Source organism: Rana temporaria, chromosome 7 (assembly GCF_905171775.1).
Source record: "Rana temporaria chromosome 7, aRanTem1.1, whole genome shotgun sequence".
NCBI classification, from domain to species: Eukaryota; Metazoa; Chordata; class Amphibia; order Anura; family Ranidae; genus Rana; species Rana temporaria.
Window position 1 is genome coordinate 99,012,943 of NC_053495.1, and position 72,089 is coordinate 99,085,031.

The 72,089-nt window shown below is 45.6% G+C and overlaps 1 protein-coding gene across 1 annotated transcript; it reads right to left on the reverse strand.

Annotated features, from left to right (window-relative positions):
• Positions 1-10,081: 10,081 nt before the first annotated feature.
• TMCO1 (transmembrane and coiled-coil domains 1) lies at positions 10,082-32,519 on the reverse strand. The gene is made up of 7 exons (XM_040359742.1): positions 32,371-32,519; positions 29,510-29,587; positions 25,790-25,849; positions 17,613-17,659; positions 14,583-14,650; positions 11,400-11,544; positions 10,082-10,410 (listed from the first exon to the last, which is right to left on the reverse strand). Exons 1-7 carry the CDS (start codon positions 32,438-32,440, stop codon positions 10,312-10,314), a joined length of 567 nt encoding a protein of 188 aa, XP_040215676.1. The 5' UTR covers positions 32,441-32,519; the 3' UTR covers positions 10,082-10,311.
• Between the last annotated feature and the right edge of the window lie 39,570 nt (positions 32,520-72,089).

Below are 72,089 nucleotides of genomic sequence, written 5' to 3' on the forward strand. Positions count from 1 at the left end.
TGGCCGCTGATTGGCTAGAGCGGATGGATTGAGAGCAGCCATTGGCTGGCGCTGCTGTCAATCACATCCAGTGACGCGGCGCGCCAAGGCCGAGTGATACAGAGAGCGGCTATGGCTGTAGTATCACGGGAGTGCGCCCGCAATTACTGACCACCATGCTAGCTCTCTCACATGACTATGGTGAGGACCAGAGACAGCCGCCGAGGGACCCAAGAAGACATGGATAAGGGCCACTCTGTGCAAAACGAACTGCACAGTGGAGGCAAGTAGACCATGTTTGTTATTTTAAAGAAAAAAAAAAAAACGAATTCCTTTAGTAACCCTTTAAGCAGGGGTCTCCTTTTGGTCCACAGAATGCTGTGTGTTGTCAGCCAAAGCAGGACATTAGGCGCAGAGTGCATTTCTGGCAGATTAGCAGATATTTGTAGATATGTCTATTCTTTGGAAAACAATAAAGAAAAAATAAGATAAAAAAAAGATTAGCAGATATTCTGTACTTGCAGGGCGTTTAAAAGGGATAAAACATGGGGAAATGTGTACATATTGTAGAGATGAACAGTATACATTCCTATTGGACCAGTGTATATACAGTATACAAATATAAAATGTAACCAGCTATAGAGGATGGTCCTCCTAGTACAAGGTTATATTCCCCGTAGCAATATAGAAATGTAGCTGTCTGCCTAGTGATAGATTGCTATAGTAGGTTATTGAATACAATAAAAGTTTTGGCATTTACAATTGTCTTTGGAAGTCACATCTGCATGGCAAAATAGGAATCCAAGAACACAGGTTAAATCAGGGTGGGGGATAGAACAAATATAGCTTACTGATACAGATGAAAGGATATTACAGATGGTATTGAAAATGTCACTGAATCTTGTCTTTCTACTAAATGCAGTTCACCCATTTTAATATTTTTTCCATTCTTCGACAGCAGGAATATGTAATTAGTGGACCTCCAGCTGTTGCAAAACTACAAGTCCCATCATGCCTCTGCCTCTGGGTGTCAGGCTTGTGGCTGTCAGAGTCTTGCTATGCCTTTTGGAACTTGTAGTTCCGCAACAGCTGGAGGTCCACTAATTGCATATCCCTGTGAATCTACAGGATCAAGATTTTTTCCCCCCAAAATTAAGAAGTTCTTTTCTGTTGAGAAGGGTGGACCGGAAACCAGAAACGGGCATGTCTGAGGACTATGCTACAGGTTTGTGTAACTATATCTTTATTTACTATGTATATTGTACAGGATGAAATGGACCAATCTTAAAGAGGAGGTCCACACAAAAATGGAACCTCCGCTTTTCAGATCCCTCCCCTCCAGTGTCACATTTGGCACCTTTCAGGGGGGTGAAGATACCTGTCTAATACAGGTATTTGCACCCACTTCTGGGCATAGGACCCCCCCCCCCCCCCGCTGTCTTCTGGGAAACACACAGGTCCCAGAAGACAGCAGAGACCAGTGAGGACGCGCATCATGACTCGCACATGCGCAGTAGGGAAGTGAAGTCGCAACACTTGATCGGCTTTGGCTGCCAACATTGCAGGCACCCTCGACAGGTAAGTGTCCATTTATTAAATGTCAGCAGCTGCAGTATTTGTAGCTGCTGGCTTTTAATATTTTTTTTAGGCAGACCTCCACTTTAAGGACTCATTAATAAAAATAAAAAAAAGAAAAAAAAAAAAGAAGAGCAAATATCACTATTTACGCGCTTTTTTTTTTCGTTTTATACTGCACTTCTCACACTGTATCCTGTCTATTAACCACTTACCCCCCGGAACATATTGCTGCCTAAAGACCAGAGTACTTTTTGCGATTCGGGACTGCGTCACTTTAACAGACAATTGCGCGGTCGTGCGACGTGGCTCCCAAACAAAATTGGCGTCCTTTTTTTCCCACAAATAGAGCTTTCTTTTGGTGGTATTTGATCACCTCTGCGTTTTTTATTTTTTGCGCTATAAACAAAAATAGAGTGACAATTTTGAAAAAAATGAATATTTTTTACTTTTTGCTGTAATAAATATCCCCCAAAAATATATAAAAAAAACATTTTTTTTCCTCAGTTTAGGCCGATACGTATTCTTCTACATATTTTTCGTAAAAAAAATCGCAATAAGCGTTTATTGATTGGTTTGCGCAAAAGTTATAGCGTTTACAAAATAGGGGGTATTTTTATGGCATTTTTATTAATATTTTTTTTACTAGTAATGGCGGCGATCAGCGATTTTTTTTTCGGTATTGCGACATTATGGCGGACACTTCGGACATTTTTGACACATTTTTGGGACCATTGGCATTTTTATAGCGATCAGTGCTATAAAAATGCATTAGATTACTATAAAAATGCCACTGGCAGTGAAGGGGTTAACACTAGGGGGCGGGGAAGGGGTTAAGTATGCCTGGGTGTGTTCTTACTGTGGGGGGGGGGGGGTGGCCTCACTAGGGGAAACACTGATTTTCTGTTCATATGAACAGAAAATCAGCATTTCCCCTGCTGACAGGAACGAGAGCTGTGCGTTTACACACACAGCTCCCGTTCCCCGCTCTGTACCGAGCGATCGCGTGTGCCCGGCGGCGATCGCGCCCGCCGGGCACACGCACGGGAGTCGGGGGCGAGCGGGGAGTGCGCGCGCGGGCCTCCGGCGGCGCGCACGCGCCCCCTAGTGGCGGCTATACGATAGGACGTATAGCTACGGGCTCTCGCCCAGGAGAGCCGACCTGCCGCCGTATAATGACGGTGCGCGGTCGGCTACTAGTTAAAAAAATGGTCTGCAGAGTATAGATGGCAAAGACCAGTGGTGTTCTCTCTGCTTAGTGCTTTTCAAAATGAGTCCCTAAAGCCTAGTACACACTAGTACAGTGATCTCCCCTGCTGCTCTATTGTGTTTTTGACAGGGGGATGACCAATCACAGCTGATCATCGCGTGAAACAAAAAGTGGCAGGCAACGGCGCTTTCCTCGGTTTACGATGACAGGGAGAGCTGATCTGTGGCTCTCCCTGTTAGAGGGGGGGGGGGGGAAATAGTCTGTGCTGATAATCAGCATATTGATTATCAGCACAGCCCCCATGAAAAGGTGCCCATCAGCTGGCAATCAGTGCCCATCGCCAGCCTGTCCCCCTCTATAAACGCCTGTCAGTGCCCCTAAAACTGCCAATCAGCAGGAAGGGGGTGAAAGTGCCTGGTATTGAAGGGGTTAAGCTTAGTTGGGAATAGGCTGAACGTCCACTGTCAGTATGACATGTGAACAAGGCCTTAAACGTCTATAGGGATAAAAAGTGGGATTTCACACCTGTACTAGGAGTCATGGGTACAAACATGTGGAAAACCTACGTTAGGCTTACCGGTAACGGTATTTCTATGAACCTTCCAGGACGGCACCCGAGAGATGATGGCTCCTCCCTGCAGGAAACACAATCACATGACAGTTTAAAAAGCCCCACCCTTCCCCTTGCTCCCCAGTATGTAATAGAGTAATCCTGAACTGGTTCACAAGGGACGTAGTCCTTATAGGTACTTACCTTTTTCCCTCCACATAGGGCGGGAAGTAGGCCTGCCGTCCTGGAAGGTTCATAGAAATACCGTTACCGGTAAGCCTAACGTAGGTTTTCTCTTATCACCTTCCAGGACGGCACCCGAGAGGATAATCAAGTATACACAGGCCTACCTTCAGGGTGGGACCACAGCTTGTAGAACCTTTCGACCAAAGGCTAAGTCTTGCTGTGATAACATTTCCACACGATAGTGCTTCAGGAATGTGTGATGGCTGGACCAGGTAGCCGCGCTGCGGATTTGTTCCCAGGAGGCCCCTGCTTTCTCAGCCCAGGAAGTTGCCAAGGATCTAGTAGAGTGAGCCTTGATTTTACTGGGAGCAGTCGCTCCGGTGCATACGTAGGCTATGGATATAGCCTCTCTAATCCATCTTGAGACTGAGACCTTTGATGCCTGCAGTCCCTTCCTGGGCCCAGCATGTAGAACTAATAGGTGATTGGATCTCCTAAAACTCTTAGTTCTTTCTAGGTAAGTGAGAAGACACCTTCTTACGTCTAAAAAAAATGAAATTTATTTTCTTTCTCGTTCTTTGGTTCAGAACAAAAGGACGGCAATATTATGTCTTGCGTCCTATTAAATAAGGATGCCACTTTCGGTAAATACAGGGGGTCTGCTCTAAGAGTGATCCTATCTGCCTGTACTCTCAGGAAGGGCTCTTTCATGGATAGCGCCTGCAAATCCCCTACCCTCCTGGCCGAAGTAATGGCTAACAAAAAAGTCAATTTTAAGGTTAGAAACTTAAGGGAAACCTCTTCCAGAGGTTCGAATGGGTGTATAGATAACGCCTCTAACACCCTAGTTAAGTCCCAAGGCGGACAACTATGTTTCTGGACTGGAGACCCTCTTTCCCTGGCCAACAAGAAACGTCTAATCAGGTCCTCTTTGGCCAATCTTTTGTCAAGATAGACTGAGAGGGCCGCTATCTGGACCCGAAGGGTACTGACTTTTAGTCCCATGTCTACCCCATCCTGGAGGAAGTCCAGGATAACCGGGATAGAAGTTAAGGATACTTGTTTTTTCTTACCCCAGGAACAGAAGGTCTTCCACACCTTAAGGTAAATCTTTTGAGTTACTGATTTCCTGCTCATGAGAAGAGTACTAATGACCCTCTCTGAGCAGCCTTTGCGTTCTAAGATCTGGCGCTCACTAACCAGGCCGCTAGTTGAAAAAATTCCGGCTTGGGGTGAAGTACTGGGCCCTGCCTGAGGAGATCTGCCCTGTACGGGAGTTTTATTGGTTCCCTTATCGCCATGGATCTTAGGTTTGCGAACCAAGTTCTTCTTGGCCACCATGGTGCTATCAGAAGAATCTGGCCCGGGGACCTGCTGAGTTTTTGGAGAACTCGCGGGATAAGTATCACCGGCGGGAAAGCATAGGCCAGCCCGAAGTCCCAGGTCTGGGATAGTGCATCCAGACCCTCCGACTGTGGTTCCCTGGAAATCGAGAAGTACCTTCCCACCTTCCTGTTTTGTCGGTTGGCAAATAGGTCTATCTCTGGATTTCCGAAGAGCTGGACCAAAGTTTGAAAGACCTCTGGGTTCAGTTCCCATTCCTCCTGCCTCAACTGGTAACGGCTGAGGAAGTCCGCTTCTGTATTGTTCGTCCCCTTTATGTGTATGGCTGAGATGGAGACTACTCTTCCTTCTGCCCATTCCAAGATCTCCTTGGGTAATTCTAATAGGGGGCTGGATCTGGTCCCTCCCTGGTGGCCTAGGTACGCTACCACTGTGGAATTGTCGGAGCTTACTAGGACTTCTCTGCCCCTGATGTCTTCCTGGAAGGCTATTAGGGCTTCCCCCACTGCTCTGAGTTCCCTGTAGTTGGATGACCTGCGAGCTAGTGAGCTGTCCCATTGCCCCTGAGCTTTTTTCTTTTCCAGGTGGGCGCCCCACCCCCAGGAACTGGCATCGGTGGTAACCTTCACTGGGTTCCACTGTGCCCATGGTCGCCCTTCCTTCAGGTTTTGGTGAAACGTCCACCACTCCAGGGAGGTCAGGACCTGGGGGGTGAGCAGAATGTCCTGGTCTAGGGACTCCCTCTTTTTGTCCTATGAGGACAGGAAGAAGAAATGCAGTGTCCTGGCATGAAGCTGCGCCCAAACCACTGCTGGAATGCTGGCTGACATAAGGCCTAAGACTCTCAGAACACTTCTTCTGGAGAGTCTGGGGTTCTTTTTTAGGGCCCCTGCCGCTGAGGCTAGCTTTAACACCTTGTCTTCTGGTAAGAAGAGCTTCTGCTGCCGAGTGTCCACTATATATCCCAGGAAGGTCTTGACCTGCTCTGGTTTGAGGGAGGATTTTTCTTTGTTGACTATCCACCCTAGACTCTCCAGGACTGCTATTACCCTGTTGGTGTCCAACGAGACCTGAATGGCAGACTTTCCTGATATCAGTAAGTCGTCCAGATAGGGTATAAGGGATATGCCCTGTAGGTGTAGAAATGCCGTAGCTTCCGCTAGGATTTTTGTGAATATTCTTGGGCTGGAAGTTAGCCCAAAGGGTAGTGCCCTGAACTGCCAGTGGAGGATTTCTCCTTCCACTACAACCGCAAACCTCAGGTATGCCTGGTGATCCACATGAATTGGCACGTGAAGGTAGGCATCTTTGAGGTCTAGGGTCACCATGAAGGCTTCCTTCATGAGGTTCTTTCTTACCGAATAAATACTTTCCATAGTGAATTTTTTGTATTCCAGAAACTTGTTCAGGTTTCTCAGATTCACTATTAAACGGTATTTTCCAGAAGGTTTGCGAACCACGAATACATGGGAATAAAACCCCCGGTATTGCTGATCCTTTGGTACCGGCACTATCACTAGTTGTTCTGCTAACTCCCTTATGCCCTGTAAGAGGGCAGACCTCTTCAGAGCATCCCTGGGAAGATGTGTAAGCGTGACCATAGAGGGGGGTGTCGTCAGAAATTCTAGACGATAGCCCTTTTGAATTATTAGGCGAATGTAGGGACTGTTCGAAATTTTTTCCCATTGGGGAAGGAATTGGGACAGTCGACCCCCCACTTTGATCTCGGCGTCACTTGGATTGCTTGTCGCCGGCTTTTGGAGGAGGGAAAAGCAGGTTGTTCCTCTTATTCCCTTTACCAAAGTTCCAGCGCCTGTAAGGTTCCTTTTTGGATTTTTGTTTACCCTGCCCCTGGGGGCCTCGAAAAGTTTTTTTGAAAACTTCTTTTTTGGGTTTAACTGGAAATTTTTTGCCTTTTTCTGATGACCTGGCCAGGACATCATCTAGGTCTTTGCCAAACAACAGGGAACCCTGAAAGGGGATACCACATAATTTACCCTTGGATGTTACATCTCCTTCCCAGGCTTTAATCCAAACTGCCCTCCTGGCTGAGTTAATGAGGGCTGCTGTTTTAGCTGATGCTCGTGCAGATTCAATTGCTGCATCTGCTAGGTAAGCAATCGCTTTCCTTATCACTGTAAGTGATTCAACTACTTCTTCTGCATCAGTATTCTGAGCCATGTGCTCGGTGAGCGTTTCCACCCATATATCGGTGTTCCTAGCTACGCATGCTGCTGCTAGAGCTGGACTCAGTGCTGCCGAGTTGGCCTCCCAAGCTTTTCTAAGGAGAGATTCTGCTCTACGGTCCATCAGATCCTTGATGTTACCCGCATCCTCAAAGGAGAGATCAGACAATTTAGTGACTTGCGACAAAGCCGCATCAAGTCTAGGGAGTTTAAAAAAGACCTCCTCGTCTTCCTGGGAGAAGGGAAACCTTCTTTTCCAGGTTTTTTGTTTGATAATCCTCCTTTCAGGATCTCTCCACTCCTGTAGGACTAATTCCTTGAGGGACTGGTGTAGGGGAAATACTTTAGATTGGGTGTCGCCCAAACCCCTATAGACCTTATCCTGTGCTGATGCTGCTTTAGGGGTCTCTGGTATCTCCTCTGTGGCGTAAATTGCCTGGAGGAGACCCTCCAGATCTTCCACGGCAAAGAGGTGTCTCCTAAGACGTGCGTCTTCCTGAGACTGACTAATTGGGTCCCCGTCTACCTCTCCTGAGCTGTGCCGGGACCTGGGTAAGCTTGCTACCTCACTTTCTTCACCCTCTATCTCCCCCAGAGGGGGAATTTGTGGTGATGTGAAGAAGGCACTTGGGCCCCTAGAAAAGGGGTTTTCTTGTGAGGAAGTGCCTTCCCTGGGGGTAAGATCCTCTGTCCCAGTCTGAGCTGTCTGACCAGCTGCCTCCCGGAAAGCTTTTACTGTTGCTAACATTTCTGTTTGCATAGATGCAAGAAAATTCTTCATCATTGCAGCAGCCTCCTTCCCTGCTAAAGTATTAATACATTTGTAGCAGAAAGGCTTAGAGTAAGATTTGGGGAGTTTCTCTCTGCAATTCCCACATTTCTTAGAGGAACTATGCCCTGTAGCGGCAGGAGACTGAGCTGAGGCCTCCTGGGCTCCGCTGGGGGATTCTGAAAGACATGAGGTATACACACATTACTCTGTCTTTTTTCCCCAAAGACTGCTGGCTGTACTGGGGAGGAGAGAAAGCAGACTAGAAGAAGGGCCAGATCCTGCACTGGTCGTTCCCTAAAAGTTTGGGAAATCTTCACTGCTTCCCTCCTCCCTTTCCAGGGGGATTCGTACTTACCGACCCCCGACCTGGATCTGCCAGCGGTCGCATCTGTCTTTCCGTCCTCTTCCATGAGGAGGGAGACTTGGTCCTGGCTGTCGGTACTCCTACACGAGTCGTCCCACAAGCCGACCTGCCCACCGCTCAGCGCTGTGTCACGTTGCCGACAGGAACTTCCGGGTTACGCCGCCGGGAACCGCCCACTTCCTGTGATGCGGTTCCTGTTCCCAGAACGAGGCTTGGAACGCAGCATTTGAATTTTGAAGACCCGGGAACAGCCCTTTCGATGGCGGTGGTTTCAACAGCACTCAGTGATGGCTCACCTCCCCGCAGCTCAGAGCACTGGTGTGTATAGGGGGCGACCTGTGAGTTTGGACCGAAGTCTACAGGTTAGTTCAGCCCTCCCCGGCCTCCCTAAAACCTGTCTCACAGGGGTACCTTCGACCCTCCCCGGTCTCTAGGTTTTCTTAAAAAAAATAAACGTGTCGCTGTGTTCGGAGAAACACAATCAATACTGGGGAGCAAGGGGAAGGGTGGGGCTTTTTAAACTGTCATGTGATTGTGTTTCCTGCAGGGAGGAGCCATCATCTCTCGGGTGCCGTCCTGGAAGGTGATAAGAGAAAAGTATATTTATCTCTCTCTATATTTAAAATGCTTCAAAAACACATCCATGTATTCATTTCAACCAGACATAAAAGCCAAGTCAAAAATTTAATTGGATCAAAAGCCATCTTATTACAAATTAATAAAGTAACGTGAATCTTTGAATATAGTATTTGAGGGTTTACACTTCTGCTTGAATACTACTATTGTTTAAAAGCGGAGTTGCACCCAAAAAATGGTGCTTCTGCTTTTCGGAATCCTCCGGTGTCACATTTGGCACCTTTCTGGGGGGAGCAGATACCGGTCTAATACAGGTATTTGCTCCCACTTCTGGGCATAGATATCCAAGCCACGTCCAGCGTCTCCTCAGCCCTCCCCCGCTATCTTCTGGGAGACACACAGGTCTCAGAACACAGTAGGGACCATTCAGATAGCACAGTGCGACAAGCGCATGTGCAGCAGGGAACCAGGATTCCCTTAGGCCGCATTCACACCTGAGCGTTTTGTCGCCTGAAGCATGAAGCTCCAAAACGCTAGAGGGGAAAAAAATACATTATTCTCTATGGAGATGGTTCACATCTCCACTCCAAAACGCCTGAAGCTCAAACAAGTTCCGGACCCTTTTTTGTCGTGCGAATTGGGCGTTTTAGAACGTTTGCATTCCCATAGAAAGTAATGGAAACGCTCGATTCAAGCGTCTAGCGCGACAATAATCTGTTCTGTGAAATAGAACATTTCACCCAGGCAGAAGATAAAAAAAAGAAAAATCTACAAACATAGCAACAAGTGATGAAAGAGATGATCATTTATCCTATTGGCTAAAATAAAAAACGCTGAAGTTCAAAAATGTCGGACAACACTGTATGCGAATACAAAATGTCGGAAAAAAATACCAAAAACCTACAATGGATCATAAATACAATTTAACATCATTCTAAACTAAATAGAAATACAGTACCCTATTACAGAGCAGGTGTACCTTAAACGCATTTAACCCTTTGTAAGCACCAATGCCCTTTCCCAGCAGCCCTTGAAAGCAACTAATGTTCCACCAAGATTCCTGCTCTGCCTCCAACTCAGCACCACACAGTCTATCCCTTAAAAACCTTTACTACTGGGTCTGGCTTCTTCTGCAACAGGTGAGCAAGTAGCTTTCAAGGGCTAGAAATGGGCATTATGGCGTTTAAACATAGTATTGATGAGTTGCAATAGATTTATCATATTCAGCACTGAAAGGGAAAGCATGAGCCCTTCGCCTTAAAATACAATATTATCCCTTAGCTTATAGTCAAGAAGCCTTAATACTTTGAGTTTTGAAATAAATACAGATTAGACCGTACTCGTTTTAGATTTTACCCTACATAATTCGTTTTTATATACAGAGAAGATTTTGTTTTAAATAATTTGTTCTAGACTTTTCAAGTTGCAAGCACTATAAAAAGATTCAGTGTATGAAAGAGTAAATTGTCCGTTCAGTTGTCATAAATCTGTTCAGTCTTCCTAAATCAGTCCCACAGAGTCCATGGCATTCTCTAAAGAAAAATATTTAGAAAAGCTTTTCTGTTCATCTTAAGAGAATTTCCCAGCTTGTGGAGGGGGTCCCAAAAATCCTCCAGCCTGTTTTGTAGCTGCTCGGGATGGTGCAAGGCCCAGCATTTTCTGAATGTTCTGAAAGAAAACAAAAAAAAGTTTATATTCTCTGCCTCAAAATGGCATATCAAAATTCCACATGTCAAGGGTACTGAACCAGCACAATTTCCATTGCTGCATACCTGCCAGCTTCAGCAGCTAGAGAGTGGGACAAAATATTTAAAGTAGTTTTTAGGGTGAACCACCCCTTTAACACTCTGTTAGCCGCTTCATGTTGCTTTGCAAACTCGCATATGAAATACTAAAATTGTCACTCCTCATTTCTTGTGGTCATGCTAACTGGCTATAATCTTACTATGATTTACAGTTCTTTCTACAAAACGTGATTTCGTTCAATTGTAACTCCCCCCGCCAGATCTACAAGCTTATGCTGATAATGTCCTCTCCATATATGCTTCTCTTGTAGATCAAGCCAGAACATTAAAAATAGGTACAAAGTATCTGAATGATAAACAAAACATGTGGCAAGAAATGACATCCCTTCTGAAAAACTTGGCTGACCACCTTGCTGTTATTGGCTTCCAGACTTCCTGGGTCAATGACACCATACAGAAAGTGAACTCCTATTTCTACATACTCCTCTCCGGTCATGGACTATCAAAAGCTGTTGCACAACAATCGCAAATCAACTAATATTTTCAGAAGAAAAGTCAGCAATGGCACCTTGCATATTTGTCCATTGAAAATGGGAAAATTAAACAAAAGGAAGCTGTAAACTTTTTAAAATGGTCAAAGCAAACTTACATACTACACCAATTTGCCTGGTCTCCATTTCTGACTTACTGATAAAATTATCTAACATCTTGGCTCTCTGTGAAACTGCTTGTAGATGTTGAAAATCAATTACTGCCATTAGGGAATATTTGATCAGATATATACCGTTAAATTTGTGCTACAAAAATAGCTCATGATTAAATACCTTAAAATCAGTAATGCATTTAGAATCATTCGTGCAGCATGGGAAGCAGAGTAAATTAGATGGTAATCTAGAACAGTTTTATACTTACTTGACGGATGGACATAGTACAAAGTATGTACAGGAATATAAATGAACAGTCTGTATAATCCTCCCCCAGCAAATTTCTGTGAGACAGTCCTTGAATATAGGAAAGAGGTACAAAGGGCAACTTTGCTACAACCCGTCCATCAAAACTGGAGAGAAAAAACGGAAATAATAAAATGGTCAGCTTTTTATGCATTACCATCTAGAAGGCACACACTTCTTAGATATTTCTTTCCAAATGTTTTTACATAAACATGCATGCTTGAAATGCAGGTTTATGTAAAGGAAGTATGGCCAGACAGTGTATACAAGGCATGTAGACATTCTCCACTGGAGCCTACGGTATACACCTGCAGAAGCAATGCAATGCCTACCAGCACATGCTGGACAGACAAGAAGCTCCTGCTCCAGTTCATCCACTGATCTAAGATAAGGGGGGGGGGGGGGGGGAGGAGGGGTTGGGATAGGGGTATATAGCATAGGAAAGGCAAAGGGGGCTGTTCGCTTTAAACAGCAAGAAGAGTATTGTTATCTTGTAATAAGATTATTATAACTATCAATATAAAAAAAATATTTTTAATATAAAACATGTAATTTCATAATGTAAAAATTAGAAAAATATTACTATATTAAAGCGGAGGTTCACCCATACCTTACACATTTTCCCCTTCGCTTTATGCTCGTTTTGTCTAGGGGAATCGGCTATTTGTTTTAAAATATGATCCGTACTTATCCGTTTACGAGATGCATCTTCTCCGCCACTTCCGGGTATGGGCTGCGGGAATGGGCGTTCCTTCTTGATTGACAGTCTTCCGACGATCACATCCATCGCGTCACGATTTTCCGAAAGAAGCCGGTCGGTGCGCAGGCGCAGTATAGAGCCGCACCGACGTTCGGCTTCTTTCGGCTATGAGTGACGCGATGGATGCGACCGTCGGAAGCCTCTTGGAAGACTGTCAATCAAGAAGGAACGCCCATCCCCGAAAGCGACGGAAGAAGATGCATCTCGAAAACGGGTAAGTACGGATCATATTTTAATACAAATAGCCGATTCCCCTAGACAAAACGAGCAGGAAGCTAAGGGAAAAAAAAAAAAAAAAAAAGAAGGAATTGGTTGAACTCCCGCTTTAATTACTGTTACACAGAATAATAAAAAAAAAAAAAACTGATAATCTTGCCAGGGGCCGGCACACCACTCATCCCCATGCATGGAAAGCACTAGCCAAAAATTACTTAGATCACCGGTCCATGAAAAATGAAAAAAAATGAAAAACGTCAGATTTTAGAAACATCACAACTGTGTGGGGCTCTTCCCACACACTCACGTCATTTGTTTACGGGAATCCGTAAATAAAAAATTTAAAAAAAACACACGCAGCAGACGGACTTGACACTCGAATGAACTGTGGGTGTGCAGAATAGTAAGTTTGTAGTTCATTCACATTGCGTGCAGCTTTAAAAAAGGACAGCCTGTATATGCAACAGAGCTGCAAGCACTGTGTGCAGGAGCTCGACAATGCCCCCATGATCTGCTAATCATGGGTGCCATACATTGCAGGTTCCTGTATTAGAAAATAAAAAATGCACATTTGTTTACTTGCAAAAAGATGTGCATTTATTTATTTTATGAAAAGTGAATTTAGCATCCGGTGACAGCTAGCGGGGGGATCCCCTCTCCCACAGCCGCTGTCACTTATAAAATTGGCACAACTGTGCAGGGCTCTGCCTGCACAGCCGCATCATTCATTCACAGCATTCTGTGAATAAATGAACTACAAAACCCATCTGCTGCCATGACAGGTGGACTTGTAGTTCTGAGCTGCTTATCAAACGCACTTGTGGTCCATTGAGACGTCCTGAAGCCCAGTAACCGACAACCCATACAGAGGTAAGGGAACAGAGCTTTAGGAAGTCAGCCACTGATAATAAGTGCAATGCTCTGCAAGCTCCTGTGTAAAAAAACAAAAAACGTGCAACTGTGCATTTTTTTTTAACAAAGGAGAACTTTGACTTTACGGTGTGGCCCAGTCTCTGAAGGGAGGGGATCATGCTCTGCTTCAGTATGTCACAGTACATGTTTCCATTCATGGTTCCCTCAATGACTGTAGCTCTCCAGTGCTGGCAGCACTCATGCAGCCCCAGACCATGACACTCCCACCACCATGCTTGACTATAGGCAAGACACGCTTGTCTTTGTACTCCTCGCCTGGTTGCCACCAAACACGCTTGTCACCATCTGAACCAAATACGTTTATCTTGGTCTCATCCGACCACAGGACATGGTTCCAGTAACCCATGTCCCTAGTCTGCTTGTCTTCAGCAAACTGTTTTCAGGCCTTCTTGTGCATCATCTTTAGAAGAGGCTTCCTTCTGGGACGACAGCCACGCAGACCAATTTGATGCAGTGTGCGGTGTATGGTCTGAGCACCGACGGGCTGACCCCCCACCCCTTCAACCTCTGCAGCAATGCAGGCAGGACTCATATGTCCATTTCCCAAAGTGAACCTCTGTATATGAAGCTGAGCACGTGACCTCAACTTCTTTTCTCGACCATGGCGAGGCCTGTTCTGAGTGGACCCTGTCCTGCTAAACTGCTGTATGTTCTTGGCCACGGCGCTGCAGCTCAGTTTCAGGGTCCTGACAATCTTCTTCTAGTCTAAGCCATCTTTATGTAGAGCAACAATTATTTTTTTCAGATCCTCAGAGTTCTTTGCCATTAACTTCCAGTGACAACCAAATTTAACACACCTGAGACCTTGTAACACTAATGAGTCACATGACACCGGGTAGGGAAAATGGCTAATAGGGCCCAATGTGGACATTTTCACTTAGGGGTGTGTGTGTACTTTTGTTGCCAGTGATTTAGACATTAATGGCTGTGTGTTGAGTCATTTTGAGGGGAATGCAAATGTACACCGTTATACAAGCTGTACACTCACTACTTTACATTGTAGCAAAGTGTAATTTCTTCAGTGTTGTCACATGAAAAGATATAATAAAATATTTACAACAATGTGAGGGGTGAAAAATTTATATATTACACATATACACACACACACACACACACACACACACACACATATATATATATATCCCCCCATCTGTCTCTCACAATCTAGGAGTTTAGATATGCATTTTTCTCAGAACAACCTCTGCTTATTCATGTATGAAAGACGAGATAACTTACATTGAGTTGAACATTCCCATCAAAGCTGTGAAACAAAATCCGATGGCAAACATGGACTTCATGCGCACCTATTAAAAAGGCATAAATATTAGAAACCCTTTGCAACTCATCTGCGATATGGTAAAATGTCATGTTACACACACACGTAAAGTGAAGAACATTGATTTTGTTACAATGGCATCTGGAAGTGGGAGGGGGCTGATGCTCTGCTTCAGTATATAGGACTGGGCGGTGCAACCAGCCATACTAATGTTTAGGGCAGTAAATGCATAGAGATTTAACCCCAGAATGCAAGCAGTCCGCATTTCAAACAATCATTCCGAGCTGATAATGCATTAAATGTTGGTACCACTTGGTGCATCATCCAGCTGTTGCAGTTCTCAGCTTATCAGAGATTTACAGGCCGTCAGCAGCAGGGCTGGATGGTGCACCTATATGCCTTCTGCCCACAATAAAAATTTGAGATCTCATGCACCGGGGCTAAAAGTCCAGTGTGCATGAGGCCAAAAGCATGGAAGGATATGTCCACCATTTTCAGATCTGAAAACCATCTCGTGCTTGAAACTTCCGTCTTTTTCTTTACATGTCTATTCTGGCTATTGTATTACAATTATGCAGCTATGAAAAAAAAGCATAATTTTGTATTTGGTCTTTATCCTTGCAGGCAAGTAAAGATTATGTAAAAATATCATATAACAGTAGGCAGTGCCTTCAGTCAAGGACAGCTAAACCACTAAAAGTTACAGTAGATCGCGATAAAAAAAAATAAAAAAAACACCTGTAAAAGGAACATGTATGAGAAAAAAGGCCCATTATTAAAGCTTACAAAGTAAGGATTTCGATTACTTACAGTGTCTGATGCTTGGCACAGAGGCAAAGTTTTTTGTGATAAGTTTATAGGCCTTGGAGAAAACTCCAGCCAAAACAATTTTTTTTCGGTTCTGGATAAAGCAGAAAAGGATTAAGACCCCTGACAATTTTTACTGCTCTGTTTGCCCCCCCCCCCCCCCCCCGTGTCCCAAAAAAGAGCACAGACGACATTAACCACTTAAGGACCGCCTCCTGCACATTTACGTCGGCAGAATGGCACAGCTGGGCACAGGCACGTACCTGAACGTCCCTTTAAGTGACCAGCCGTGGGTCACGCCAGCGACCGGGTGCGAAGAACCGTGACAACGGCCGCGGGACCCGCTCGCCGCCGGTGTCCCGCGATCGGTCACAGGAGCTGAAGAACGGGGAGAGGCGTGTGTAAACACACCATCCCAGTTCTTCAGTGGCAATGTCACTGATCCTCTGTTCCCTGATATAGGGAAAGGCGATCAGTGACGTCACACGTCCCGCCCCCTTACAGTTAGAAACACATAAGGACACACAACCCCTACAGCGCCCCCTAGTGGTTAACTCAAACTGCAATTGTCATTTTCACAGTAAACAATGCATTTTTATAGCACTTTTTGCTGTGAAAATGACAATGGTCCCAAAAATGTGTCAAAATTGTCCGATGTGTCCGCCATAATTCCGCAGTCACGAGAAAAAGCTCTGATCGCCACCATTAGTAGTAAAAAAAAAAAAAAAAATATTAATAAAAATGCCATAAAACTATCCTCTATTTTGCGCAAACCAATCAATAAACGCTTATTGCGATTTTTTTTACCAAAAATATGTAGAAGAATATGTTTCGGCCTAAACTGAGAAAAAAATATATATATCTTTTTTGGGGGGGGGGGGGTATCTATTATAGCAAAAAATCTTTTTTTTCTTTTCAAAATGGTCGATCTATTTTTGTTTATAGCGCAAAAAAAAAAAAAAAAAACGCAGAGGTGATCAAATACCACCAAAAGAAAGCTCTATTTAAAATAATTATTTGGTTACAGCATTGCAAGAACATGCAATTACCAGTTAAAGTGGAGTTCCACCCATAAATATAACATTACATCAGTAGATTTAAAAAAATGTCATTAGTCCTTTAAGAAATGTTTTTTTTTTTTTTAGATGCCTTCAAAGTGTTGTTGCTAGGCAGAATAGTTAATCTTCCCTCTTCCTGCACCTAGGTGCTTAAAGCGGTGGTTCACCCTCCTTAACATCAGTCTAGCATTACATTCGGCATAGTAGCGCGAGCTACAGTATGCCTATCTGTATTTTTTTATACCCGTACTCAATGTGCTATTGCACATTGAAGATTCCGACTCCCGCGGGGAATGGGCGTGCCTATGGAGAGGGAAGGTGATTGACGGCCGGCTCTGGCACGTCACGCTCCCCGAAGACAGCCGGAGTAGGTCTCGGCTCTTCACGGCGCCTGCGCACAGGCTATGCGCAGGCGCCGTGAAGAGCCAAGCCTATTTCGGCTATTTCCGGAGAAGCGTGACGTGCCAGGGCCGGCCGTCAATCACCTTCTCTCTCCATAGGAACGCCCATTCCCCGGAATCTTCAATGTACATTAGCACAGTGAGTACGGGGATAAAAAATGTAAGACCGGCATACTGTAGCTCGTGCTACGATGCCGAATTTTATGCTAGAATAAAAATTTTTTTTTTTTTTTTTTTTAATAGGGTGAACCCCCGCTTTAAGCTTCCTAACATACACCGCACAGACTCCTGGGAATGTAGTGGGTGTAACTTTCTAGGAGTCTGTGCACTCCCCAGTCTCAAAGAATCATGTGACTTAGACAGTACAGGTGCTGAAACCTGATCCGACACTGCTTGTGCAGCACTGAGCATGTGCGAGATCTGCAAGGCTGAAATCCAGGAAGTTATACAGTCTGGCTTCATGATGCCCACACTTAAGATGGCCCCAGTCAATTTCTATTTTATAAAAAGTGTCTAAATGCTGTAACAACCTAACAAAACGGACCTTAGTTTACAGACTAACTTTACTAGAATACATTAAGCTTGTGTATTACAGGGATATTTATATCTAAAAAGTGAAATTGTGGCCGGAACTCCGCTTTAAAGTAGCGAAATGCTGAATAGCAAAAAATGGCCTGGTCATAAAGTAAACTGCTATACTTCATTGGGTTACAATACTACTTACCATAGATAGATCACGGTTATTATTTTTTAGCTTCTCTTCCTGGCGTTCTGTAAAAATGACAAACACACTTCTGTCACGAAGATTTATATGAACATTTTCGGGTTAATTGATGCTTTAAAAAGCAGGAAAAAACAGACAGGGTGAAGCTTCGACACCAATTCACACAGGCAACAGTACAGAAACTATTACATGATCATAATTATCTGTTTTCTTAAAGAGGAAGTAAACCCTCTTAAAATAATCTGAAAAAAAAAGAGATTTTTAATACAGCTTACCTGTAAAATCTTTTTCTTGGAGTACATCACGGGACACAGAGCAGCATATTCATTACTATATGGTTATATGGAGTACCTTCAGGTGTAGACACTGGCAATCTCAAACAGGAAATGCCCCTCCCTATATAACCCCCTCCCATAGGAGGAGTACCTCAGTTTTGTAGCAAGCAGTATGCCTCCCAAAATGGTCCCCAAAAGAGGGGTGGGAGCTCTGTGTCCCGTGATGTACTCCAAGAAAAAGATTTTACAGGTAAGCTGTATTAAAAATCTCTTTTTCTTTATCGTACATCACGGGACACAGAGCAGCATATTCATTACTATATGGGATGTCCCAAAGCAATGCTTACAATGAGGGGAGGGAGAACATCTCCAAGACAAAAGGATTTAATTTAGAGATATACTCAAATCATAATAAATCCAACTTAGTTGAGAAAAATAATCTTAAATTTTTAAATTTAACTCAAACAAGAGGAGCCCCCGGAATCCGAGGGTCTCAAACTGCAGCCTGCAGCACTGCCTGCCCGAAGGCTGTATCAGTATTCCTTCTTACGTCCAACTTGTAGAATTTTGTAAACGTGTGGACAGAAGACCAGGTTGCCGCCTTGCAAACTTGAGCCATAGAGATCTGGTGGTGTGCTGCCCAGGAGGCGCCCATGGCCCTAGTAGAATGAGCCTTTAATGATACTGGAGGAGGCAACCCTTTCAAGCCGTAGGCCTGAGTGATTAATTGCTTAATCCACCTAGAAATGGTGGACTTTGCAGCTGCCTGCCCCTTCTTGGGCCCATCCGGTAAAATGAACAGCACATCTGTTTTCCGGATCTTCTTTGTAGCTTTAAGATAGGCCTTCATGGCCCTGACAATATCCAAGGTATGCAGCAACCCTTCCTTTCTGGAAGTAGGTTTAGGGAAGAAGGATGGTAATACCAAATCCTGGTTCAAATGAAAACTGGATATGACCTTCGGTAGGAAGGAAGGATGAGGGCGGAGAACGACCCTGTCCTTATGAAAAATAAGATATGGTTCCTTACAGGATAAGGCCGCCAGTTCCGATACTCTTCTTGCGGAAACTATGGCGACCAAAAATACTAACTTCCTTGTCAGTAAAACCAAAGGAATTTCAGCCAACGGCTCAAACGGTTGTTTCTGTAAACTTGACAGAACAAGATTTAAATCCCACGGACAAAGCGGGGATTTAACTGGAGGTCTAATACGCAAGACCCCTTGAAGGAAGGTCTTAACCAGCGAGTGGGTGGCCAGCGGCCGCTGAAACCACACTGACAGAGCAGAAATCTGTCCTTTGATTGTGCTTAATGCCAATCCTTTATCCACTCCTAGCTGGAGAAAACTTAATACTCTATCGATGGTAAATTTGCGAGAAAGCCATCGCTTGGACTCACACCAGCCTACATAGGCCTTCCAGACCCTGTAATAAATCACCCTAGAGACCGGTTTCCTGGCTCTGATTAGGGTAGAGATTACTTTCTGAGACAGACCTCTACCCCTGAGAATCAGGGATTCAGCTTCCGGCCGTCAAATTTAGATGCCGTAAGGCAGGGTGGAGGATCGGACCTTGCGATAGCAGGTCTGGCCGTAGAGGAAGAGTCCACGGGTCTCCCACTACCATCCTTAAGATTAGTGAGTACCATGCCCTTCTGGGCCATGCTGGAGCTACCAGGATGACTGGTATGTGCTCCACCCGGATCCTGCGCAGCAGGCGGGGGAGTAACTGGAGCGGGGAAAACGCATAAAGAAGTTTGAACTGATGCCAAGGGCAAACCAACGCATCGGTTCCGCAGGCCATCGGATCCCTTGAGCGGGATATGAACCTGTCTAGTTTCTTGTTGAGTCTCGATGCCATGATATCCACGTCCGGCACTCCCCATCTTTGGCAGAGTGCTTGAAAGACTTGTGGATGCAGAGACCATTCCCCCGGCCATAGAGTCTGGCGGCTTAAGAAGTCCGCCTGAAAGTTGTCCACTCCTGGAATGAATATTGCCGATATGCAGGGCACATGAGCCTCTGCCCATAGGAGAATCAAGCTCACCACTCTCTGAGCGGCTTGACTGCTGGTTCCCCCTTGGTGATTTATGTATGCCACGGCCGTGGCATTGTCTGATTGAATTCTCACCGGGAACCCCTGCAATTTTGACGTCCAAGCCCTGAGGGCTAGTCGAGCAGCTCTGAGCTCCAAGATGTTGATGGGCAACTGCTTCTCTGGCTTTGCCCAAGTACCTTGGCGAGTGCAACCATCCAAAATTGCTCCCCAGCCCGTCAGGCTGGCGTCTGTGGTCACTATCTTCCAAGCCACTGGGCTGAAAGACTTCCCCTTCAGTAGATTCTGAGGGTCTAACCACCAACACAGACTTTGTCGGACTCTTGATGAGAGCGGCAACGGGATATCCAAGGCCTGTGGCCTTCTGCTCCATGCTGACAGGATGGCTGCCTGTAGGATGCGAGTGTGGCTCTGGGCGTATGGTACCGCCTCGAATGTGGCCACCATCTTGCCTAGTAACCTCATACATAGGCGAATAGTCGGTTCTTTCTTGCTTAGAACCAGTAGGATTAATTCCTTGATGGCTTTTACCTTCCTCAGAGGTAGGAACACTCCTTGTTGTTCTGTGTCTAATCTCATGCCGAGATATTCCAACTGCCTTGTGGGCTGGAAAGCTGACTTTTCTCGATTTAGGACCCAGCCGAACCTCTCGAGGTATTGGACCGTGAGGGCCACTGCTCGCTCCAAGCCGGGAGACGAGTGGTCTATGACTAGGAGGTCGTCCAGGTATGCTAGGATCGTGACCCCTTGGATCCTTAGCTTGGCTAGGATCGGAGCTAGGACCTTCGTGAACACCCGGGGGGCCGTAGCCAACCCGAAGGGAAGCGCCACAAATTGGAAGTGACGCGAAGCCACCATGAAGCGTAGATATCTTTGATGTGGCTGATAAATTGGAACATGAAGGTAGGCATCCTTTATGTCTATGGACGCCATGAAGTCGTCCTTCTGGAGTGTGGCAGCTGCTGACCGCACGGATTCCATCCGAAATGAGCGGATCTTTAGATATGCATTTACCATCTTTAGGTCCAAAATTGGCCTGACATCTCCCTTGGATTTTGGGATGATGAATAGGTTGGAGTAGAAACCCAGCCCCTGTTTTTCCAGGACTGGTACCTCTACTATTACTTCCTGGGAAAGTAGATGATCTAATGCCGATCTTAATGCGGCTCCCTTTTCCGGATCGTTTGGAATCCTCGACTTCTGGAAATGAGGAGGAGGAAACCTTAGGAAATCTAATTTGTAGCCTGTGGCCACGGAAGACCGTACCCACTCGTCGGGAATGCTGGCTTCCCAAATCTCTGAAAAGAGTCGCAGCCTTCCCCCCACCTTCGTGGGTGGGGGCGCCCCTTCATAAGGTTGGCTTGGGGGCTGGTTTTGCTGGTTTGCGAAACCACTGCCTTTTGCCTCTAACAGCCTGTCCTTGTGATCTGCTGTTGAGGCCGAAGTTTGCTTTTGCAGGAGGCCGTCGATACTGCTTGGCATTAGAGGGCCCCTGCCCAGGGGAATACTGTCGTTTAAACGCAGGTCCCTGAACCTTCTTCTTAGTTGGCAAGAGAGTACTCTTGCCGTTTGAAATGGTCTGAATGTATTTATCTAGGTCTTCTCCGAAGAGTCGTCCTCCATGGAAGGGGAACCCTACCAGGAGCTTCTTGCATGGGGGCTCAGCCTCCCAGCTTTTTAACCATAAGAGTCTTCTCATATGGATAAGGGATAACGATAAACGTGACGCTTGCTGGATAGAATCCTTGATTGCGTCTACCGTAAAACATATGGCCTTAGGGACATCCGAAAATTTTTCTGCCTGCTGGGCCGGAATAAGTTTAAGCATCTGCTTAAATTGATCCGATAATGCTTGAGCGACCCCAATCGCAGCCACAGCTGGCTGTACTACTGCCCCTGCAGTAGTGAAGGAGTTCTTAAGTAGTGCTTCCAAGCGCTTATCAACTGGATCCTTGAACACCTGTATGTTTTCTACAGGGCATGTTAACGATCTGTTAACACATGAGATGGCTGCGTCCACTGCAGGAGTAGCCCATCTTTTGGAAAAATTTTCTTCCATAGGATATAGGACAGAGAACCTTTTAGGTGGTAAGAAGATCTTATCTGGCTTGTTCCAATCTTGGAACAAAATTCCCTCTAATAGAGGATGGATCGGAAACACAGCATTGCTTTGAGGCGCCCTCAGTGAGCCCAAAGCTGAAACCGTCGATACCTGGAGATCTGGTACTGGCAAGTTGAACTGCCCCAGACTCCTCTGTATCCGGATCTTCGATCCCTGAACCTACTTGGTCCTTGTCCAAGAGGTCGTCCAATTCCCCTGAGGAAAGGACCTCCTCTTCTGAGGGTCCGCGCTCGGGCGACGGAGATCTATTCCGCTTACTGCCCCGCATAGCTGCGGCTACCCATGCTTTTCTGCATCTCTTTTAAAGAGGTGAGTAATACCTCCTCCGTGACCATCTTAGGGTTGGACTGACCCGCGTCAGCTCCAGCCCCAGATCCCGATGGCCCCAAGGCTCCCTGTGGGGAAAGCAGCGGCATAGCTTTGTCCGAGACCTCAGACTCTCTGGGGGAATCCCCACCTCTTGTACCCTCTGACCCGGATGCCATGGTACAATACCGAGGTACACCTGCTACCTATTGGTATTTGGAACTATAAAAGTTAATTGCCCAAACACCTGTTTGGGGGATAAAAAATGCTTCCTCTCCCCTAGATGACTTTTTTTTTTTTTTTTTTTTCAAATCCAGGAAAGAAAAAACATTCTGTCCCCCTGAGTAGTATTGCAAAGAAAAACTATGAGATGGAAAGAAACAGCCTATTTCTAGGCTTGAAAAACAGTCCTCTGAAGACTGCAATATCCTTTCTGGCCACTGTGTGTCCTCGGCGCCCCCGTGCTGCCGCTCTGGTCTTTCTCCTCAGTTCCAAAGTATTGAATGGAACAAACAAGGAAGGGCCGCCCCTTCCTTTAAGCCACTGACCCGCCCTTCCCCCCCAGCAATCTCAAACAGGAAATGCCCCTCCCGACAGGGGGGGGGGGGGGGTTTGGGAGGAAGGGACCTCTCTGTTCCAGCAAACTGCAGCCTGCAGCCTGGAACCATGAGGAGGTCAGCGTTTTGCCTGCTTTGCAGGCCTTGAGGAGGAAGACTGAATGGAGCATCGCCTGGAGGCTTGCAGGTAAGCACAGCTCTCTGACACACACATATATTTTTATATAACACAGGCCCCACTCAATGCTTTTCCAACACTACAAGGGAGGTCACATCTTATGGGGAATAATACATAGAGAGCCATCCTATCTTTATGATATGTGACTAGTTTGCCAGATGCAGTGCATAACTTTAGGCATGTCCCCTGTGACCCCCCAGAAAAAACCTGCTAAGAACCAAGTTCCGCAAGTTTTCCCCTCACTTACCTGCTCCATGCCGCAGGACTTTGCCAAGCAAGAGGCCCAATCTTCCCCCATCTCCGTGGGGATGTCTAGACCTTCAGGCCCTGGGTTCCTATGAAGGATCCACTGTCCTGGGCCCATATAGCACCCTGGCAACAGAAAACATTAGGCACCCAAAGGTTTCTAAGTTCTGGGCCCAGGGTCCAGCTCTCTAAAAAGAAAAGCATTATGGGCTATACCCCAACGGTTTGGGGTCCGGTTACTGACCACTTTAGCGCTGAGGCTTTTTTGGACAGAACCGGTAGCTCACCTAATCCCAAGGATGCGGAGGCAAGCTAAACCATGACTAACACCTAAGACACTGGCGTAAAAACTGAGGTACTCCTCCTATGGGAGGGGGTTATATAGGGAGGGGCATTTCCTGTTTGAGATTGCCAGTGTCTACACCTGAAGGTACTCCATATAACCATATAGTAATGAATATGCTGCTCTGTGTCCCGTGATGTACGATAAAGAAAAAACACCTGCAAGAGAAAAGCATAATGAGCTTGTATGCATAGCATACTAGCTCATTATGAATTACTTACCTCGTGGTCCTCGATCACCTCCTCCACAGCCACCATCTCTCCCAGAGTGAGTTCCGGGTATCGCTGCTCCAGCGCTGTGACTGGCCGGAGCAGCGATGACATGACTCCCGCGCAATAGCCGCTAGTGACAGCACGATCGCCTTCACCAAAGGCACACTCCGTATGCCTGCGCCGTTGTCTATGGCGCGCATGCGCCGTAGACATCGGTGCCCCTTTTTTTAGAAAATATCTCCTTAACAGTGTAGGTTAAGGAGATATATCTTGGACCTACAGGTAAGCCTTAATCTAGGCTTACCTGTAGGTTAAAGTGGTCTGTAAGGGTTTAATTTAGCAAAGATTTACTTTGTCTACTGCATTGGGGGAATTTTTCTTATGAAAGAAATAATGGCTAAAAATCTAGACAAAGGAAGGATTCATTATGCCAGATACCATGGTGCCGATTTACAAAATGGCAAGAAGGTTGTTCACTTTGCAAGAGAATTTTTCCTTAGCTTAGGGAATGAATTGAAAAGCTACTTCAAAAAGCATAATCAATCATGTGCAAAAAAAAGCCAAGGGAAAGTTCCTCTGCCAAGTGAACAGTCCATTTCCCTTTAGTATATCAACCCTTATGTCTCTAGCCTGAAAACACTGGTAAATTAACCAACCTTTAGGAATTTTAAAAACATAATAAAAAATGAGCAGAATAAAGCATCTGTGGAATTTGCATTTTTATAGCAATAAAAAAGAATTGCGAGAAAAAAAAAAAAAAAGTTTAAAATCAAAGAAGCCCTAGCATCAACTTTATTTTTTCATCTCAAGTGTATGCATACCAAGTAATGTTTAACACTTTTATTACCCCTTACAATGATTACAGTACTCTAGACCAGAGATCAAAATCCATGTCAACGGCTGCAAGAGCCTGAGATTGCACCCACCCAACTAAAGATGTGCATTTGGTTTATTTTTATACAAAGGTGAACACATCCTTTAATTACCCAAGCTGATTGGCTACCACGCAGAGCTGCTCCAGTTTTAGTAAATCTCCCCCATTATTTCTACTTTATAGTCTGTTAACTACCTAAATAGTGCAGAGTTAGACATTTAAGTAAATGTAGGGGTCCGTTTATAAATTCCACTGCGGAAAAAAATAAAAAATATGTGGTTTATTACAAGTAAATAAGAGTAAGGCCCATGTGCACTGCTGATGCGAAATGGACGGTCAGAGGTAGTTGGAGACTTTTTTAACTCATTCAATGTTATCTTATGTGTACATGTACACAGGTTCGTTTACTGTCATTTTTAGGAAGTTGCGTTTATAGGCCTTTTTTTTTTAAGGCAAAAAATGAGTTCAGATGCCGAAGTTTCCGATGTTTCAGACGCCAAACACGGCTAAATGTGGTAACCTGCGTTTCGTCTATAGACGTTTTTCGTTTTTGTCCATTTAAAAAAAAAAAATTTAAACACTTCTAAATGCAAACGCAGCAAAACGCCGCTAAACACGCCATGTAAACGTGGCAAAATGGACGTTTTAAACATGGGTTACTATCTGTCAAGTTAAATCGTTCAGGAGAGGTTGTAAAAACGTCCCGTGTACAAGAAAGAAAAAAAAAAAAAAAAAGCAAAAACAAGTACCAAAGCAAAGTTAGAGTGGAAGTTCAGGCAAAAGCTACCCAATGCTAAACCTGCTCTCTGCCACATTCTAAACCTAATCTGTCTAACCCTGTGAAGCTGTACTTTCCTATTCTGCAGCCGATCCGGTCCGGTCCCAGCATCAATGGTTTAATGTGGCAGAGAGTAGATTTAGAGTTAGTTCGTGTTTGCCTGGAGTTCAGTAAATAAATCAATAACAAAATCTGAACAAGGTTTACAAGGGCCACTAGAAGATACAATTACCTATTTTCTTCTTTTGTGTGCGTCCAGCAGATTCTGTTATAGCTTCCTTTTTCTTTTCCACTAAAAAATACATAAATAGATAAAAACATAGAAAACCAAGTTTTGCCCCAAATTGTATAATTAGCCATCATTCAGCACAGTTATAGTGTCTCTTGTACAGTAAAAAAAGAAGCATTAACAAAATATTTTATCTGAGACTTCAAGGAAAGTTCTTTGTGGCCAATCGTGTTAATGCTACAAAATGTAGCCAACCAAACAAGTCACAATACGTACTATATGTATAAAACAATACTAAGAACCTTCGGGATCTAGGCTTGCAAAACTGTTCTCATTTGATTTTTTTAATGACATTTAAATGCGGTCTGCACTCCAATAAGCATTTCTTGGGTTCCTTTTCTGTCAGAACACACAGATCAGCAGCCGCTCAAGGAAGGTTTTCCCACATGCCCGTTTGACAGACTTTTATCTAATGATCAACTTCTGCCGAACGTAGACAGCCATACATGGATTGAAATAGTTTGGTCCTTGCTGAATCAGATGAATTTCCATCCATGGCCAGTGCACTACTTTAAATTTAGAGTAAAGCCTCATACACACGATCGGACTTCCATCTGACTTTTCTGCCGAAGGGCATTGTCCGTGAACTTGGTATGCATACACACAGCAGGACTTTTTCAGCCAACAAACATGAACGTAGCGATGTAATAGACGTACTACGTGTTTTTTCTGCTCTTTACCACCACCCTTTGGACAACTTGTGCCATTGTCTGATCTTTAGCATTCAAGGTAAATAAGTGATAAGCGCTCCAGGTATGTGATAAATCACAACCAAGGTATATACGTGAATGAATGAACCACAATAAAGTAGTGAGTGACCAAACTCAAAATGTGCAGTGCGTACCGAAAAAATATATATGTGTATATATATATATATATATATATATATATATATATATTATATATTGAGAAAAAGTATATATTCAGATACTGTGAAACCCAGTCCCCTATGAGTCAATAAATCACTGTGAAGTGCACACATATGAAAATAAATGAAAATAAATGTATAAAATATAAATATAAAACTAGATAAGATGTAAATTGATGGATGTGTATAACACAACAATAATATTGATAAAGCAGTCTATTAATGGAGGTGATGAGATGTTCCCATATTAAGGTTTCTATGTATAAGGCAGCAGTTTGAAAATCCTCATTGGTGTTGTAGTGCCCTTACCATGAAGGTGCTATATGTGCGCATATAGAGATATCCCTCCGGGTCTCCGATCTCCTTTCTCCTGTGATCACTCAATATACGTTGTTCCAGCTCTTGTATCTTATAAAGATGCTAGAGTTTATAAGATACAAGAGCTGGAACAACATATATTGAGTGATCACAGGAGAAAGGAGATCGGAGACCCGGAGGGATATCTCTATATGCGCACATATAGCACCTTCATGGTAAGGGCACTACAACACCAATGAGGATTTTCAAACTGCTGCCTTATACATAGAAACCTTAATATGGGAACATCTCATCACCTCCATTAATAGACTGCTTTATCAATATTATTGTTGTGTTATACACATCCATCAATTTACATCTTATCTAGTTTTATATTTATATTTTATACATTTATTTTCATATGTGTGTACAGTGATTTATTGACTCATAGGGGACTGGGCATCCCCAAAGGGTTTCACAGTATCTGAATATATACTTTTTCTCAATATATATATACATATATATTTTTTCGGTACGCACTGCACATTTTGAGTTTGGTCACTCACTACTTTATTGTGGTTCATTCATTCACGTATATACCTTGGTTGTGATTTATCACATACCTGGAGCGCTTATCACTTATTTACCTTGTTTCCTTTTTGTGTTATGTGAACACCTTTAGATACAGCTGCCCCAGGTATAATTTATACACTATTTTTTCATATTTTGTTTACTCACAGTAGCGCATTGGAACTTATCATTTATTATGATCTTTAGCATTGGTTCTGAGCATGTGTGTTTGTACTTTGGACTTTAGTGCGATGGACTTGTGTACGCATAACCGAATTAGCCGGCGTAGGACATTTGTTGCCGGAAAGTTTGTCTGTTCTCAGAGAACATTTGTCCGATGAAAAAGCAAAAACGTTTTTTCCGATGGAGCGTGCACAGGTCCGTCGGACAATTGTTGTCAAAAGTCCGATCGTGTGTACGGCCTTAACACAGATACAACTCCATTGGTCCAACACTTGTACTTGTGGAGAGCTGGAAAAAAAATGCGGAAAGTGCATTATATCTTGTGTTGTGGTGCTTGTGTAGCCCATTCAAAATGAATAAGCAGCTTAACTGCAACACGGTAGCAACAGAATAAACTCTTAAAAGGGGTTGTAAAGTCGTATGGTTTTTCCCCTTAATGCATTCTATGCATTAAGGGGAAAAACCTTTGGTGCTGCAGCTGCCCCCAGAGACCCCTCTTTTTTCTTACCTGAACCTGATCGTTCCAGCAATGTGCACGAGCCCAGCGACTCCAGCCGCTGTCTCGGGTCCTCATTGGATAGATTGATAGCAGGAGCCATTGACTCCCACTGCTGTCAATCAAATCCAGTGACACAGGGGCGGAGGGGGGAGTCCTGCTGTGTGTCAAAAGTTCCCGCCCGCAGCCCCAGACAACCACCGGGCAAGGGTTGTCGGGAAGAGGCCCTTGTCCTCATCAACATGGGGACAAGGTGCTTTGCAAAGCATCAACCACCCCCCCCCCCCCCATGTTGAGGGCATGTGGGTTGGTATGGTCCAGGCTCGCTCAACCCCCCCTTTTTTTTTATAAGTGTATTTTGTGCGTGTGCTCGAGAGAGGAGCCGGACTGCAGGAGTTGGGAGTAGGCAGGCCTCCCCCAGAGGCAATCTGCCACCTTTCTCCATGCCCCGGGTGGCAATGGCGGGTGTGTGAGGGGGTCCTCCCACACAGCCCGCCCTACCTGCTCCGCTTTGAAGCCCAACGGGGCAGAGGGACTCCCTATAAGGGAGTGAGAGGATTAGCCCACTCAACCAGCCCCGTTAGTCCTTCGCCTCTCTTTTAGAGACCGCGTGGTCAAAGTGTGTGTGTGTGTTAACCCAATTTCGAGTGCGTGTGTAGGTGTGGTGGTTTTTGTGGGAGGGGGGTGGGCGTACTAAGTGCAGGCTTACCTCGCATAGCACACCCACCGGGAGCGGGGCTGAGACCACCAAACTCAATTCACATGTAGCCGAGACCGGGATCCGAACCCCTAGCTGCAGAGGTGAATGGCTTGTCAGCGCAGTGCCAATCGCGTTGAGCCCCCTTTTCTGACCCGACAGGCTGCGTGCTTGGATAAGGGTCTGGTGGGCATGAGGCCATAGGCCAACATGGATAGGCAAGCTGCAAACAACGTGTGTGGGCATGAGGCCTTACAGTTTTTCCCTTAGGAACTGATAAGAAATCTCCCCAAAGAGAACACACACGTGTTTAGTAGAGTGTGGGAGGGGTTAAAACTCCTGACAACATTAAAAATCAATTCCTCTGACCCATAGGCAACATCACCCTCCATTTCTTGTACTGGTGTCAGAGACAGAAAAGAAAAATCACCCAAATAGGATCACAGACAAAAAATCATAAGATGAGATTCATTTCAACTTTTACCAGCACTATGCAAATCTTAACCAAAATAAAGGAGGAGGAGGAGGTGGCTGAAGCCGTCAAGAACTTACATTTTTTACTTTGCTTCTCAACTTCAGCTTTTAATCTCTTGTACTTGTCCGTTCTGTAAACTAACACCCATGTTATACCTAGAAGTCAAACACATAAAACAAAAGTTTATTAAGCAAACAATATACTGTAGACAGAGAAGCACAAATCTGAACTGTGTAATCAGACAGACCACCACAAAACCCACACCAGTGAAATCAGCAGGTGGGGGGAGGGCAGGACTCCAGTACAGAGGGTGAAGGACAGGCCAGCTGCATTGAGACATCAACTTAGGCAGACATGAGGTCCCGTTCCCACGAACAAGCCCTGAAAGCAGTTCTAGATTATTATTATTTTTAACCTTAACCACTTCAATACCAGACACTTTCGGCCATTCCTGCCCAGGACAACTTCTTAGTTTGTCATAAAATGTTGTTTTCCCCTTCACTGACGGGCACTGATAGGCGGCACTGATAGGCACTAACAGGCGGCACTGATGAGGTACCAATAAATGACTGACAGGTGTTACTGCTGGGTACTGATTGGCATTGTGGTGGGCACTGGCACACTTTATTGTGGGGGCACTGATTGGAAAAACTGAGGGGGCTGTGCTGATAATCAATGTGCTGATTATCAGCACAAACCCCCCCTCTGACAGGGAAGCCGCCGATCGGCTCTCCCTGTCAGCGGGAACCGAGAAAAGCCATTTACCGGCACTTTCTGGTTCTGGCGATGATCAGCTGCGATTGGTCACAAATGATCACGTGGTAAGATGACAGAGGCTTCATATCACGATCGGAGAAGCGGTGTGTCAGACTGACAGAGATGAAACAAATCCTTCTACATAGGCTTTACATGTACTCTTCTCATTTCTACACCCTTTGAAAAGTGCAGATCATTGTAAAAATATTTCTTCATTATTCAGCAGTACATAGGTGGAGACACTGGACTTACACTGTGCGAGAACCGATTGGAGAAAAAGGGACCTGTTCCAGTAAGCCCATCCCCCTACATTTAACCCCTTGATTGCCCCCAGGTATTAACCCCTTCCCTGGCAGTGACCATCAGTGGCTATTTATAGCACCAATGACTGTATAAACGTCAATGGTCCCAAAATTGTCCGATCTGTGCGCTACAATGTTGCAGTCCCGCTAAGAATCGCAGATCGTAGCCATTAGTTAAAAAAAAAAAAAGGGAGCATAAAACTATTCCATATTTTGTAGACGCTATAATTTTTGCGCAAACCAATCAATATACGCCTATTGCCATTTTTTTTAACCAAAAATATGAAGACTATATATCTGCCTAAACTGATGAATACATTTTTATATTTTTTTGTTTGAATAAGTATTATAGCAAAAAGGGAAAAAAAAAATATATTATTTTTCAAAATGGTTTGTTTATAGCTCAAAAAATAAAAAATTATCGAATACCACCAAAAGAAAGCTATATTTGTGAGGGGAAAAAAAAAAAAAGGACGTCAATTTTGTTTGGAAACAATGTTGCACGACCGTGTAATTGTCAGTTAAAGCGACGCAGTGCCGTATCACAATAAATGGCCTGGTCATTACGGGGCTGAAGTGGTTAATGACCAGGCCATTTTTTTGCCACTGCATCGCTTTAGCTAATAATTGCGAATTTGTACCCAAACAAAAATTGATGTCCTTTTTTCCTTCCTCATTTTAGACCAATATGTATGTAATATGGAAAAGAAAAAAAAAACTCAATTAGCGTATATTAGTTTGCGCAAAAGTTATAGCGTCTACAAAATAGGGGATAGCTTTATGGCATTTTTATCTTTTACTAGTAATGGCGGTGATTTTAGCGGGACTGCGGACAGATCGGACACTTTTTTGGGACCAGCTACAAAAATGCACTGATTACTGTATAAATAACACTGACAGGGAAGGGGTTAACACCAGAGGGTGATCAAGGGGTTAAATGTGTTCCCTGGGAGGTGACTGACTGGAGGAGGAGAGAGATCGCCGTTCCTGATCACTAGGAACATAGATCTCTCACTACTTCCCTGTCAGAACGGCGATCTGTTTGTTTACATTGACAGATCCCCGTTCTGGCTCCCTGTGGAGTGATCGTGGGCGGGCGGCAGACATCACAGCTGCAGGTCACGTGCATCGGCGCAGTGCGCGTGCCCACTGTATCTATTGTTTATTGTATGAACACAACACAAGGAGAGTGCAAAGTTTCGGAGTCACGCAGGACCCCCATCACATGCCTGACGAAGGGGTCCTGCGTGACTCCGAAACGTTGCACTCTCCTGTTGTGATCATGCAATAAGCAATCCGTTTGGACGCTACTTTGTGTGGATCCATGGTGTGCTGGCAAATATCTCCTTTATGACCTGAACCAGAATCCAGCTGGTTGTTGCTGCAGCACCCAAAGATTGAGAGCTTATCCAGGAACGTGTGCGATGGCAATATGAAGTATTACTGTATCTATTGCACAAACAGACGTAAATCTACGGCAATTTGTGCAACCTGTCGCAGTATGACAGCGTCTGTTAGGCAAGTGGTTAATGTAATCCCTGCATTAAAGTAAAAAATGCCCCTCCCACCTCCCTATATATACTTTATCAATCCAGCACTATGCCAGTCTCTAGCAGCCATAGTCTCTGTTGGCTCACACTGCTGTCAATCCAAATCCTGGGAGCACAGAGCAGGTGGGGGGTTGGGGTGGTGTGTGTGTGTGTGTGTGTGTGTGTGGGGGGGGGGGGGGGGGGGGGGGCGGTGGGGTATGGTGTGTGTGTGTGTGTGTCGCTCTATGAGTGAAGAATGTATGATAAATCACATGAATTCAAATATAAGTGGTCTGTCCATCCCCTGTCATTGCTTCCTCTGATCTCTCACCATCCTCACACAACACTCACCCTCAGCGAGCAGTGCGGTGCACACAGAGATGAAGACGATCAGCACCGTGTCTGCAAACATCGTACTCATCTTGTCAGATCTCCTTCCCTCACTGCCGATCCCGTCCACCACCGAGCACCGGAAGCCAGTCAGCACTACGAACCTGACGTCACCACGCCGAGCGGAAGGGGGAGGTGCCCTCCTGTACCTCACAGAAGGAGGGTATGATTGCGTGTCTTGTACATCTCAGGGAGTTCTAATTCTCCTTGTGTAATGTGTATGAACTTTCCCAAACAGAAATAATTAAAGGAACCCTGTCATGAAAGAGACATGGAGGCTGACCTCTGCTCTTAAAAATAAAAAATAAAACTTGTCTGCCTGTTATCCCGTTCAGTGTGTCAATCATTACAGTAAAACTAAAGGCAAAACTTGAAATGAGGGGAAATCTGTGCAAATAAATCACTTCTGCCCCAGGTCTATTCACGCTATTTTTATTTTTGATAGATACACACGATCGGTTTTCCCGGCGGTAAAAAGTATGCCGGGAAAACCGAGAACCTGCTCGGTAGCTTTTTCCTTCTACACACGGCCGGGTTTCCAAACAGGAAAACTGCCATGAGAGCTTTGGTCGAGAAACCCGGCCGTGTGTATGCTCTGCCGCAGGTTTTCCCCATAGGGAAAATGCCGGCTTTAAAACCGCCGGGAATCCTGGCAGGAAAAAAGAGAACGGGCCAGATTCACAAAGAGTTACGCCGGCATATTAGTAGATACACCGACGTAACTCGCAATCTATGCCCGTCGCATGTTTAAGTGTATGCTCAAACTGAGATACACTTAAACCTACCTAAGATACCACAGCCTGCGCCGTGGTATCTTAGGGTGCAATATTTCGGCTGGCCACTCGGTGGCCCTTTCTCATTGAGTTCGGCGTAGAATATGCAAATTAGTAGATACGCCGATTCACGAACGTACGCTTGCCCATCGCAATAAAGATACACCGTTTCCGTAAGAGGTATGCCAGCGTAAAGATAAAGCTGCCCCCTAGGTGGCGTATCCTATGTTAAAGAGGTGGTTCCCCTAAAAATAAATGCCGAAAAAAGCCGAACGTCGGTACAGCGCATGCGCACCGACGTTCGGCTTCTTTCGGCATCTCGTGACGCGATGTATGCGTCGGTCGGATGCCTGTCCATCAATTAGGAACGCCCAGCCCCAGCATCGTACCCGGAAGTGGCGGTGAGAACGTATATAGCAAACGGTACGTACGGACGTTTTTTTTAAATAAAACCAGCCGATTCTAATTGTGATTAATGTGGGAAATGCAATGTTAAAAGTTTATTTTTAGGGGAACCACCCCTTTAAGTATGGCCGTCATTCCCGCGTCGAAATTTAGAAATTTTACGTCGTTTGCGTAAGTAGTCCGTGAATGAGGCTGGACGTAATTTACGTTCACGTTGAAAGCAATGACGTCCTTGCGACGTCATTTGGAGCAATGCACACTGGGATATTTTAGGAACGGCGCATGCGCAGTTCGTTCGGTGCGAGGACGCGCTTCATTTAAATGATACACACCCCCTACCCGCCGAATTTGAATTCCGCCGCGTGATTTACGCTACGTCGCCGCAACTTTACAGGCAAGTGCTTTGTGAATAAAGCACTTGCCTGAAAAACTTGCGGCGGCGTAACGTAAATGACATACGTTACGCCAGCAGAAAGATCTGCTGATCTTTCTGAATCTGGCCCACCATGTTCTCTTTTTTCGGTTTTCCTGTTGGGAAAACTGCGATGGAGCGTACACACGGCCGGGATTCCCGGCCAAAAGCTCTCATGACAGTTTTCCTGCCAGGAAAACCGATCGTGTGTACGAGGCATAAGAACCTCAACCTCCAAACATTGTAACATTCTTAAAGGGGTTGTAAAGACAAAAATATTTTCCTCTTAAATTAAAGTCTGACAGTAGCTGATAAAGTAAAAAGTAATGTTTTGCATTATAACTAGTTTGATACCTGTCGAAATCGAGCTGTTTTATTCACCTCCAGCACTCCTGAATCGTTATTCTCACTGACTTCCTGGTTTGCGGTGCGCATTCATTCTTGCTACATCACGGCCTAATGGGAACTACATTTTAATGGGAACTACAGTTCCCATTAGGCTTAGCCTCCATGCCTGTGAGCAGAGGCGTCTCTAGGGGGGGGCCAGAGGGGGCCCTGACCCCCCCCCCAACATTATGCTGTGCCCCACCATGTGCCCCCCCCCCCCCCCAAAAAAAAAAACAATTTTTTTTTTTTGCTTTTTTTTTTTTTTGGGCCGCCGCTGGAGTAACAGTCTCTCCTGAGAGGGAGAGCGTCCCCAGTCAGCTCTGCGGGGCATTCCTCCCCCTCCCTCTGCTCGCTGACACTGCATAATGCGAGCGTTCACACAACCACAGCCGCCCGATCTGCTCCTTCCCCTGCATCCTCATTGGCACGGAGAAGAGCGAGTTGCAGAAAGGACTCCATGAGCACTGTGGGGGAGGGGGGCCCAAGCCTTCATCTCAGTTACTGAAAAAACAGACTGATTTCTCCCGTCCTTAGGACAGGAGAACCAGCCTGTAAATTCCGAGAGTGGTGACTGCAAGCTGAGCCAAGTGTCAGTCTATGACACTCTTTTACAGCCCAGCGAGTCTAGCCACCCCCCCCACTCTCCTCACATACGAGCAGGGAGGAATAAAGCTCCTCCTCCTTCTCCTTTCAGTCCCGCCCACACTATCTCGGTGTGCTGTATCTGAAGAGAGGGGATGTGTGTTCAGGAAATATGAAAATCAGCAGCATGTGTGTGAATGATGCCTGAGATTCTAGCCTGGACCGTGGGTATGTGTGTGCACTGCAGACTGCAGTACACTGTAATCACTGAACTGCATTATCTCTATCCCTTCTCTCCCCCATCTGTCTCCCTCCCCCTCTCCTGTTCTTTCAAGACATTCACAATTTACTTCCTGTAACGGTCACCACCGTTTACGATATTCCAATCCATCGCCCCACGACAGGTTATCCGAAAGTCCGACAGACATCAGACACGACCCATTTCATTTCCCAGAATAAACGAGACAAAACAAGCTCTGGTACTGGCTCCAAAATGAATGAATGAATCCTTTAATGGTAACTTAGCTTTGTTATATACAGTACAAGCATGTTACAGTTAATCACAGGGACAAAGACACACTCCACCCACACATCACACAATGGGGGGCTTCATACACATTCTTTTAGATAATAACATTCCGATGAGTTAATTACTACTCATTACCCAGACGGTCTGGCTCCGCATTTAGAGGGGTTAATTACTACAGCTTGACAAGTCACATTCCACATCTTAACAGTGTCATTAGCATACACAATGAACAGGTCTTAGGAGCAGACCTAATTAGCACAATGGACACAAAACAGTATTAGCATCACACAAAGGAATGTCTAGGAGCAGACTCAATTAACACCTCAAAAGCATGTGTCCCCCCATTGAATGAAAAAACTCTATTGACCTGTCGGAGTCAGACTTTAACAACTTGTAATATTTCAAGATATCCTGCAATACATGAATTATCAGTAATGTCCCATCTCCCACCAAAAGGGCATAGTGACGCTGGCACAGGAGTAAACCCCATCCTTCAAAAGTCTCTGGGTGTCACGGGCCATTCTGTTACACTTTCACTTTCAGTTAGGCAGGTAATATACAATGCAAATTTTTTTCCTACATCCACAGATTGCAGGAAAGAAACTTGCATGATTCCCCCATCAACACAAACAGTGCTGACGGAAATATCCCTCCTGCCCAGCAATTGTATTCTATACAGCAACCACTGGTGATAATCATAAGAGAATCTGCTCATTAATGGTTCAAATCATAGCCAGTTCCTGCTGAACCAGCTGAGATTTAAACTGTCTATGGCTGGTCTTAGCTCTTAGGCAGCCCATACATTGATCACTTTTTTCATTCAACTATTAGGTTGAATAATAAAAAAAAAGAAATGATCCAATTCCCCCATCTACACATTATAGGTGGATGGGGGAATCGTCCCAGTGTGGACCAGTGCTGGAATAACCAGAGTTTCTGTCCTGTCCCGGCTATTCACAGCGCTGGTCTCTGTCTCCATGGCAGCGGCGGCAGGACATTGGAACCCAGAGCTGGTTACTTTATGGGGCTGATGTACAGGAGGGCCAGCACAATTTGTTGTTAGAGATGGGCTGGGCATGTTCAAAATTCCACATGCCAGAGCCTGCCAGGAAGCCCACACTGCACAGCGCTAATCACAGGCAGTGAGACATTTCCCGGTCCGCAGCTGCACAGATCAGGAAAGGTCTCACTGGCTGTGATTAGCGCTGTGGAGTGTCGGCTTCCTGGCGGGATCGGGCATGTGGGATTTCAAACACACCCGAGTCCATCTCTATTGGTTGTAGACAGTGGAGCTCCCTGCAGGTTGCTTAGCAGCAGTGGAGCTTCTCTGACATGCTGATCGTGATGCAATCCAGGTGATGCTCCCAGTCAAATCCTAGTGTTAAATATAAGAGATTTTATTGATCAAAGCCCACACTTTACAGGCATAGAGCCCACATGGCTGCGGAACATACGTTTGATTATATATATATATGTGGTTGTACTCTTGATGCTAATAAATACTGTGTTTATTAGATCTGACTGGGAGCATCACCTGGATCACATCCCGATCAGCATGTCAACAGAGAAGGTTATACAGCATTACTGCTGCTAGGTGACCAGCTGGGGGCTCAGCTCTCTATAACCAATAGTGCCAGCCTTCCCCTGCATGCACCCATAATGTCACCAGCACTAGGTCCTAATAGACTGCCGCCCCTGCCAAGGAGACAGACGCCAGACCAGCGCTGTCAATAGCAGGGACAGGACAGCTGGGGAACCCTAGAGTGGCAGAACACCAGGCCCCGGTGGCAAGACAACCTTTGCAACCCTTAAAGTTCTCCCACTGCTTTGGACCCTTATATTTTCTTGGTGTGCTGGTGACATATATCTCTTGTTTTCTGCCACCCTGGGGGGCCCCAGTATAGTAGAAAGGGAGCTCACGACAGAACATGTAAAAGGGCCCGTTGTGGGATCGTAGTAAAGGGCCCCAGGAGATTTTATATATATATACTGTATATATATAAAATTGCATTTTATAGTTGGCCCCCCTACTGTTTTCCCTGTCCCCCCATGTGCCCCCCCTAAATATGAAAGCTGGAGACGCCACTGCCTGTGAGGGATAAGAGAGCATCTTCACGCAGGGCTGTAGTCATAGGGAGGGGGTGAGCACATTCTGCTTTCCACCATGCAAAACGGCTCAGATGCTGGTGGAAAGCAAAAAGAGGAGAGACAGGAAATGGCATTTTCAAACCTGGATTACTGTATTTTGGAGGTCAAAGGGAAACACGAGGTAAGTGATATTTAAATGCTCTAGCTTACAGCAATCAATTGATCTAATAAAAAACGAACCTTTAGTGTTCCTTTAAGCAGAGGAAAATAAAATGGTGGGTCGTAATTTTTTATGTCACACGGTATTCGTGCAGCGGTTTTTCAAACAATTTTTTTTGTGGCAAAAATACACTTTCATAACTATGAATTCACAAAAACACAATGTAACACCCTATTGTTTGGTAAAATATAAAAGACGATGTTACGCCAAGTAAATACATACTGGGGCAGATTCAGATAGAGATACGCCGGCGGATCTCCTGATCCGCCGTCGTATCTGTGAGACCCGACGGTCGGATCTGTGAGATCCCACCGTCGGAGCTATGCGACTGATTCATAAGAATCAGTTCCGCATAGATCTCCCTTGGATCCGACTGGTGTAAGGGACTTACACCAGTCGAATCTTAGGCTGTAATCTCCCGCCGGCCGCTAGGTGTCGTCGCGATTTTTTACCCGTCGCATATGCAAATGAGGAAAACCGCCGATTCACGTCCGTACGCCCGCCCGTCGCTCGTTGTCTACGTCGTTTGCGTTCGGGTTTTTCCGGCGGATAGCTACCCCTGCTTCTATGAGGGGTAGCTAATGTTAAGTATGGCCGACGTTCCCGCGCCGATTTGTTAATTTTCTACGTCGTTTGCGTACCGCGATCGGGAATACCGATGGCCGCAAACGACGTACCCGCCGCAAACAATGACGTCGTAGCGACGTCATTTGGAGCATGCGCACTGGGCTTTTTCGCCCCGGCGCATGCGCAGTTAAATCGGCGCGGGAACGCGCCTGATTTAAATTGTACACTCCCCCTAGCCGCGGAATTTGCATTCCGCCGGGGGGAGTTAGGATCCGATGGTGCAGTTTGCGAGGTAAGTGCTTTATGAATCATGCACTTGCCTCGCTAAATTGCACCGGCGGATCGCAAACCAGGTAGATCTAGCGGATCTAAAGATCCGCAGATCTATCTGACTGTACCTAAAATGTCATGCTTTAACTGCTTCCAGACCACCCGCTGCAGTTATACTGCGGCAAGGTGGCTGAATAGCGCAAATCACCATAGGTGTGCGTCGATCTGTGCATGTGATATAGCGGGAGCTCGATATCTGCCAGCGAACCCACAATTGCGGTATACAGAGGCAGAACGGGCATCTGCCTATGTAAACAAGGTGGATCCCCATTCTGACAGGGGACATGATGGGGATGGAGATCTGCTGTTCCCAGTCATCGGGAACAGCCATTTCTGTGGCGTTCCAGGCAGCCCGTCCCCTACACAGTTGGACCCCTTTCACACTGAAGGCTGTTCTCAGGCATTTTAGTGCTAGAAATAGCGCCTGAAAACTGCCTCCCCAGTGTGAGTGCTTTTAAATTGGAGCGGTGCACTTGCGGGACGTTACAAAGTCCTGCAAGCAACATCTTTGGGGCGGTTTTGGAGCGCTGTATACAGGGTTTTTAAACTGCCCATGCCCATTGGAATGCATGGGCAGCGCTATCAAAAGCACCTGAAAAGCGATTCAGAAGCACCGCAACACGGGTGGTTTTAATCCTTTTTTCGGCCGCTAGCAGGGGCTAAAAGCAGAGGCGTACTAAGTGGGGGGCGAGTCGCCCCCGGGTACCACACACTGGGGGGTGTCAGACCGGCACCCCCCTCCGCAATTGTACTACACCCATGGTGGCAGTGCCGCGGGTTTAGGCAGCGCCGCACTGTGACAGGCACAGGCAGGGAGAAGCGAGCTAGCTACAGTAGCAAGGGTGTGTGCAGGGGGGTGCAGGGTGACACCGCTGCAAATACCATCCCCTCCTCTTGTGGCCGCAGGCTGCCTGTCTGTGTACTCCTGGATGTCACACAGGCACAGCCGAGCAGCAGAGTAAAGCTGCCTCCCCTCCTATCCGTTTATGTGTAAACAGGGGGAGGGAACCTTCTGTGCATGTGCCGCTGCGCTGATCTGAGATACTGAAGGGGGGGCTGCACTGAACGGGGGGGGGGGGTCTACACTGAACAGGGGGGCTGCACTGAACAGGGGGGGCTGCACTGAAAGGGGGTCTACACTGAACGGGGGATGTCTGCACTGAAGGGGGGGCTACACTGTACAGGGGGTCTGGACTGAACTGGGGCTACACTGAAGGGGGGTCTGCACTGAACGGGGGTGGGGGGCGTCTGCACTGAACGGGGGGAATACACTGAACAGGGGCGGCTACACTGAACGGGGGGTGGCTACACTGAACAGGGGGGCTGCACTGACCGGGGGCATCTGCACTGAACGGGAGGGCTGCACTGTACAGGGGGTCTGCACTGAACGGGGGGTCTGCATTGAAGGGGGGATACACTGAAGGGGGGCTACACTGAAGGGGGATCTGTGTAACATGCAGGGGGTCCAGAGCTGCAGGGTGCTGTGTAATGTAAAGGGGTCCAGAGCTGCAGGGTGCCTTGTAATGTAAAGGAGTCCAGAGATGCAGGGTGCTGTGTAATGTAAAAGGGTCCAGAGATGCAGGGTGCTGTGTAATGTAAAGGGGTGCAGGGGGTTGTATAATGTGAAGGAGTCCAGAGGTGCAGGGTGATGTGTAATGTAAAGGGGCCCAGAGGTGCAGGGGGTGTGTAATGTAAAGGGTCCCAGAGGTGTAGGGGACTGTGTAATGTAAAGGGGCCGAGAGGTGCAGGGGACTGTGTAATTTAAAGGATCCCAGATAAGCAAGGGTGCTGTGTAATGTAAAGGGGTGCAGGGGGCTATATAATGTAAAGGGGCCCAGAGGTGCAGGGTGCTGTGTAATGTAAAGGGGCCTAGGGATGCAGGGTGCTGTGTAATGTAAAGGGGTGCAGGGGGCTGTGAAATGTAAAGGGGCCCAGAGGTGCAGTGTGCTGTGTAATATAAAGGGGCCCAGAGGTGCAGGGGGCTGTCTAATGTTAAGGGGTCTAGAGGTGCAAGGTGCTATGTAATGTAAAGGGGTCCAGAAGGACAGGGAGCTGTGTAATGTAAAGGATTCCAGAGGTGCAGGGAGCTGTGTAATGTAAAGGGTTCCAGAGGTGCAGGGAGCTGTGTAATTGTTGCTCTCAGGGCCATCTTTAAGGCAAGTCGAAAGGGGAAGCCACCCTGGGCACTGTCATTGTTGTGGGGCCCAAAGCAGCTGCCTCATACTTGGCAACTCTCCCAGTTTAAATTCCCTTGTCCCTTGAACTTTTAGTCCTGTGTTGCTACTAAGGCTGCCCAGCTCTGCCCTATTGTTGTGTACAGAGGACTCACCTGCAGATCCTGTGTTTACATGTAAATAACCATCATTTATATGTTAATAACTGGAGCAATCATATGTAAATATTGTCAGCATGCATATGTAAATAAAGGTGGCATTCATATGTATATCATGCCCCTCTGCAGTGAAGAGATGATGTGCTGTAACCTCTAGCAACCAATCACTGAGCAGTATTACTGTACAGTAATCTCTAGCAACCAATCAACAAGAAGAAATCATGTGCTGTAACCTCTAGCAACCAATCAGTAAGGCCTCGTACACACGACCGAACATGTCTGCTGAAACTGGTCCGCGGACCAGTTTCCGCGGACATGTCCGACCGTGTGTAGGGCCGACCGGACCGGATTCCCGGCCTAGCGGACAGGTTTCCAGCGGACAAATGTTTCTTAGCATGCTAAGAAACATGTCCGCTGGAACCATGTCCGTCGGACATGTCCAATGGTCAGTACGACTCATCGGACATGTCCGCTCGGCCGAAATCCCTCGCATGCGTGGAAGTGATTAGACGCATGCGTGGAAGCATTGAACTTCCGGGGTCGCGTACGTCGGCGCGTCATCGTCGCCACAACGACGCCGATACGTCACCGCGTATCCTGTCCGCGGGGAATTTGGTCTGATGGTGTGTACAGCCATCAGACCAAATGATCCCAGCGGACATGTCCGATGAAAACGATCCGCGGACCGTTTTCATCGGACAGGTCCGCTCGTCTGTACGAGGCCTAAGTGGTAATGATATGCTGTAACCTCTGGCAACCAATCGCAATCACTGCCTTATCTGATACAGTAAACTGATTTTAAGTCTAGCTGATATTGTATATCTCAGAGCAGGTGGAGAGCAAAATTGCATGGGGGGGGCCCCAAGAAAAAAATTTGCCCAGGGTCCAATCAACATTAAAGACGGCCCTGGATGCTCTACATAAAGATGGTATAGGCCAGGGATCCTCAAACTACGGCCCTCCAGCTGTTTTGGAACTACAGATCCCATGAGGCATTTCAAAACTCTGACATTCACAAACATGACTAGGCATGATGGGAATTGTATTTCCTGAACACCTGGAGGGCCGTAGTTTGAAGACCCCTGGTATAGGCTATAAGAAGATTGGCAAGACCCTGAAACTGAGCTGCAGCACGGTGGCCAAGACCATACAGCGGTTTACCAGGACAGGTTCCACTCAGAACAGGCCTCGCCATGGGTGAGGGGTCAGCCTGTCAGTGCTCAGACCATACAATGCACACTGCATCAAATTGGTCTGCATGGCTGTCGTCCCAGAAGAAAGCCTCTTCTAAAGATGATGCACAAGAAAGCCCGCAAACAGTTTGCTGAAGACAAGCAGACTAAGGTCATGGATTACTGGAACCGTTTCCTGTGGTCTGATGAGACCAAGATAAACTTATTTGGTTCAGATGGTGACAAGCGTGTGTGGCAGCAACTAGGCGAGGAGTACAAAGACAAGTGTGTCTTGCCTACAGTCAAGCATTGTGGTGGGAGTGTCATGGTCTGGGGCTGCATGAGTGCTGCCAGCACTGGAGAGCTACAGTTCATTGAGGGAACCATGAATGGCAACATGTACTGTGACATACAGAGCACGATCCTCTCCCTTCGGAGACTGGGCCACAGGGTAGTATTCCAACATGATAACGACCCCAAACACACCTCCAAGACGACCACTGCCTTGCTAAAGAAGCTGAGGGTAAAAGGTGACGGACTGGCAAAGCATGTCTCCAGACCTAAACCCGACTGAGCATCTATGGCTCATCCTCAAACCAAAGGTGGAGGAGCGCAAGGACTCTAACATCCACCAGCTCCATGATGTCGTCATGGAGGAGTGTAAGAGGACTCCAGTGGCAAACTGTGAAGCTCTGGTAAACTCCATGCCCAAGAGGGTTAAGGCAGTGCTGGAAAATAAGGGTGGCCACACAAAATAGTGACACTTTGGGCCCAATTTGGACATTTTCACTTAGGGGTGTACTCACACAGAAAATGTACACTGTTATACAAGCTGTACACTCACTACTTTACATTGTAGCAAAGTGTACATTTCTTCAGTGTTGTCACATGAACAGATATAATAAAATATTTACAAAAATGTGAGGGGTGTACTCACTTTTGTGCGATACTGTATGTGTCTAAAAAGTACACTGACATCTAGTGAGAGTTCTGAGCATTGCAGCCAATAATCCAATCATCCCATTATGCCAATTTGAAATTTAGTACGTCCCTCAATATGTTTCCCAGCTACTGTGCAGGTACAGCAGCAGGATCTAGTATTACCTTTAACTTCTTAGTTTGAGTTCTGCTAGATCCACAGATCAGAGGTCATGGGCTTTCCACACCTCCCTCTAAGGCCCCATACTCACGACCAAACATGTCTGCTGAAACTGGTCCGCGGGCCAGTTTCAGCAGACATGTTCGGTCGTGTGTGGGCGCGAGCGGGCCGAATTCCAGCAAACATTTGCCCGCCGGGCCTTTTCCCAGCAGACAAATATTCCTGGACTTGTTTTAAAACAGTCCGCTGGAATTCTGCCCGCTCGGACATGTACGGTCGTCAGTACAGACCTACCGTACATGTCCAGGCGCCCGCCGTCCCTCGCATGCGTCGAATGACTTCGACGCATGCGTGGAAGCATTTTAAAGGCGGGCCGCCCACGTCGCTGCGTCATTGTCGCGGCGACACCGCGTCATCGGCGCGGCGACACCGCGGACACGCCCCGCGTATTGTTTACGCGCGGACTTCTGTACGATGGTGTGTACAACCATCGTACAGAAGCCCTCTGGCAGACATGTATGGTGAAAACGGTCCGACGGACCGCTTTCACCATACATGTTTGTTCGTGTGTACCCGGCCTTAGTGTGTCATTGTGCCTTTTTTTTATTTTTATTTTTTATTTAGGAACAGCAGTTACCAAAATAACAAAGACAAACCAGATAGCATGTAGAAACTCAAAATACCAGATGGATACGCATCCCCAGCAAACAAAGGGCAAGAAAAAGGGACAAATATGGCACTAAGACTAATGTTGTACAATTGAGTACCATCTGAAAGTTGTAGAATCAGTGTGATGCTGCTATATATACATAGTTACATAGATGGAAAGGTTAAAATAAGACACAAGTCCATTAAGTCCAACCTGTGTGTGTGCTTTTATATCAATATTGCAATGTATATCCCTGTATGTTGTGGTCATTTAGGTGCATATACAGCTTGTGGAAGAGAATTCCACATTCTTACTGCTCTTACCATAAAGAACCCTCTACGCAGTTTCTGGCTAAATCGCATTAACTCTAATTTTAGTGAATGGCGCGTGTCTTTTTAAATGCCCTGTGTATCCCTATTGTGGGCTCACCAATATTTGTACATTGAAATCATATCCCCTGTCAAGCGTTTCTTCCCCAGAGAGAATATGTTCAGTGCTCGTAACCTTTCCTCATAACCAAGATCCGCCAGACCCTTTATTAGTTTTGTTGCTCTTTGTACTCGCTCCATTTCCAGTACATCCTTCCCGAGGACTGGTGCCCAGAACTGAACAGCATACTCTGAAAAAAAAGAGGGGGATTGGGACTTTAAATGAGGTATGCATGAGAGGACTCAAAGATAAGACATTGTGATATGGATGCGTTTATTTATCTAAAACACATAGCAGAGCATGCGATTTCGAATGTATACACAATAGTAAACATACATGACAGTGAGCATATAAAAAGCATGATGCAAAAACCATAAACATTGTATAACAACTTAATCATTGCAGTATTAAAAAAAATCCTCATAAAATAGAATCATTAAACCCGAGGTTGGTCCTACCTCGCCCCTAGGCGTCGGACATATTTTACTTGTGTCCTTCTGCAGATTTTACCCCACTACGCATCCACCCCTGAAGATTGGCAATAATGCCATGAAAGGCGTCTCGGGCTTACACAGATGCTACATGTTTTAGGACCAACATCAGGTTTAATAATTCTATTTTATGAGGATTTTTTTAATAATGCGAGGATTACGTTGTTTTACAATGTTTATGGTTTTTGCATCATGCTTTTTATATGCTCATTATCATGTATATTTACTACTATGTATACATTCGAAATCGCATGCTCTGCGTTTTAGACAAATAAACGCATCCATATCACAATGTCTTATCTTTGAGTCTTCTCATGCATACCTCATTCAAAGTCCCAATCCCCCTCTTATTTTCTACATATAACAGGGATGGAGAAATATGTTTACATATTTCTCATTCAAAGTCCCAAAACCCCATTTTTTTCTCGTTAATTAGGGATTGAGGTTGCATGACAGACTCAAGGTTGGGCTACTACTCTCTTTGTATTGTTTTTAATCCAACTTATTGTGGTTCATACCCTTGGTTTTGTGTCCGTGCTCCATTGGGCAATTTTAGCTTTGATTTTTCAGACATACCCTTTTTCTGCGCTATTCTAGCATGTTTTAGGTGTGCATTGAGGAACTACGGGGATGCCTTTGCCTGCACTTCCAGGAGCTACAATACTCTCAGGTGCCTTCCCATCCCCCCATTGGTCACTCAGTCCCAGTGCGAAGGGTGGGCGGTTTCTCCTCATAGTATTGGCGCCACGCACCCACCCCATATGTTCGACGCCTGGGGGCGTTGGCATCTCGGACGAGCCATGTCATCTTGGCTGACCAATAGGAAGCTCTGTCTGGTTTCAAATGAGCGGCAGCTGCCGCTGTGATCCGGACACCCCTTCCTGTTGTCATGGGTGGGTGGAGATTATCGGAAACATTCACTTAGGCTATCAGATGCAGGTTAATCCTGCTCTACACATACCTATTTACTGGGCCTCATCTCCATACAGGGTAACAAATGCCTCTTTATTATCCCCAGCTACTACTTGGGTTAAGGGCTTTTACTATACCCCATTCACTACTTACCCATTTGGGTTTCAGGCCGGGTTCACACTGGTACGACAAACGCTCCGACATTAGGAGCTCATGTCGCATAACGTATGAAAATCAATGTTTCCCTATGAGAGCCGTCTTAAAGTGGAGGTTCCCCCATAAAAAAAAATTAAGATTAGATTCATGCTCATTTTGTCTAGGGGAATCGGCTAGTTTTTTTAAAAACGAAGCAGTACTTACCGTTTTAGAGAGCGATCTTCTCCGCCGCTTCCGGGTATGGTTTTCGGGTCTGGGCGTTCCTTCTTGATTGACAGGCTTCCGACGGTCGCATCTATCGCGTCACGAGTAGCCGAAAGAAGCCGAACGTCGGCTACTTTCGGAAAATCGTGACGCGATAGATGCGACCGTTGGAAGCCTGTCGGAAGCCTGTCAATCAAGAAGGAACGCCCAGACCCGAAGACCATACCCGGAAGCGGCGGAGAAGATCGCTCTCTAAAACGGTAAGTACTGCTTCGTTTTTAAAAAAACTAGACGATTCCCCTAGACAAAATGAGCATGAATCTAATCTTAATTTTTTTTTTATGGGGGAACCTCCACTTTAACTGGTCCAACACAAGTCGGTCCGACTTTGGTCCTACTTCAGCCCATTGAATATCATTGAAGTCGGATCAAAGTAGGATCCTTGTCCTAACCATCCGACTTGTGGCATCCAACATGGTGATTAGAGCAGCAGTAAAAGGAATTTATATCACACTGGGATTGTTTTGATTGGTCAAAGAACAAGTCAGACTATCACAAAGTCGGAACAAAGTAGTATCCTGTTCATGAATGTCGGAGTGTATTATCAGTGTGAACCCAACCTTACCAATGTCATCAATTATCTAATTTAGATTGGAGCCCCAGTCACCTGCCAGTTGAACATTCATCTGTGATACATGTTTATGCTCTCGGTCGTTCCAGTTTGCACATCCTCACATGCTGGAAATGAGTACGTTTTTTGGAGATGGCCCTTTTTCCATCTCTCTTATTGTTTCCCATATTTGGGTTTTATGCTAAAACTTACATATTATACTTGAGTCCTTCTGCAGATTTTACCTTACTACGCATCCGCCCCTGAAGATTGGCAATAATGCCATGAAAGGCGTCTCGGGCTTACACAGATGCTCGGGTTCAATGATTCTATTTTACAAGGATTTTTTTTAACAATGCAAGGATTACGTTGTTATACAATGTTTATGGTTTTTGCATCATGCTTTTTATATGCTTGTTGTCATGTATATTTACTACTATGTATACATTTGAAATCGCATGCTCTGCTATGTGTTTTAGACAAATAAACGCATCCATATCACAATGTCTTATCTTTGAGTCCTCTCATGCATACCTCATTTAAAGTCCCAATCCCCCTCTTTTTTTCTACATATAACAGGGATGGAGATATATATTTACATATTTCTCATTCAAAGTCCCAAAACCCCCTTTTTTTCTCGAAAAGCATACTCCAGGTATTGTTTTTATCTCTGGAGGTACTTCCCTTTTTAATGCATGCCAATATTCTGTTTGTTTTGCTTTCAGCAGCTTGGCATTGCATGCCATTTCTGAGTATGTCATCTACTAGGACCCCCAGGGTCCTGTCATCTACTAGGACCACATAGGATGGAAAAAGTAGGTATTTTTCCATCCTAGATTCCCCCAGAGGTTCTCCCCCTAGTGTATAGATTGCATTCATGTTTTTGCCACCTAAATGCATTATTTTACATGTTTCTACATTGAACCTCATTTGCCATGTAGTTGCCCACCCCATTAATTTGTTCAGATCTTCTTGCAAAATTTTCACATTCTGCGGAGAAGCTATTGCCCTGCTTAGCTTTCTATTGTCTGCAAATACAGAGATTTTCCCCATCCTCCAGATCATTTATGAATAAATTAAATAGAATTGGTCCCAGGACAGAACCCTGAGGGACCCTACTTTTACGCAAGGTCGTAACATACACTGCAGGTTTTTTACAAGAAAAGCTAGGAGAGCTGGGACAGTAGCAGGAAAACAGGTGTGGGGGGGGAGGACACATCACTACATACAACAAGAGTGCCCAACCAGTGGCTCAGGGGCCACATGTGGCCCGCAGAGCATTCTGATGTGGCCCGCGACTTCCTGCTTTGGGATAGCAGGTTCTCAAGCCATCCCAGAGCATCAGTTTTTTGAATGAAGCAAGTGGTAGAGGAAGAAAGCAGCTGCGGAGGGAGCAGAGCCGCATATGCCGATGCTTCCTGTATGCTCCTGTCACAAGCGGAGTGATACCAAATGCATTCTGCCTGGGACAGCAACATTACTAAAAGCAGTGTATATATGGGCATATCTGTTCTGTAGTGGTTACTGGGCTGCTTTCAAACTGATCTGCAGGTGCGACGCAGTTACCTACACTGAGTCATAGACTTCTGTTATTATCTGCGGGTTTGGTGTGTTTTCAGAAAGTGTGCCACACCTTCAGGATATAATAGACATCGATGGCAAAGTGCAGCTAACCTGCAGGAAAGCCACAGGTGCACTGTGCTGCACCGGAGTGCTTGTAAACTGCTGCACATCAGTGTGAAAGCAGCCTTAGGCCCCTTTTACATGATCGGTTCAACCCACGCGGACCCTCCATTCACCTCTATGGAGTGGCAGTTGTAAACAAACTTTTGTCCATTTGCACCCACCTACCTCCAATCCGATCCAAAAAAAAAAAAAAACAGAAGAGAATTTGTCCCCTTCCATCTGGTTGGATCAGATTTTTTATTTTTTTTTTAAAAGCCTATGGCGTGTGTAACACACTCAAAAAACTCCACCCGGTGCAGAAAAAATGTGCACACACATAAAGAGTGTTCACAAAAACGTGCAGACGGGTGCAACGTTAAGTGGTCCTCCTGTGAAAAGGGACCCAAACCCTGATCCCCCGGGGCGTTAGGCTCCAGACGGGGACTGAGGTACTGTGGTCCGAGCAACCGAAGCCGACACGGACCCAACTTCCTCGGAGGGACTGCCGAAACAGAACTCTCCCAGTACTAGGTGGGGCTCCCCCGAAGGGAGACCCCATGAGAGCAAGTGAACTAAGCCAGAAGGCCATGTCCACCTACTCCCAAGACGTTCAGGGCTGGCCCGAGGACCCGCACCCTACTAATCACACAGTGACACAAAACGTGCACAACAAAAAAAGACAAAAACGTGACAAAACATAGGCAATAAATTAAATTAAAGTGGGGGAAAGGGATAGTGAAGAGGAGAGTGAAAGAAGTGGTCATTGTGTTTAACAATGACCAGGCCCTCCGGCCAGGAATAAAAAAATTCCTCCGGTCCTAGCCAAAAGGCCCGGCCCAGGAGGCAGGTGCTAAAAAAAGTGTGTAGCTGGTGCAGTGACCGTGGTATCCTTAAATCAAAGTGTCCCTCACACACAGTGATTCTCAGATACCCCTGGACTGCCACTCCAGGGGCACATGCACCATAGGCTTTTCCTTCCAAATCTACCCCCCCGACCAGCCAGTCCAGCCCTCCACCCCTACCAGCTAGAGAGCCCTTCAAGGTTTTCTTGGGGAAAACTGCCGCTCCAGTTAGCAGCCTCCGCCAATACTAGCCCCTCCAGACCCTCCATCAACCTGGCGGATTTGCATGGCCTTACCCCGTCTACTTTCAGGGCAGTACCAGCTCCTCCTACCGGATCGCTGACAGAGATAGCACTTACACCAGCCAGCCAGAAGGCCAGACTAGAACTCGGCAAAAAGACCAAGACCAAGCGCAGCACCCATCCCCACCAGGAGCACCCTTCCAGATGGCTCAGACTCGACCCTGAACCACCTTCATGATCATGGTGTCTCCCCTGATCTGGTTGGATCAGATAGGAGGGCTCACAGAGTAGAGTGGGCTGTTTCTGTGTCCGCTCTGCATATACAGAGCGGACACAGATTTTTCTTCCATCGCTCCACTTAGTGTGGCCCGCGACCAGTTACCAAGTCGCTTAAAGTGGAGGTTCACCCAAAAAATACATTTTTAACATTAGATTGAGGCTATTTAAGGGGAGCAGAAAGGGGTATTTTTTTTAAAATCAATGCCGTACTTACCGTTTTCGAGATAGATGTTCTCCCACCGCTTTTGGGTATGGGCTGCGGGACTGGGCGTTCCTATTTGATTGACAGCCTTCCGACCGTCGCATACAGCGCATCACGAGTTTCCGAAAGTAGCCGAACGTCGGTGCGCAGGCGCCGTATAGAGCCGCACCAACGTTTTGCTTCTATTTCGGCAACTGGTGACGCGCTGTATGCGACCGTTGGAAGGCTGTCAATCAAATAGGAACGCCCAGTCCCGAAGATCATACCCGGAAGCGGCGGGAGAACATCTATCTCGAAAACGGTAAGTATGGCATTGATTTAAAAAAAAATACCCGTTTCTGCTCCCCTTAATTAGCCACAATTTAATGTTACATTTTTTTTTTGGGTGAACTCCCGCTTTAAGTGGCCCTCATTCTTCAAAAGGTTGGGCACTCCTGACATACAACAATGTGTTTTTTTCCAAGACCTGCTCTTTTCTCTTCATTATTTACTTGACAGTAGCATTAAGTAAATCAAGTACAAAGTCTATGATAAAAGATCAGGAGAGCGGGGGAATTATGGGACCCCCCCCCTCCCCCCAGTGCCTCCTGCACGTCGATCTAATAACTTAACAATGAAAGGATATTGAGTAAAAAAAGCAAGGTATGTTCCGTACAGCTGTGTAAACGTGCATACTCATATACACATGTAAAATACTTCTTCATCTCCTCTAGCTGCCAGTGTCTCAATCTACATGTATACATGCATTTCTACCCCACCAAATGTAAACAATTCAATTTATTTTATTTTTTTATTTTTTGAGCATTGCTGCATAGGGTTTTTTAGGTAGTTGTGTGCATTGTTCTATAGACAAATATATACTTCAGATCTGTGAATAAGAAAAATGCTACATGCTACAAACATAATGTTTGTTTATATTTTTTTTCTGCCCGTGAGACGAGGCCTTACATGTCTGGTTGTTCCTGGCAGAGAAACAAAGTAGTTCCTACAGAGAACTTCCTTTGAGGAAATGAATACATGACTTCCCTCAGATACTAGTAACACCTTCATCACCGGCCACTTAGACTAAGGAGATGTAATGGAACAAACTCTGCAAAATGGCATATGTGCAATACAAAATATAGATAAAGATGACAGATTTAGTAGTGTGCACGAACGTACATGTTTTTAAATTGCAATTTTTTGTGTTTGCATTAAAAAAAAAATGCTTTAATGTCCGCCGGCTTTTTTCACATGACTTTTTAGGTGACTTTCTTGCAGATGAGACCTGACATGTTTACTGAGAGGTTGATGTTTCCAAAGTATTTACATTACTGATATTTACTTACTATAGAGACTTTGCTAACTGAAAGTGACTGACATAACTGCTGATTGATACACCCTGATCAGTGACTTTATTTATTGATATTTATTAATCATTGAATTTACTGATGGTTTCTGTATTCAGTTATTGGTGATTTTTGTGACGATGTTATAGAAAAACCTGCCCTAAACCCCCTTCCTACTCCAGCAAAAAAATCTGACGATCAAAGGTTTTGGACACATTCCAGATATTCAGGTTTAGCAATACTGGAGGAGGTTTCAAGCACATACATGCTTCTTTATTCTGTGATTTTATAAAAGTATCATAATCAAGAAACACCAACATCTGCCGTCCTACAACACCAATACTTTCTGATTGCGTGTTCCTGATGTGGTTTTACTTAGTGCCAGTTCACACTATCGCGATTTGGGATCCAACTTGTGTCGCCCCAAGTCGCCCGACATGAGAAATTCAATTGAAGTGAATGAGAGCCGTCTTAATGTACACTACCGAAGTTGCTCCGACTTCAGAAAAGGTTCCTGTACTACTTCAAGGCGACTTCTAGGCAACTTGTACCCAAATGGGTAGATTCAGGTAGGGGCGCGTAAAATTAGGTCGGCGTAGCCTAGCGTGTTTACACTAAGCCGCCTTAAGTAAGAGAGGAAAGTACATGATTCTTAAAGCACTTACCTCCTTACTTAGGGCGGCGTAGTGTAAACACGGCGGGCGTAAGGGCGCCTAATTCAAATTGGTTGGAGGGGGGCGTGTTGTATGGAAATGAGGCTTGACCTCGCGTTTTTTGACGTTTTTTGCTACTGCGCATGTGCCGGGCGCCTACATTTCCCAATGCGCATTGCGGCTAAGTACGCCGTACGGGCCTATTGATTTCGACGTGGACGTAAACGACGTAACTCCCGATTCGCGGACGACTTACGCAAACGGCGTAAAAAATTCGAGCCTCGCGGCTGGAACGGCGGCCATACTTTAACATTGTTTTTCCACCTTATAGGTGGAAGAACTTTAGGCCGCCTAAGGCATTTACGGAAACAACGTAATTCGACTGCGGCGGCCTGGCGTACGTTCGGGAATCGGCGTATAAGCTAATTTACATAATCTACGCCGGCCGCAATGGAAGCGCCACCTAGCTGCCATCCGAAAAATTGCAATCTAGGATAGGACGGCGCAAGCCGTCCTATCTTAGATATGTTTAAGCGTATCTCTGTTTGAGCATACGCTTAAACATTCGGCGGCGTAGATTCGGAGTTAGGTCGGCTTATCTACTGATAAGCCGGCCTAACTCTTTCTGAATCTACCTAATAGATTTCAATGGAAGTTGCCTCCAAATTGGATCTCTGTCTTAACTGAAGCAACTTTACAGGAAGAGAAAATTGTTTACTCAGGCAAACCCCTCCTTCCCACAGAGCTGATTATTCTGTGATTGGCCACAGCCAAAGTCGCCTGTCCTGGAGGCAACTTTAAAGCGGTGGTTCACCCTGCAGAACAACATTTTAGCATACAATTCGGCATTGTAGCGCTAGCTACAGTATGCCGGTCTTAATTTTTTTATCGCCGTACTCACAGTGTAATCGTACATAGTAGATTCTGACTGCCCGCGGGGAATGGGTGTTCCTTTCAAGAGGGAGGGTGATTGACGGCCGGCTCTGGCACGTCACGCTCCCCGAAGACAGCCGGAGTAGGTCTCGGCTCTTCACGGCGCCTGCGCACAGACTATGCGCAGGCGCCGTGAAGAGCCAAGCCTATTTCGGCTATTTCCGGAGAAGCGTGACGCGCCAGAGCCGGCCGGCAATCACCTTCCGTCTGTATTGGAACGCCCATTCCCCGTAGGCAGTCGGAATCTACTATGTACGATTACACTGTGAGTACGGCGATAAAAATTTTTTTTTTTATTTTATAGGGTGAACCCCCGCTTTAAGTTGCGTTGTAAGTTGCTCCAAGTCGCTCTGAAGTCGTGCTGAAGTTGCCTTGCAAAGTAAGGAGGACAAGTGGACCTAAAGTCAGAGGAGCCCATCTACCTGCTACCTTCCTTTAGGCTCAGTTTAGACCTTTGTGTTTTTTAATGCTTTTTGCAGAAACGCACTACAGCCGATTTAACATGTCCTATGGGACACTTCACATCTACGCTTTTTTTTCAGCTGCTGTGTTTAAAAGCAAAATAGTGCATTTTTGGTTCAATAGACTTCAATGCAGTAGCTGCAGAAAAACAATTAGTGCACTTTTGCAAAGATTTGTGCTCTTTAATCCACCCACCAATAAAACATAAAAAAATCAAAAGACAAAACGCATAAAAAAACACATGGGAATGCATCAAAAACTGCATGTGCAAAAACGCAAAATGCACCGCTAAAAGCACTTGGGAAACAGATCAAAAGCAAACTACATAGGTGTGAACCAACCCTTATGCCTCATAGAGACGACCATAGAGACGACCAGTTTTCCCGTCATGTTCTCTTTTTTCCTGCCGCGATTCCCGGCAGTTTTTTTCCCGGCAGTTTCCCTATGGGAAACACTGTGGTGGAGTATACACACGGCCGGGATTCCCAGCCAAAGCTCCCATTGCAGTAAACTTTTCCAGTGCCTTTGACAAAACACAGAGGGCCAGATTCACAGAATAGATACGACGGCGTATCTCCTGTCGTATCTATGCGGCTGATTCATAGAATCAGTTCCGCATAGATAGCTCTAAGGCCCCATACACACGATAGAATCCATCCGCTGAAAAATCCCAGCAAATGGGTTTCAGCGGATAGATCCTATGGTGTGTACACTCCAGCGGATCTGTTTCCGCGGATATTTCTCCCCTGGGATGGATTCCAGCAGATCGAATATTTGCTGACATGCCAAACAAATCCATCTGCTGGAATCCATCCCAACGGATGGATCCGCTGGTCTGTATAGACTCACCGGATCCATCCGTCCGAAGGGATCCCCTGCATGCGTCGTAATGATTCAACCCATGCGTGGAATTCCTTATATGACGGCGACGGCGCGACACGTCATCGCCAGAGGATTTCGGCGCGGATTTCAATGCGATGGTGAGTACACTCCATCGCATTAAAATCTGCTGAAATCCTCGAGAAGATTTATCCGCGGAAACGGTCCGCTGGACCGTATCCACGGATAAATCCTCCCGTGTGTATGGGGCCTTAGATCCGACAGGTGTAATTGACTTACACCGTCGGATCTTAGGATGCAATACTTCAGCCGCCGCTGGGTGGAGTTTGCGTCATTTTCCTGCGTCGGGTATGCTAATGAGCATTTACGGCGATCCACAACGGTTTTCGCGTTCGTTACGTCGTCACTAGTAATTTTTTCCCGTCGCAAAGTTAGTCATGATTTTACATGCCTTAACTTTACACGAGCCATGTTAAAGTATGGCCGTCGTTCCCGCTTCGAATTTCAAATTTGCGTAAGACGTCCGGGAATACGAAACGCCGTAACTCACGTCGCCGTTCAAAAAAATGTCGTCAAATCGCGCAAAGCACGGCGGGAATTTCTAAACTGAGCATGCGCAGTACGTCCGGCGCGGGAGCGCGCCTAATTTAAATGGTACACGCCCCATTTGAATTGGGCGGGCTTGCGCCAGACGTGTTTACGATACACCGCCGCAAGTTTCAAGGTAAGTGCTTTGTGGATCAGGCACTTACACTGAAAACTTGCGGCGGTGTAACGTAAACGGGTTACGTTGCGCCGCTGCAATTGTACCTGAATCTGGCCCATAATGTTTTGGGGGTTTTAAGTAATCTTCAGGCTTAAAATTATTTTTAAAACATGTAATCAAAAACTTAAGTTAATAAAAAAAAATGTCTTCTGTCTTCCGTTCCCTAATGCTGCACCCTCTATCCTAATGTAGCGCCTGGTTACTCCCAAGTACCTGTGCTTTGTTAAATTTAGAGGGGGATTAGAGAGTTAATTGGCTCTGATCCAGTTAATCTGTTCAAATTGGGTCTCTGTCTCAGCTTGGCTGTGCTGTGGGCTTATTCTGTTGTTCCTGGGGTGCTGTTCCCACCCCAGGACGATAGGTGGCAGCAGTGGAGTCGAGGTTTGGGTGCTTTTCCCCAGCAGCCTATCAGGAGGGTTTCTCCTCGCTGTGGATGCTGGGGGAGGGTATTTATGAGACAGACGCCATTGGTCTGGGTTCTTCTTCTTCGAGTGCGGCACCCACCTTTAAAGTGACTGCATCATGGCGCCCCAGCGAAATGGCCTTCCAGGCCGGGGTGCACGTGCCACGCGGTGTTCCTGGTTCCAGGACCATGTTGGTCCAGAACATTTAAAGCTGTGGAGGGGGCCCCAGTAATCGCCTGGGTCCCCAATCCTGAGAAGATCACAAGCGTGTTCCCAGTGTGAGGAAGCTGCTCGGTGGGGAATCCATCTGAGGAGAGCCAAGAGAGGCTGGCAATCCAATAGGGTCTCGACAATCCACCGGGGATCAAGGGAACCGATTACTGAAAGGCTGGACGTTGGTCACCTGTCAGTCGGTAACCTGCAAAACTACCTGAAGGAGATCCAGGCCAAAGTTTAATACGGAGGATTACCTCCGCTACCTCAATACTAAGGCTGCATTCACACCTGAGCGACAAAACGCCTGAATTGCGACGCTCAGATACGCTGGAGGGGAGAAATAACATTAATCTCTATGGAGATGGTTCACATCTCCACACCGATCGCGTGAAGCTCAAACAAGTCCCGGACCCTTTTTTGTCGCGGGTATTCAGGCGGCTTCGGCGATCGGCATAGCCGACAATGACCTGTTAAAAAAACGCGGTACAAAACGCTGCAATTTGTCGCGGCAAATCGCGGTACAAAATGCAGCGCTAAGGTGTGAATGCAGCCTAAGGAGGGTCTGTGGAAGAGACTTTTCCTCTAAGTTCCGGGTGATACTCTGGCTGCCAGGTCAGTGAGAAAGGCCTGTCAAGGTATGCTATACCCACTCCGGCAGAAAAGGCGAAGAAGAAGTGTTGTTGGAAGCAGGACTGTTTCCCTATTGCTATGCCTGAGTCTGCTATTTCTCATTTTACTTCAACTCTTCCATCACCACAAGTTTTATTGTTTTTACCCAGCTGGGTAATAAAGAGCACAGAAAAAGACATTCCGTTACTACTATATTCACCATACACCCCTAGACTAAGGTGACCAGATTTTTAAAATGAAATCCGGGGACATATTTTTATTTTTTTACTAGTAATGGTGGCAATCAGCGACTCTCTGCTTGTTGCCTCACAGCCTGTCAAATCTCAACTCTCCGGGCCCTCGCTACTACTGGGTGGGGTGCAATGGAAGATCCCTCCACCAGGGAAGGCAAGGCGATAAGCAGGTAGGCGGCTGGCCAGGACTTGAGGAAAGGCAGAAGAACATGTGAGTGGAGCTGAATGGGCATGCACCTGAAACTGAAGAAATATTCCCTCCGCTCCGACCAGCACATGATCATCAGAAAGGGGCACAGATAATGGAAAAAATACACCCCCCTAAACTAGTAGGAGCGGCGGAGCCGGGGTGTGTGATTTTTTTTTCCCTGCACTGACTGTCTTTGAAATTGCCCCAGCCCCTGTTCAAATCCAATCCGGGGACAAAACCAGTGACAGACTTGGTCTGGGGACAGTGTCCTCAATCTGGGGATTGTCCCCTGAAACCGGGGATGTCTGGTCACCCTACCCTAGACGACGGAGGAACAGGTAACATGCCACCCAAAACAAACCAGTTGCTCCTGCGGTGGGGGTGGTGCTACACTACCTACCTATGCCTGACCTGCCATTGCCTCTAGCCAGTGAGGGGAAGCGGGGACTACATAACCCCCTCCCTCATTACACTCTGCCATTGTGAAGGGAAGGGGGATGGCGGATGGACAGTGGGGGCGCAAAATGCACCTTTGCCTGAGTAGAAAAAAATCCTTGCACCAGCTCTGAGCCCAAGCACCATCACAGGGAAGCAGATCAAATGACCCCCCTTACCAAGAAGTGCTGAGCAGTGTTTTTGGCTGTGAAGAAGCAATGAGCTGCAAGGGAGTGCAGGTAAGGTGGGTATATGGGGGTCGGAAGATACTATACTGTCACTTTGCCCTGCATGGCACAGTGACAGGGTTTTTTTTTTTATAAGAGCAGCATTGTGATGAGTGGTTCCCATTGAGAATGCTATCTGCAGGTTAATACCATAACGTGCTAGTATGCACAGCATCCTTCCTCAGTGATCTACGCCACTTCCGGCGCCTACTCTGTACCACTGCTGTGTTCTGGGAGACACACAGCTCTCAGAACACAGCGGGGACCACTGAAGACACGCAGCGCAACTCGCGCATGCGCAGTAGGGAACCGGGAAGTGAAGCCGCAATGCTTCACTTCCTGATTCCCATACCATGCAGCTGCCGATCCACGAGCGGCAGATCGGCTTCGGCTGCCGACGTCGTGGGCTCCCTGGACAGGTAAGTGTCCATATATTAAAAGTCAGCGGCTGCTGTATTTGTAGCTGCTGATTTTTAATATTTTTTTGTGGGACCTCCGCTTTAACCACATATGCCTTGTTACACTCAAGCACCGGCTCAGACCCCAGATACTGCAGCAGCAAGGGGCCCTGGCAATGAGCAGCGTCTGGCATTGCACCTGCTGCAACATTCCCTGCACACTGGGCCATATTCTCAAAGAAGTTCCGCCGGCGTATATGGTGATGCGCGGCGTAAGTGTAAAGATGCGCCGTCCTATCTATGCGCCGCAGTCACAGAACCAGATCCGCCAGAAACAAGGCTTCTCCCGTCCGTCCTAACTCATTTAAGTTTACGCAGCGTAGGCGCATATTTCCGCTGATGGCATCCTACGCGGCCATAGAATTAGTATTCAAATATGCAAATGATGTACTTAAGCGGATTCCCGAACCTACGCGCGATCGGCGTAGGCTACGCGCTGTGCGCGTAAGATGAATGGCCGGCTGAAAGTTACTCCTCATAAAGCTCGGTTAACTTTGCTCCAGACCTGAGTAAGTCAGCTTGAAAGCAAATACAGCAGCACCATCCCGGACGAGCTGAGCAACCACACTTATAGGACAACACATTCGTATGCCAACATGCCAGGGGCAGGCGAGGTCTTAGCACTACTAGTGTATGCAGAGGCAGAGGAAGAGGCAGAGGCGCGTAGAAGGAGGAGGGCACGTAGGAGGGCACATGAGAGGGTATACCCACAGCGCATTAGCCTCTTTGGCATGGGTGATTTGGAGGTGTATCGCTGTTTCAGATTCACCCCTCATTCCATCCTGGAAATTACCAGAGCCCTGCAGGATGACATCACCAGCCCAACACAACGCTCACATGCAGTGCAGCCACTGGTGAAGGTCCTGGCAACATTGCATTTCCTTGCCACTGGGTCTTTTCAAAGAACAAGTGGAGACGTGGTTGGGATATCACAAACCAGCATGAGCAGATGTGTGCACCAGGTTGTCCCCGCAATCCTGAGACGCATGTCCCACCACATCATCAGACCCACCCAGGAGGTCCAGCGGCTGAAGGCAATGCGTGAGTTCTGCCAAATTGCCAGATTCCCACGCACCATCGGGGCCATTGATTGCACCCATGTGGCAATACAGCCCCCCCATGAGACAGAGCACATTTATCGGAATAGGAAGCATTGGCATTCCATCAATGTCTAGGTGATAGTGGATGCCCATGGCCTCATATGGCATGTCCGTGCCAAACACCCAGGATCCAGCCATGACAGCTTTATATACCGTCAAAGCGACATCCCAAGACAATTTGAAGAGAATGTGTATAGGGACAGCTGGCTGGTTGGTGAGTGACATGGGTGTCAGGTATGACTGTCCCCCCCATGATGCAGACATCACAAGGGGCACATGCATGACTAACATCCTCCTGTCTTTTCCCTTCCAGGTGACTCTGCATACGCACTGGGACCCCATATGATGACCCCATTCCGGAACCCCCAAACCCCAGGAGAGGAAAACTACAATACTGCACACATACGCACCTGTGCAGTGGTGGAGCGCACATTTGGCATCCTGAAGTCCCGTTTCAGATGCCTGGATAAGACTGGGGGTACCCTGTTGTATTCCCCGAACTTCGTGTGCCAGATCATCACTGCATGTTGTGTGCTGCACAACTTTGCAGGGAAAAAGGGCCTGGAGATTGACCTACGTGATGACCTGACCCCCCAACCAGACATTCCCCCCCTAACCGAGGGTACCACGTCTTCTGAGGGATCAGCAATCAGGAGATGTCTCGAATCTTTGAACGTTAAAAATACACATTAAACATGGCACAATGAAAATGCACGCATGCACACCACTGTGGTCCCTAGCACACACACCCCACATGCACATCCCATTGGATTAGACCGAAGTACACCGCACGGTACTAAGGAGCAGCAACGCCGCGTCAAGGCTCCAATGATGTTGCTGTCCATTCATACACCTTTCACATGGACCTGGGGAGAACTTATCCCCAGCGACCGAGGGTGACACCCCTTACTGGCAGGAGTGTCACCCCCCCCCACATTCACACACCATTCACACTGTACTATGCACTACTTTGTGCAGCACCCAAAAAAAAAAACTCTTAACCAGAGCACAAATAATAATAAAACTCTTAATCAGAGCAAATATAATATTAAAAAAATCACTGGCCCCGGCGCGGGCTGCGCCTGGTGCCCAGGTTCCTGGCCCTCACTTGCCTGGGGGGAGCCTCATTTGGGGGTAGAGGAACATCCCCAGGTAGAGGAGCATCCCCAGGTGCCTCCCTGGCTGCCTGTCTGCCCTCTAGAGCCACCGCTATGCGGGTGAGCAGGGCCTCCTGGGAAGCAGTCTGGGCCTGAACAGCCATCCGCAGGCACCTGATCTCCCCCACTAGTTCTGCCGTGGTGTTCTGCAGCTAACCCAGGCTGGTGATTGTGGCTGCAGAGTTTCCAGCCACATCCTGGAGAGCATCCGGCACTGCTCCAGAGGAGGACAGGCTGTTGTTCAGGCACCTCAATTTCTCCACAATGTCCCCCATATGGCGGCTTTGCTGGTCCTGCTGCCTGGCCAGCTTTTCGTGAAGCATTCCTGCCACACCCATTGTTTTGTGGGTCGCCTTCCTGGGGACAGGAGTGGCTGGGGCCCTTGAATAGGGGGAGGACCTTGAGGGGCTGGTGATGAGGGGGATGGGACGGGAGGGACTGGATAAGGTGTTGGAAGACCCTGAGGGGCTGGAGATGCGGTGGCTTTGGGATGGTCCTGCCACCACATGCGAGTCATCTAAAAATAAGAAGACCTCCTGCTCGCTGTGGACCACCTCTTCATGGACCACCACCTCCTCATGGCCGATCTCCTCCTCAACCACCTCCTGCGCGGAGGACTGCCCACTCCCCTCCACCATAGCCTGTTGGCTTCCCAGGGGGTCAGCCACTGAAGCAGGCTGCTCGGGGGATGGTGTGTGACGGCCACTGGCAGCATTAGACGGCCCAGCTCCCTCCTGCACACCTGTGGATGACACAAAACATTAACATGTTGGTGGACCCACACACTTGTCACATGTCCCCCCCCAAACATGCTACACACCAGATAGAAGATAAAACACACTTACCTGTCCTCATGGGCGGCTCACTTGAGTCATGGCCCTCCAGGCCCTCCACCTGCTCCCTCCGAAGGCAGCGGGCAATCACTTCCTCCTCCTCTGTGAGCCTGATCGGACAGGGTGGCCCACCTCCAGTGCCCTTGGCATGTTTTGAAATGATGGCCATCTTATTTCTGACCACACCCCGCAGGTCATTCATTTTCTTCACAATGTCCTGGGGGGTCCTCACCTCATGGCCTAAGGCATTGACCTGGGCAGCCACTTTTTTATTTTACTAGTGCTGGCACTATCTGCACCATGGAGGCTGGAATCAAAACGCTCCATGGCTGAGAGGATAATGGCCCTCTCAGCATGGCTGTAGTTTTTTTTCTGTTTTTCTTTCGGTCCAGGCATAGCAGCAAAGTGTAATCTCCAAACACCAAAAGAAATCCAATGGAGTCACTTTGCACTAGTTGGGCGGATGTGCTGAGGCTTTTATGCACTGGGCTGGCCCAACTCAGCGGAGATGTACGCCTATTGTTGTTTTGCGCATGCGCAGAGGGCGGGGCACGTCCGGCGCATGCTCCGTTCGGTCTGGACATCATTTGCATGGGGTCACGGTTCATTAGAATGCTTCACGCCCACATCCCTCCTACCGTCACTTGCGCCTGCTTACGCCGACACATTTAAGTTAGGCGAGCGCAGCGTAGGACGCATGTGGTCCGGGAATATGGTCCGGCTCTCTCCAAGTTAAGCCGGCGGTGCGCATCTGAGATGCGCTACGCCTGACTAAATATGCGCCGATCTACGAGAATATGGGCCACTGTGTCTTGAAGTAAAAATAAGTGAAGGTACACTGTTCTCGTACCTATTGTCATTGGCCACATATTGTTACAATTGTCCAATTATTGCCTACATATTGTCATGATAGGTATTAGAAGCAGGGGTATTTGATCCAGGGAATATCCGATTGCCTCTCAGGGGATCAGGAAGGATTTTTTACCCCTGCTGGGGCAAATTGGATCATGCTTTATTGTTTTTTTTGCCTTCCTCTGGATCAACTGTTATAGGTATATGATTGGGTATATGGAGATTTTCTATTCATGTGTGTGTGTATTTGTTTTCAATTGGTAGAACTAGATGTACTTGCCTTTTTTTCAACCAGACTAATTATATAACAATTGCCCATTTGTTGTCTGTATGTTGTCATGATTGCCCATTTGTTGCCCATATATTGCCACAATTGCTCATTTGTTGCCTGTGTTTAGACATGATTTATTTTTTGCTTGCTTGCATATTCTAACAACTGCTCATTTGTAGGACGGGTATGGCCTGTTTTTCCTTTTATATTGTCAAGTCTGCGCTGTTTATTTAGCAGACTGTATTATTATAAATGAATCCTTGGCAAGCCTTTCATGCCTGTCAAACCACAGCACTGTTAGCCCAATATTTCCATATTACGTGTGCCAGTATTAAACCACTGCTTCCAACTTGGTTTGGTAAGCTACGAACACCGATATTTGCCAAGTTCTCAAGATATTAACCTAATTCTTAGGTATTGCTACACCTGACCATATAATCCCAATAAATTAAAAAATGCCTTTCTTTGGAGAAGAGCATCAAACAAACATCCCTGATCTCACCCCATGGGGACCTCAGAGAGATATAAGTAGCAATAAAGTCTAAGGCCCCTTTCACACTGACAAGTTTTTCTGCCCTGCAGTCTTCAGTGTAAAAGCCCGAAGGCTTTTGACCGCAGTAAAAACTACGGTATAGCGGCGCTAAAAATAGTGCCGCTATACTGCCAGCGCACCTCTTGCGCCCAGTGTGAAAGGGGCTTAATACTATAAATAACATGTATTTTTTTTTTATTATTATTCTCTTAACACAGATACTGAAGTAAACTGGGGCTTTGCATGATTGCTGTTTATGCTTCAGTTCACATAAACACTTCTTATGGAGACTTCAACCATAACTCACAAATGGAATTTTCTGTTTTTTCTTGTTTAGAATGTCAACATATTTGCAGCCAAACCCTAATAATAGATGTTGTGCAACTTTCCACGTATAGCCATGAAATGGGTTAACATGTGCATAAATCCAGTGTTTTAACATGAAACAACACACTTCCTGCAAATCATGAAATGTATTGTTTGTATTAACTATTGTAATAATTACAGTGGCCATCTCTACTTAGAGCCCTTTCACACGCACGGATCCCGTGAGGATCCATTCCTTATACATTCGCTTGCTCAGCGGGGATCGCTGCTGAGCAGGCAGATGACAGGGAGGTCCCTGCACAGGTCTCCGCTCTCCTCTATGGCGGGATCAGATGAGCACGGACCTTCTGTTCATCCGCTGACTTTCACAATCCCATAGGGATACATGTATGTCTGTTTTTCATCCGAAAACAGATGGATGAAAAACAGAAATACGGTCCGCAGGTATGAAAGGGTCTAAGGCGCTTCTGCCCTTGGTAAAAGCTATAATGATAATTATAAATACAAGGATAAGATTGTAAAATGCCTTTCTGTGTGTGGATATATAATTAGGAACTGTTTAGATCAAAAGATTGCAGTCCTTATAGTTATATTAGTTAGTTAGGTTGAAAAAAGACACAAGTATATCGAAATTCAACGAATAATAGTTGATATGTATAATGACAGTTGGTACAATCTGTAATCATAAACTTGTACACGGTCACAAGCGACTTTCCAGGAAAGCCTCAGTCCTTTTAGGAGATTGCAAGGGGGTGAGGTATCTAGCATAGTTTACTAATTTCGCAAGATTGCCTCAGGGCAATGCGGAGACTGTGACTTGGTCTGAAACAGAGGAACACACATGCCCCATTCCAAAGGTGAGACTGCTACTGGGTCTGAAATTGAAGACCACATATGTCTCCATCAAATAGTGAGACTGCAACTGAGTCTGAAATGGAGGATCACACCTGTCTCAGTTGAAAGATGAAACTGGAAATAGGTCTGCATTTGAGGACCACACATGTCCCAGTCCAATGATGAGACTGCAAGTAGTTCTGAAATGGAGGACCACACATGCCCCAATTAAAAGATTAAACTGCAAATAGGTCTGCAATGGAGGGCCACACATGTCCCAGTCCAATGATTAGACTGCAAATGGGTCTGCAATGGAGGGCCACACATGTCCCAGTCCAATGATGAGACTGCAAATGGGTCTGAAATGGAGGACCACACATGTCCCAGTCCAATGGTTAGACTGGAACTGGGTCTGAAATGGAGGACCACACATGCCCCAATTAAAAGATAAACCTGTGAATAGGTCTGAAATGGAGGACCACATGCCCCAGTCAAATAATGAGCTGAAATTGGGTCTGAAATGGAGGCCCACACATACCCTTGCCGCTTCTACAACCAAAATATAAAGAGTCCTGTGAGCCTCCACTAATCCAAACTGCCTTAATTATCAAAAATCAGCTGCAAGCGTTAAACATGCCTCATATATCATGCAAATGTGGATAAATAAATATACACGCTGCGCTTTCCAAAGTCATACACTATACCCGTGTAAAAAGAAACATATGAAAACCTCCAATAGTGAAGAAAAAAAAAACACGTCTTTCCTAACAGTGGAAAGTGACACTAGTGCAATAAATGAACACATATTTTAAATATAAAAAATAAATATATAAAAGATGTGTATATAAAAGCATAAACAATGATGATAATTAATATAAAGTGCAAAGAAGTGCAATTCCCACTTTTATGATCCTGTAGATTATCAGTGACCCACTGATGCATAAAAAAAGTGCTCCTGTGCATGTGCACAGCATCCAGTATTATATAGTTTATCAATTTTGCATTGCTGGGTTGTTCAAAGAAGTGCTCCTGTGCAAGTGTAAGGTATCCGAAAAGTCTATCCAGGTGTAATAAAGTTCATGCAATTATAAAACTGCTAGGTGCAATAATGTTCCTGCGATTATAAAACCGCTAGGTGATCCAGAACATGCTGTGGTGCTCCTCACTCTGGTGCTCCCCTTAGGAATTTAATGCTCACCTCAGAGAGTGTGACTTTGCGATTGAGCGCAGTCGAAACACGCATATGAACCACCTTTGGGCTCTTGTAGTTACACCGGAGTCCTGGACTCGTCATTATGGTACCTCAGTAAGTGTATGAAATAAAGACTTGATAGTGTAATAGAGTTTTTTTTTAATTCTTTATTTAAGAAGGAAGAACATACAGAAATGTAGAGACACCTCTGAAGTACATTACAGTGAGTTTAGCGTTCCCCACAATTCCATACATGTATCAAACTTCATATAATAAAAATCTGCTAACCGAGGGGGCTCACAGTACTTTTCTAGGGAGCAGGAGTCCTCTGCATCCTGCACTGCCATTTTTGCGGCTTCTGGGGTATTTTTTTTAGAAAAAATACCTTTTTTTTTTTTACCTTTTTCGGTAGCTACCAAGTCCTCCATTGCATGGATATCCACCACTCTTCTCAACCAACCAGCCACCGATGGAGGCTGGGTCTGCTTCCAATTCAGGGGAATGCAGCCTTTTGCCGCTGTGATCAGGAGGTGTAATAGAGTTTTAACGGTGTAATAAAAAGAAAGCAACCCCCTTCCCCAACTGGGGTACTTACATAGATTAGGTGCGCTAGTGAACCGCTCTATATCATGTAAAACAATGGTAAATACCGGACTGGTATCGTGATTGTATGTTGTTCCTCTCTAACAGATCACCTGTGCCAACGTGCCGTCCTGTCCCCTTCCCCTACGCGTCTCGATACAGGGGTTTCCGTATCTTCTTAAGGGGGAAGTCTCTACAACTAGTTACAGGCTGCCTCAAGCAGGCCACCTCCAATCCTCGGCGGACCAGTTTCAGCGGACATGTCCGGTCGTGTGTACAAGGCCTTAGATTTAATATATAGCACAGAAGTACATACATTTTTTTTTCTTTTTAAATTAGGTGGAATGCCTTTGAATTCCATTATCCAATCGCATTCAAGTAAAAAAAATAAGTTTTTTCTTGCATGTGATTGGGTATTCTTTGCAAAGTGATGCTTTACATAATTTACTAAGCTCTGGAGCAACTTTGATTGTACCTTACTAAAACCACCCATATCTCTCAAGTGCAATTTCCTATTATTCAATATTTTTGTTTTCAAATATTTTATTGAAATTTTCATAAATAAATACAGAATATTAAACATGTACAAATTGCAGAATATGCACATCATATAAAACATTCCTTAAAAGGAAAACACGAGTGACATACAGATATTCATAAAGTCAATAGAGGATAAAAGTAAGGAAAGGAAGAGGGAGAGGGGTTGAAGAAGGGAGAGGAAGGAGAGGAAAAAGGAAAAAAAAAAAAAAGATTCTAGAAGAGAGGGAGAATATATGCATATCAATGGATAAAGAAAACCCTATCGAGATTGCAAAAGAAAGGGAGTCTGGAGAGGGTGAAACAAAACAGTCTCATTAATGAAGCATTCCTTAATAAATGAAATTCAGTGGAATTTTTGAAAGATAACCAGCATGCCCATTTTTCATAAAAGGTCTTAGGTGAATCTTTGGATTGAGAAATAAGTTCTTCCATTTCGGCCATGTACCCAATTTTAATAAACCAGTCCGAAATGGTAGGAGGTGAAGACTGTGTCCATCTAATAGGTATACAGAGTTTGGCAGCATTGATTAGGTGGAACATCAACAATTTCTTATAAATGTACTGAGGTAGAGAGGAGTGGTGTAGCAAATATTGGGCAGCAGTGAAGTCAGGGGTATATGTTGTAATGTGAGAAATTAATCGGTGGACTTCCTTCCAGAAGGGTTTGATCAGATCACATTCCCACCATATGTGTAAGAGTGTGCCCTGAGCACGGTTACAACGCCAACATAATGGTGAAATGTTTGCATTATATTTATGAATGATGGCAGGAGTCCTATACCATCTAGAGTACAATTTGTAGTTGTTTTCCTGAGTCAATACATTCAGGGATCCCTTATGTATATGTTGAAAAACATGTTCCCATGCATCACCAGAGAGGGAGATGTCTAGATCGCTTTCCAATTTGAGATTCACTACGTCATTCTTGATGTCAAACGTTGTGAAAAAAGACGCATACATCGTGGAAATCAAGTGTTTTTTAGAAGAATTTTGGAGACACAAGGTCTTAAAAAGAGATTTGCGTCTACACCATACAGAATTCGAGCCAGTGTGACACAAAAATCGTTTAACCTGTTTATATTCAGAGGGATGTATAATAATGTCAGGGTGGGAAAGTCTAAAAGAATCCAGAATAAGAAGTTTACCACTGTCAAAAAAGGTTTCAGCGGGGGCGTGGCTTGCGCGCGACCGAGATGGCCGCTTAAGTGAGAGGCTCTGACAGGTACCCGGGGATTCACGGCAAAACGATCCCTTTCAATACGGCGATCGAAAAAACTAAAGGTACGATCGTGTGTACCGCGATGGACCCGACACAGCGGAACAAACGGAAGGAACAAAAACATAATAACAAGCTGACTAGCTTCTTTGAAGCGCCGGACCAGGCGGGAGAGAGATCGCAGGAAGGCGGATGTGACGCAGCTGCTTTACAACCGCAGCCATACACTGACTTGCCTGACGATGCCCCCAGCTGTCTGCTTTCTGAGGTGAGTGGAGACCGTACACCCGCCTCTCCTTTACATAGCCCTTCTTCACAAAGCCCTGCAAAATCTAGAAGGAAGGTTGATGACGGATTGCATACTCAGCAATCTAATATGGCAGCTGTCAGTCAGTTTGTGTCAGGGCCTGGAACTGCGTCATCAATATTTGACTATCCCACAACTGGTCTGCCTGTAATGGACACCACAATAAAAGCTATGCTTGTCTCCCTTCAATCTTCTCTTATGTCACATTTATCCACCTTGGTGAATAATTTCTCTCTGGAGGTAAAAGGTCTGGGTGACAGGGTTCTCAATGTGGAACATGAAGTGAAGGATCAATCCGAGACTGTCCATGACCTGGTTACAACTTGTAAGGAACAAGCGGAGGAGAACTACTGGATTAAGTCTAAGCTGGCAGACCTGGAGGACCGATCGAGACGCTGCAACGTAAAAATAAGAGGTGTCCCAGAGTCCATTATGCCAATCGATTTAAACAGATATGCTACGGATTTGATTGCTAATTTATTGCCAGATATACCTCCGATTGAACGCATGATAGACCGTATCCACCGCATTCCTAAGCCTAGGCAATTAGATGCCTCAATTCCCAGAGATATACTAATGGCTGTCCATTTCTTCCCTACCAAGGAAAAATTGCTCACTAAAGCCAGGATCTTAAAGATATTGCCGGAACCGTATAAAAACATTCAATTATATGCTGACTTGTCGCAACATACATTGGCTCTGAGGAGACAATTGAGGTTTGTCACAAAGTGTCTACAAGAGCATAAACTGTCTTATAAATGGAAACACCCAGCTACTTTACTGATTACTAAAGATGAAATAACCACTATGGTGTCCACTCATCACGACGGCATGAAACTTCTGCATGCATGGGGAATAACCCCTGCGATGTCTACAGCGGATCACGCATTCAAAGGAGATCCAAGGATGAATAACAATAAACACGGTGGATACTTTCCCCCCAAAGAGAAGTGAAACTAATACAAAGACACCATGTTCCTTTTGTTTTTTCTCATTTCACCTTTTTTCTCGTATTGCAATGTCTACATACACCCCCCGGTGTCTGTTGCGCTTCCTTTTTTTTGTCTTTTCACTGACTTTGAACTTTTCCCCTCTATTGGTCGGATGGATTATTCCCGACTTGTATAAACTCTGTTGAGAATTTTTCTCAATAGTTATATACCGAGTTATTAATTAGTTCTGTTGGGTACATATTTACCCATTTTTTTTGTTGGTTTACTTGTTTGTTTATTTTACCCATAGTGTTTGTTTTGTCAAACTTGTTTTAATCATTTTGTTTTGATTTCTTTTTTTTGACATCCACTTTTATTCACTTTGTTCATTTTGTTCATTTTATTCATTTTGTTTTTGTTTTATTTTATTTTAGTCTTCATCGAGTAATCGTCTGTCCTCAACAAAGTAAGTCGCGTCTGTTTTTGTGTCAGCCTTCTGTCTCGTCTGGTTTCCCCTTTTTGTTCTACCACCACAGATCTTATTAACAAGTAAGTACTCTATTATCTGTATCTTGCATCTTGACACTATGTCCATTAATATACTCTCTATCAATGCAAATGGCTTGAACCACCCAGCTAAGAGGTCATCTCTTTGGAAAACTACTCTATCTGGGGGGTACGACGTTCTTTGTGTTCAGGAGACCCACTTTGTTGAAGATAAGGCCCCGCAATGCAAACACAAGAACTTCCCTCATATTTTTAAAGCTGAATTTGTATGTAAACAGAGGGGAGTCTTAATTGCAATTCGGGACACTTAGGCTTTTAATTTGTTACAATCCTACATTGATCCAGGTGGTAGATATGTTATATTGGTATGCACACTTGATGATATAACTTACACTATTGTGAATGTATATGCACCAAATGTCAGGCAGATGCAATTTCATAAAAAGGTATTGAGGAAAATAAGAGAATTGCAAAAGGGTCACCATATGATTTGTGGTGACTTTAATTTAGTCCCTGATGTAGACATCGATTCTTCCTCAGGTACAAAGAGATTTGCTTCTCCGCTATCCAAATTTTTTACAGAAAACGATTTATATGACGTGTGGAGATGTTTTCATGCGGCAGAGAGGGATTTTACATTCCATTCTCCCCGACACAATACATATTCCAGATTGGACCTGTTTGTCACTGACAGGTGGTTGCTCCAAAATATACTTGAAACACGTATCCATGATATTACCTGGTCGGATCACGCCCCTGTCAGCGTCAAGATAAAAAACGCTAACTCCTATCGGGGATCTTACATTTGGCGCATGAATAATTATCTTCTGCAACAACCCGATAACATAAAATATATGAATAGGAAAAGTGAAGAGTTTTTTCCGGATAATGTGGGGACGGTGTCCGACCCGGCGGTATTATGGAACGCACATAAATCCTTTGTAAGGGGTCTTTTTATACAACTTGGATCGCAAGCTAAGAAGAAGCGCAATAAAAAAAATTGATGATATAACCTCACGACTAAATACTCTAGATGCGATGAATAGAGATGCTACGGTCTGAAATTTTCACGTTAAGGCATGATTTAAGATCTATGCTAATGGAATCTTATGACTTTAAACTTAGAAGATTAAAAGCGAACTTCTACGCCACTAGTAATAAAGCAGGTAAAATGATGGCCAATCGTATCAAAGGTTATAGGACTAAAACTAAAATTCCATATCTGATCGACCCTGCCACTAAGATCAAAATAATACACCCTCAGAAAATAGCGAATGAATTTAGTTCATATTACAGCAATCTTTATAATCTTAATAGAAGTGATACTATACACCAACCCTCCTCCGATGATATTCAATCGTTCCTTGCTCGAATAAGCTTGCCCAAATTATCTACAGTCGATCTTGAATTTCTAAATGCTCCCTTTAACGCTCTGGAGTTGTCGCACACCATTGATTCCCTGCCTGGAGCCAAAGCGCCAGGTCCAGATGGCTTCACTGGTGAATATGTTAAATTATTTAAAAAATTGCTAATCCCACATATGAAGGATGTATTTAATCACTCTGCCTCTGCTTCCTCCTTTCCGGAGGAAATGTTGTCTGCGCTAATCATAACTCTTCCCAAACCTGGTAAAGACCCGATATCTCCCTCGAATTTCCGTCCTATTTCCCTGCTTAATATAGATGTTAAGATATTTGCCAAAACTATATCAAATAGACTAGTCGATATTCTTCCAAACTTGATTCATATTGATCAGACTGGATTCACCAAGGGCCGTCAAGCTTCCGATGCGACTAGGCGACTAATTAATGTTATTCATAATGTGAATGTCACGGGAACGCCTTCTCTGCTCCTATCCCTGGATGCAGAGAAGGCGTTTGACAGGATCAATTGGAACTATATGACTATGACTCTTCAAAAGTTTGGTTTTGAAGGCCTTATATTACAATCCATACTAGCCCTTTATTATAGACCTAATGCACGGGTTTTGGCTTCCAACATACTGTCTCCATCCTTTCCTATATCCAATGGCACTAGACAGGGATGTCCTTTATCTCCCTTAATTTTTAATTTGATGATGGAACCTTTAGCCGAACACGTAAGATCCAATTCCGAAATTTACGGGGTAACTATAGGCCCACACACTCACAAGATCAGCCTGTTTGCTGACGATGTAATATTGATGCTAACTTGCCCATTCGCCTCCCTGACTGAAGTGTAGAAATTATTATTCTGGTTCAGTAGGGTTTCTTATTACAAAGTGAATACATCTAAGTCAGACTGGTTCTCTTTTACAACATCAGTTTCCCTACTCCTGGGAGGATTCTGAGATCCCGTATTTGGGTATTCATCTAACCAAAAATACTAAATCTCTCTTTATGCATAACCATGTGCCCCTCAAAAAGAAATTACAATCGGATCTACTTAACTTAAGTAAACATGAACTATCTTGGTGGGGTAGGCTTTCGGCGTTCAAAATGGTCCATCTACCTCAAGTCCTATATTTATTTCGTTGTATAACCATCCCATTACCTATAAGCTTTTTTAAATCTCTCCAATCACTTCTATCCAACTTTGTATGGAAAGGTAAAAAATCAAGATGCGCACACCATAAATTGATAAAGCATAGAATGAAGGGGGGTGTAAGTTACATTGATTTTCAAGATTACTTCCATAGCTCGGTGCTAACGCAATTGAAAGAGTGGTTTCAATCTTCCCCGTCCACGACTTGGGGATCGATTGAAGCGTCTTATTGCACTCATAAACCAATCAATCTTTGGCTTTTTGGAGCACAAATAGGGCTTAAAATTCCTTCGCATCTTCCACCGACTATGAAAGTTTCAATCTTGACTTGGATTAAATTCTTGAAAGTTACAGGGAGCTCTGTTCCTAGGATTAAAATAAATATACCCTTTCAAGTATTACGGTTGGTTATGGATCAGACCACTTTAGATACATGGAGCTCACACGGCATCACGCTTATCCAAGATCTGTATTGCGGAGACGATGTTAAATCTTTCGATACAATTGAATCTGAATATAAATTGCCCCTAAAGTGCCGCATTCACCATAATAAGATGTTACGCTATTTAAAAAATTTGGATTCTAACAATCTTTACATATACACGTATGCATGGTCTTTTTTG

Coding starts and splice junctions, on each gene's coding strand:
- TMCO1 (XM_040359742.1), bottom strand. CDS start 32,440: ATGAGTACGATGTTTGCAGACACGGTGCTGATCGTCTTCATCTCTGTG. Junction 17,660..25,789: donor CACACAAAAGAAGAAAATAG/GTAATTGTATCT, acceptor TCATTTTTACAG/AACGCCAGGAAGAGAAGCTA. Junction 11,545..14,582: donor ATGGGAATGTTCAACTCAAT/GTAAGTTATCTC, acceptor TTTTCTCTCCAG/TTTTGATGGACGGGTTGTAG.